Below are 72,089 nucleotides of genomic sequence, written 5' to 3'. Positions count from 1 at the left end.
GGAGCTGACGGCTTGTTTAGCTTTGCCTCGACTCCCCTCCATCTGTTCTTCCTCTCCCGTCTCAACATGGATGATGAGCTCCTCAGAGGAGGAACCTCTCTCTCGCTTTCCTTATGTTCCCGCGGCACGAGGCGCCGCGGACACGGAGAGCGCGGTGTAAATAAAGAGCCGCCGAAACTCTTAATCAATTAGCCGGATGAAAGCTGAAAGACCCCTTCAGCTCTTTCAATATGTCGAAAAATAAAGAGAGAGGGAAGGAACAGACTCGATTATTGTGTAACGCTCCAGTGTTGTGATGTCGCTTGCACAGGGGTCCCCAACCTTTTTGAGCCTGTGGGCGCCGTTGGGATTCTGGCATAGCGTGGCGGGGGCAGCCGCAAAATGGCTGTCGCAAAATGGCTGTCACAGCGTACCTTCAGTCACTCAGCGAAGATCCTGGTGCTGTGCTGGCTGCTGCCGCCAAAGGAAAGTTTTTGAAAATCTGCACAGGCAATATAATCACCAGAGGCCAGTCAGAAGCCTTGTTGGGCAAGAAGAAGAAGACTTGGTTTTTATATGCCAACTTTCTCTACCTCTTAAGGGAGAATCAAACCGGCTTACAATCACCTTCCCTTCCCCTCCCCACAACAGATGCCCTGTGAGATAGGTGGGGCTGAGAGTGTGTGACAAGCCCAAGGTCACCTAACTGGCTTCATGTGTAGGAGTGGGGAAACCCACCCGGTCCATCAGATTAGCATTTGCCACTCATGTGGAAGAGTGGGGAATCAAACCCAGTTCTCCAGATCAGAGTCCGCCTCTCCAAACCACTGTTCTTCACCACTACACCACGCTGGCTTTAGCGGCTTGAAGTCCACTTCGTCAGAAGCAGAGAGTGAGGTCAGACCCATAGGACTTTTGTCAATTTTGCTACAACAGACTAACATTGCTACCCCACTTAAGGGAAAAGATCCAGCCAGTTTATTCACTCCATATTGCCCCACTCCCCTCCTATTATAGTTCCACATAGCTTTTGAACATGTGGGTCCCATGATTCTCAGCACAACATTTCTTGGTGTCCAAAGAGGAACCCTTCCTCCTTTTTATCAGCAGAAAAGCTGGTGAGTTCCAACCCACTGGCCCTCCCTTTGCCCATTTCCAGGATATATTTAATCTGACAACTATATTTCCAGGTCCAACAGCAATATCAGGGGAAGAGCCATGCAAGAGATGCCTTCTAGTGCTCTTAATTCTTTATCCAGCGAGGGATATGTTCATTGAACACATGAAGCTGCCTTATACTGAATCAGACCCTTGGTCCATCAAAGTGAGTATTGGTTTACTCAGACCGGCAGCCGCTCTCCAGACTCTCAGGCAGGGGTCTTTCACATCACCTACTGTACCTGCCTAGTCCCTTTAACTGGAGATGCTGGGGATTGAACTTGGGACCTTCTGCATGCCAAGCAGATGCTCTACCACAGCCCCTCATTGAAGCCTACTCTCACACACGCATGCAATAGCTGGATCACAGCAGCTGCTGTTCCAGCGCTGCAAAGATCTTCTTGCAACCGCAGTGCATGCAGAAATGTCAGAGCAAATGTTCTCAATGAGGATGCTGGTCATTCATATTTTCAGACATCAGGATTACTTCCGCAAACCATCCTTTTGCTTTTCCAATGCTGCTTGAGGCATCTGAATATGGCCAAGCAATAACAGATTTGCCTTTTGGGCAGTGGAAGCTCTTGCATTATTGATATGGCATATTAGAAGCCCACAGGCTGTAACGATGCACCATACACCTTCCACTTCTCCCTCTTTGGCTGAGACACCACAGAGGGGACTATTTTGTCTTGTAAGTCTTCTCATGTCACCAGGCAGAACTGAACTACACTGTGCCAGAGTTCTCCAGATCAGAGTTCACTGCTCCAAACCATCGCTCTTAACCATTACACCACGCTGGCTCTCCCATCGGGCTCTACCCACTTTCTAAAAGCACCTGGTGAGGGCCAGGGAAGGTGTCGGGGGATGCCACAGTGCCCACCATCTTGGGAACCCCTGCACTAGAATCTGGGAGACCTGGTTTCAAATTCTCATGAAACATGGTTTCCCCACTCCTACACATGAAGCCTGCTGGGTGACCTTGGGCCAGTCACAGTTCTCTCCGAATTCTCTCGGCCCCACCTACTTCACAAGTTGTCTGTTGTGGGGAGATGAAGGAAAGGAGATTGTAAGTCAGTTGGAGTCTCCTTAAAAAGGTAGAGAAAATCGGGGTATAAAAACCAACTCTTCTTCTTCTTCGTGTGAAGAAACTTATGTGTGAAGGAGAAGGGGAGGGGTAAAGCTTGACTTTATATAGTAACATCTGTTGCTTCGATGTCCCTACATACACCGTCACATCATTTAAATTAATAAGTTAATAAAACCATAGTATAGACACTTCTAACTTGCTAGGTATATTTTGTGTGTAGGTGTCAGAATTAGTGAACTGACATATCTTCTGGAAGGTAAAAAAGCAATCTGGCTAAGATCCATTCCTATTGAGTGAGAAATATTTCCTGTACTGAAATGCCCAGCTATGAGACTGAACCAAGTTTGATCTAGTGAAATGCAGAGAAGTTGTATGACATCGATGTAAAATTTCCACTCCTTTAAGCATTTTCTAAGCTTGAAGTCTGAAAGAAGGACAGAGAGGCTGAGTGGAGGGAAATACGGGGTACGTAAGAGAAGGAGAGAAGATTCATTTCCCCATCTGGAATTGCAAACCTTGGACAGGAGTAGAGCTGAAATTGGCACCTATGAAGGTGTAGTTGATGCTTTGTTGCTCTTAATCAACCAATAAGAAGAGGAATTCTATATAGGGACAGAATATTGGCCAGTCACAACGGTTAGGCATTCAGGAAGGCCCATTGTTAGGGTTGGCAGGTCCCCCTTCGCCACCAGCGGGAGGTTTTGGTGGTGGAGCCTGAGAAAGGCTGGGTTTGGGGAGGGACTTCAATGCCATAGAGTCCAATTGCCAAAGCGGCCATTTTCTCCAGGGGAACTGATCTCTATCGGCAGGAGATCAGTTGTAATAGCGGGAGATCTCCAGCTAGTATCTGGAGGTTATCCAAAGCTAGTATCTGGAGGTTGGCAACCCTACCCATTGTTGCTAAAAGCTTTTTTGGTCTCTGAAGACCTGTGGTTTTCAGTAAAGATTCAATGGCTGGAAGAGCCAATCCTGCCCTGACAACCTGAGAGTCAGACAAGAATGTACGAAAAAGAAAAGAAACTAGTTGGGACCTGGTTGTGCCAGGGTACCTCACTGAACCCAAGGAATCCTGTCTTGGTTTTACATGCAGCTGGTCTAACCCTGATCCTGCCAATATTCTTGAAGGCAAAAGTCTTCTGTTTGGCCCCAGTAATCATGCTTTGATAAATGTTGGAGTCCATCTCCATCACAGCTTTGAAGATATTTTGTTCACTAGCTAGCATTGCCAGGCAAGGCAGTGGCTGGCAACCGGCGGGAGAGGCAGGGGGCAGGGACATGGGGGTGCTGTTGGACAATATCTCTATGTCAGTTCCGGGAAAAACCCAGAAGTGACATCATGCCACTCTAGGAATTACCGGAAACCTCTATGGTAACCACAGAGTTTCCTGTGGTTCCTAGAGTGGCCTGATGTCACTCCTGGGTTCCCCCCAGAGGTGATGTAATGCCCTTGTGCTCATGTTTTTTTTTTATTTCTCTCCCCTCTGCTGGCCACTGGAACACCAGCAGATAATGGGAGCTGGGTGGTAAGGGGCAAGCCTATCAGTATCCCATAATTAATCAGTCCCACTGATTTCAACAGCACTTCCTGCCACCAGGATCATCTAGTCCAACCCCTGCTCAATGCAGGAAATTCCAAACTACCTCCCCACCCCCACCCCCAGTGACCCATACTCCATGCCCTCCCTCTCATGATCAGCCTAAGGTCACAGAATAAGCATTGCTGACAGATGGCCATCTAGCCTCTGCTTAAAAACCTCCAGGGAAGGAGAGCTCACCACCTCTCGAGGAAGCCTGTTCCACTGAGGAACCACTCTAACTGTTAGAAGGTTCTTCCTAATGTCTAGACGGAAACTCTTTTGATTTAATTTCAACCCGTTATTTAATTTCAACCCATTTATCAGCGTACTATTGATTGTATTCACCAGAATTAAAAGGCCCATAGCAACACTTGGTGTCATTTCTCGATTTGATGCTTTTGCCCAAAAACGTAAGAAGGTGCTTTACCCCTCAGTTTTTGCAAAACAATAATATAAGTACCACTTGACATTGTGAATTGTTGCCATATCTGAGAGACAAGCATTAGCGTTTGAAGAGTTACACCGGGCCGCAGTCACCTGTGGAAAGCAAATTGTTATGGGGACTATTAAATTAGCTGAAACCCAAAGTGCCGCAGAAGTTGGCATAATTCTTCTTGAATATCCATTAGTTTCTTATAATCAGGAATCCTCGGATGCGTGAGCATTCCATTATGTACATGCAGTGAGTTAATTGCAATAATTATTAAAAGTTTTAATTTTGCACATATAATGTGTTCTGTGACTTTGCCTAGGATACCTTTGTTGCATCTCCAAGGGAAAAAAAACCCTCACCCAGCATTAATGAAATTGGGCTTTGCTCAAAAGAGAACATTACCAACACCTGTTTTTTTAAAGCCCCTTCTTTCAAGATCTGCGTCTTGTGATGGTACTTCTCATCCTGTTATAGTATAATATATGTGTGAGTGGATTTAAAATACAACATCACTGCCTAACTGAGAACCAGTATGGTGTAGTGGTTAGAGTCTTGGACTAGGATCTGGGACACCGAGGTTCGAATCCCAGGTAGCTTGCTTGGGCCAGTCAGACACTCTCAGCTTAACCTTAGAATCATATAATCATAGAGCTGGAAGGGACCACTAGGGTCATCTAGTCCAACCTCCTGCACAATGCAGGAAATTCACAACTACCTCTCCCCCACACCCCTAGTGACCCCTACTCCATGCCCAGAAGATGGCCAAGATGCCTTCCCTCTCATGATCTGCCCAAGGTCATAGAATCAGCATTGCTGACAGATGGCCATCTAGCCTCCGCTTAAAAACCTCTAGGGAAGGAGAGCTTACCACCTCCCAAGGAAGCCTGTTCCACTGAGGAACCGCTCTGTTAGAAAATTCTTCCTAATGTGTAGATGGAAACTCTTTTGATTTAATTTCAACCTGTTGGTTTTGGTCCAACCTTCTGGGGCAACAGAAAACAACTCAGCACCATCCTCTATATGACAGTCCTTCAAATACTTGCAGATGGTTATCATATCCCCTCTCAGTCTTTTCCTCTACAGGGTAAACACACCCAGCTCCTTCAACCTTTCCTCATAGGACTTGGTCTCCAGACCCCTCACCATCTTTGTTGCCCTCCTCTGGACATGTTCCAACTTGTCTACATCTTTCTTAAATTGCGGTGCCCAAAACTGAACACAATATTCTAGGAAAGGTGTAACCAGAGTAGAGTTGTTGTGAAAACAAAACAGGGGAGAGGAGAATGATATAAGCTACCTTGGGTACCCATTGGAGAGAAAACAGGGTATAAATGAAGCAAATCAATAATCAATAACAAATAACTTCGGTAGGGCTCCTCTAGGTAGGATAAAGGTAGTCCCCTGTGCAAGCACTGTGTTATTACTGACCCCTGAGATGATGTCACATCACGATGTTCACTAGGCAGACTATGGCCTTTTATGCATGGCTGTTTCATTCTCAGTCACCTGACTACTTCAGGGCTTTGTTTTGATTATGCATGCATTTCCCTGACCTTCAGAGGTCACCTCACTCTCCCCATGCATTTCCCCTGTGTTGTCCAGATGCTGTTTTACGGAAAATGCGTGGGGAGAGCGAAGAGCAAAGTGACCTCTGATTGTCAGAAAATGCATGCATAATCGACACAAAGCCTCAAAGTAGTCAGGGGGTGACCGCTAAGGAAACAGCCATGCATAAAAGGCCTATGTTTACAAGGTGGTTTGCCATTGCCATCCCTGGCCATCTACACTTTACCCCCAGCAAGTTGGGCACTCATTTTACCAACCTCAGAAGGATGGAAGGCTGAGTCATATGAACACATGAAGCTGCCTTATACTGAATCAGACCCTTGATCCATCAAAGTCAGTATTGTCTACTCAGACCGGCAGCGGCTCTCCAGATTCTTAGGCGGGATCTTTCATATCACCTACCTGCCTAGTCCCTTTAACTGGAGATGCCGGGGATTGAACCTGGGACCTTCTGCATGCCAAGCAGATGCTCCACCACTGAGCCACAGCCCCTCCACAGTCAACCTTGAGATGGCTACCTGACACCAACGTCCGCTGGGATCAAACTCAGATCTTGAGCAGAGCTTGGACTGCAGTACTGCAGCTTACCTCTCTGCTCCACAGGGCTCTGTGGGCGCCTGTACTTGTATAGAAATGGGGAAGTTGACAGGTAGCTCTTTCCTGACCTTTGGAGAAGTCCTTCCCTACTTTACGTTTCATCACCCTGCCAGTAATTTACTTCCCAGCAGGTGGCACAGATGTGAAGCTCGTAGAGGAAAGCGAGAACCGAATAAAAAAAAATTGCATTAAAAAAGCATGACTGGATCAGAAGGAGCATTTCTCTAGCCAGCATTTTATGTCCAGCAGTGTCCAATGAGCCCCCAGGGAATCATGCAAGTAGGACTGTATGGTAATAACCCTCTCCTGTTTTTAATATCCAGTCTCTTCTCCCTAGAGGTGTTCTCCCTTTTTTCCTTTCCTACTGGTCACAGGCATTTCAGGCATTTGATTTCGGTGCACCAGCTACATGTAAGAAAAGCATGCTCTACTTGTGAGCCCCCTGATTCGGACTGTTACCATTTTGTTTGAACAATGTACGTATTTACCAGGTACACACAAACAGAACACTAGATTTTGAGGGGTATGCGATCAGTCATACTGAAGCTGTTCATACATGGAAAAATATGTGCATTGCCCTTATCATACAAAATGGTGAACTCACATATTGGGAGGATGATGGGTAGGATGTGCGCCTACTTGGTATCCCAAAATCGAATCTCTGAAAAGGGCTATATAGTATCATAAGAACATAAGAAAGGGCCTGCTGGATCAGACCGAGGCCCATCAAGTCCAGCAGTCTGTTCACACAGTGGCCAACCAGGTGCCTCTAGGAAGCCCACAAACAAGACGACTGCAGCAGCACCGTCCTGCCTGTGTTTCACAGCACCTAATATAATAGGTGTGCTCCTCTGATCCTGGAGAGAATAGGTATGCATCATGACTAGTATCCATTTTGACTAGTAGCCATGAATACCCATCCAGTATGGAGAGCCAGAATGGTGTAGTGGTTAAGAGCAGTGGACTCTAATCTGTAGTGGTTAAGAGTGGTGGACTCTAATCTGGAGAACTGAGTTTGTTTCCTCACTTCTCCGCTTGAAGCCTGCTGGGTGACCTTGGGCTAATCACAGTTCTCCCCGACCTCTCTCCGCTTCACCTACCTCACAAGGTGTCTGTTGTGGGGAGGGGAAGGGAAGGTGATTGTAAGCCAGTTTGATTCTCCTTAAAAGGTAGAGAAAATTGGGTTATAGAAATCAACTGTTCTTCTTCTACGTCATCTTTGAATTTGCTGAATTATTTTAAAAAGCCATCCAAGGCTATGGAGCATTTCCATGACATTTTAATAAATGTTGCACGTTAATGATGCAATGCAAGGAGAGGCATTTCTTTTTGTTTATCATGACACTATGGCTGATCAGTTTAATTGGACAACCCAAGTGCTTGTTGTCCAGAGTCCACCTTTTTGGCCTCCCTGGACCTTCCAGGAACCTCCCTGATGTTACTAGATAGACTATGTTTATGGGGGGGGGGGTTGCCTTTGCCTTCCCCTGTAATCTACACTTTACCCCCAGCAAGTTGGGTACTCATTTTACCTACCTCGGAAGGATGAAAGGCTGAGTCGACCTCGAGCCGGCTGCCTGAAACTGACTTCTGTCATGATTGAACTCAGGTTGTGAGCAGAGCTTTGACTACAGTACTGCAGCCACGGGACTTGCTCCACTGATATATAATGTCAGTATAATGTTTTTAGTTTAGTGCTTTCCCTAACCTGCTCTGAAACTGAGTTTGTCTCATTGCTGATGGTGGAAAGTGCCATCAAGTCGCAGCTGAGCTAAGGTGACCCTATAGGGTTTTCATGGCAAGAGGTGAACAGAGGTCGTTTGCCATTGCCTGCCTCTGTGTAGTAACCCTGGACTTCCTTGGTGGTCTCCCATTCAAGTCCTAACCAGGGCCTGCATAGCTTCCGAGTTCTGATGAGATTGAGCTAGCCGGGGCCATCCAGGTAAGCCCCTATCTAATGGTTACAGCTCACTAAACTTTTGTTTTCAATGAGCTAGCTAGCTAGATGAGCTAGAGAGATAGATAGCTATGTATAAGCAATGCTGGTTCTATGGCCTTAGGCAGATCATGAGAGGGAGGGCATATTGGCCATCTTCTGGGCATGGAGTAAAGGTCACTAGGGGTGTGAGAGGGGAGACAGTTGTGAACTTCCTGCATTGTGCAGGGGGTTAGATTAGATGACCCTGGTGGTCCCTCCAACTCAATGAGTCTATTAATCTATAATTCTAGCTTTATATGGCAACCCTAAGATCAGCTTCCTTGGTGTTAAAGACAATTTTAACCTCATTGGTTTATACTCAAACTATGGAAGGATTTGTATGTGTGTGTGTGTGTGTGTGTGTGATTGTGCATGACTGATTTTCATTATGTTGACCCTTTTCTGCCATTATGTTGTTGAGTCTCCCAGTCTGGAGAGATCCAATTTGAGTTCTTCACAGTCTAGAGTGGTGAGACCCAATGCAAATAAGTGTATTGCCAACTGGGTTCCTCCTTGCTCTAATTTTAAGTGCTAATTAATGCTAATAAATAGCTCTGTTTCCATTTCTTAGGCACCGCCAGATGTCACTTTTTCAAAATGTCAGAGCCCTAACATGAGGAGATCAGTCAAGGTTCAGTTTATTGAATATGGCCAAAAGCTGTTACAAGAGTTAAACATTAAAACAATTATAAATAATTGATAAACGTTACATTTTAGTAACACATTAAAACTCGAGGAACTTACCAGAACCAGAACTTATCAGAAAACTGAACAAACAACATTGTTAAAAGCTTGACATTCAAGGTAATCTGGAATTTAAATAACATAAAATAAACATCGAAATCACTCAGAACGTGTAGTCAAAGCTGTGAAATAAAAGAAACCCTAGTACTGAAATCTCAAGCCCGTTACAATTTGGGTCCCAATCTTTAAGTGACTTCCTAGATAAGGTTCACATTTGTGGATAGGCGATCCCACTTCATGTCAACCTCTTGTGAATAGAATTTACACTTCAGTGCTGTTATGTTTAGTACTTTGGTCTGAGCCTCTGAGTACATCAGCCTTTGTGTATTCTGGATTTGCTGGGACAGGTAAGAAATGTGGTTGGATTGGGTTTGGGATCAGATTAGTCTCCAAGACCAACCAGACTGGCCCGTCGACAGGTCTTATTGTGGTTTTGCATTGTCAAAATGGAAGCAAAGCAATCTGGGGTGAGAAAGGACCAGGCTAAGGCCCAGAACAAAACCAGTGGATCAGCATCCTGCTGGCAGGCTCTTCCTAGTTAGGGATGGGTGCTTAGAAATTGCAACCAAGCCAGGCATGATGCAGGTAGGCTAGGGTTGCCAGCTCTGCGTTGGGAAATACCTGGAGATTTTGGGGATGGAGCTTGAGGAGGTATTTACCAACGCAGAGCTGGCAACCCTAGCCCACCTGCATCATGCCTGGCTTGGTTGCGATTTCTAAGCATCCGTCCCTAACTAGGAAGAGCTTGAACTTACCAAAATACTGGAAAATGACTTATAACGTTCTTTAAAAAATGTAACATTCGAAATTATCAGGGAATTTAGGGCTTTGCAAAAAAAAAAAATCAGTAAATTTCAGGTTTGTGTTTATTGGGCCTGATTTTTTTTTTTTGTGGGGGGGGGGACCTGAAATAAGCCGAATACCCATACTGGTATATTCAACATTCGGCTTATTTTTGGGTTTCCTGAAAAAATTCGGCCTTTGGGGGGGGGGTCATTTTTTGAGGAGAAAAGAAATATATTTATTGAGTTTTAATCTGTTACCAAAATGTAACTTTTATCAATGATTGTTATATGGATTTTTATCCGTTCTAGTAACGGCCTTTGGCCAAATTCAATAAACTTTAACCTGAACCTGAACAAGGCAGCCATTAATATCACCAACTTTATCCCCAACAAAAAAGTCAACACTTACAGGGTTAAGAGAACAGTTTAGGAACTGCTTAAAAACATAACACAGAGGTAGGAATAAATAGGAAGCAAGTGGGAGAGCCCACAAATGATCCACTGTGGTGTCCGGACAGATATCTACTCCTGCTCTGTTAGGGTAGATGGGCCCACCTTAGAGTTGCCAACCTCCAAGTGGCGGCTGGAGATCTCCCGCTATTACAACTGATCTCCAGGCGACAGAGATCCGTCCACCTGGAGAAAATGGCCACTTTGGCAATCGGTCTCTATGGCATTATACTTTATTGAAGTCCCTCCCCGTTACCAAACCTCTGCAGAGTTTGCCTTGGTGGTCTCCCTTCCAAGTACTGATCCTGTTTAGCTTCCGAGATCTGATGAGATGGGGCTATACCATGCCACCATCCTTCCTGAGACAACATGTATAAAGTGCTGTCAAGTCTCAGCCGACTTATGGAGACCCCATAGGGTTTTCAAGGCAAGTGAGAAGCAGACGTGGTTTGCCATTGCCTTCCTGTGCAGTCGTTCTTGGTGGTCTCACTTCCAAGTACCAACCCTGCTTAGATTCCGAGATCTGATGAGATCAGGCTATACCACGCTGCCTTCCTTCCCACATGGCGGCATTAACCATTTCTAATAGAAATAAAGTGCATAGTGGGAAATATATATTTTAAAAACAGCATATCCTAGAAAATATGAATTGCAATTTGATCTTCACACCTGTGGAAAAATGACATTCGCTAACTGCTTTATTTCAAGATCTAGAGATAAACAGAAGAGTAAGTCATTCTATAAAATTCAGCACTAAGTGATTTGTTGAAACACTCTGCTGCCGAACCCAGCATTCTTAAATGATATCTTGAAGAGGAGGCAGAATATTCTTCTTGTAAAATCCGGGAGCAGCGCCATCGTCATAAAAGAAGGCCGTGAAAGCGCTATTGTCTTCTCAATAGCTGTCATTTCCCCTGTCAAGAGCTTCAGTGAACTGGGAGTACATTCCTTTCTTCTGTTCTGACAAACTTGACTCATCATCTCCCTTATTTCTTAGTTTTAGTGACAAGCTTTTTCTTTTTAAAGGGATATTATCAAAAGAGTCACTGTGGGTGAATAGGTTGTGTCCAAAGTTGGGGTAGAAGCACAGCTACGATTTAGGGATGACCTGGGGGCAGTGGTCTCACCCCCTATTCCAGATTGTGGGTGATTTTTCCCCCCTTAGGGAGTGCCAGTATCTCAAACTAACTCACTAGTCTTAGGGACCATTAAATCCATCAAATGGAGCTCCCTTCAGGGGAGGGGAAGGGAAGGTGATTGTAAGCTGGTTTGATTCTTCCTTAAGTGGTAGAGAAAGTCAGCATATAAAAACCAACTCTTCTTCTTCCTCCTCCTCCTCTTCCTCCTCCTCCTCCTCCTCCTCTTCTTCTTCTTCTTCTTCTTCTTCTTCTTCTTCTTCTTCTTCTTCTTCTTCTTCTTCTTCTTCTCATGTGAAATACATAAAACCCTATTGCTTTATCTGTGGCTCCCCTGCTCCTGGTCATTTGCTGAGCTACAATAATGGTACAGGACTAACCTTGTGTGGAGAACATCTGACAGCTATAGGATGTTGATAAACTGTGCAACATCTGTAGTGGGAATGAAAGGTTGATTTGGTTGTGGGGGGGATCTCAGGTCAGGCGGCAGAAGGAAGGTCTGAGAGTGACTGATAACCATGGCATGTAGACAGAAAAAGATGGGGGGACAGGAAGATGAATAAAAACAGGGACGACCGGGACGGAGGGAGCAGCTATGAAAAGATCCTTAGGGAGGAATGGGTGAAAATTAGCTCATAGAGGAGAAAGCGTCGACAGGGCAAAGAGCAGAAGAAATGGAAGGCTAGAGGGCTGGGGATAAGAGGCAGAAGGAATTATTTGCTGCCTCTGAAAGTGAACCTCGGAGGTTTAGAGAAGTGCAGGTCATGAGGTCAGAAAAGCCAGGGGCTGTTCATGCAGAAGGTGGAGCTGAACATCATGAAATGGCCTCAATTCACCATACCAGTTATTAGCTCCAGACCTCAAGAGCTTCTGAACGACTCCAGTTCCTTCCTCCTGGCTTCCCTCCATTTCCCCAGGACTTTTCTGGCGGCCGTTACTTCTCTTTGCCTCTTCAGCTCTGTATGGTTTCCAGGACAGTAATTAGTGTTGTCGTAATTCTGGCTCGGTAGGCACTCGGAGGCGATCGGGGTGGGTTCTGCTGAAGCATTTGCCGCTCGCCCCTCTTCCCAGGCCCCAAAAGGCCACTGACCCTCCCGCACCCCGGAGCAGTTCCTAGCGCAAAGGATCCGGTGGTGATTCGTTAACCCTGACCTTTTTTGCCGCAGCAGGTAAAACTGACATCAGGTCTCCGAGCTGACCTAGCAGAGAGCAAATCTAGCATTCGACTGCGTTGAAATGTCCCAGGCCCCACAGGCAGGAAGTTTACTTTCAGCAAGTATTTTTTTATGCTTGGTTATTCCTTTGTTTTGGTTCTGCAGATAATTGATGTTTATTACAAGTGACTTAACATTTATTTGTACAGAGGCAAAAAGCCGCCGTCGTCTTCCTCCAAGTCTCTCTGAAGCTTAGTTTGTTCTCCACATAGGCAGGCGGGGTTGGCTGCGTTCTGGTGTCCGAAACCCCAATTTCACTTCCAGAAAGACTTAATTCTTTGACCTTTGAGATAATACAAATGCAAGGACTATCACATGATTTCTCTTATTGTGCACAATAGTATTAAGAACATAAGAACATAAAAAGGCCATGCTGGATCAGAATAAGGTCCATCAAGTCCAGCAGTCTGTTCACACAGTGGCCAACCAGGTGCCTCTAGGAAGCCCACAAACAAGACAACAGCAGCAGCATTTTCCCGCCTGTGTTCCAAAGCACCTAATATGATCCTGGAGAGTACAGGTATGTATCATGAATAGTATCCATTCTGAGTAGTGGCCATGGATAGCCCTTGCCTCCATGAACATGTCCACTCCCCTCTTAAAGCCGTCCAAGTTGGCAGCCATCACCACATCCTGGGGCAGGGAGTTCCACAATTTAATTATGTGTTGTGTGAAGAAATACTTCTTTTTATCTGTTTTGAATCTCTCACCCTCCAGCTTCAGCAGATGACCCCATGTTCCAGTATTATGAAAGAGGGAGAAAAGCTTCTCCCTGTCCACTCTCTCCATACCATGCATAATTTTATAGACCTCTATCATGTCTTCCCTTAATCGCCTTCTTTCCAAGCCCTAAGTGTTTTAAGCACTCCTCATAGGGCAGTTGCTCTAGTTCCCTGATCATTTTGGTTGCTCTTTTCTGCACCTTCTCAAGCTCTGCAAAATCCTTTTTAAGGTGTGATTACCAGAACTGCACACGGTATTCCAAGTATGGTCTCACCATAGATTTGTACAAGGGCAGTATGATAGCAGCAGTTTTATTATCTATTCCTCGTCTAATTATGACCAGCATGGAATTTGCCCTTTTCCCAGCAGCCATACACTGGGCTGACAACTTCGTCGAATGATCCACTACCACCCCAAGATCCTTTTCTTGGTCTGGCGCTGCCAGCACAGATCCCATCAGTGTATATGTGACAATGGGATTTTTTTGCCCCAATGTGCATCACATTACACTTGTATTCTGCTCTCGATGAGGAACAAAGAGTTTTGCATTGAAATTCTGAGTCTTGGAATTCTGATTCCCCTGACACCAGAGGTGGCCATCAGGAGCTGCTGACATACTTGAGCAGATGTTTGCAGCTATAAGGGCTAGACCCTTGACCTTTATTAAAATGGGAGTTGAAATGTCTAGGGAAATTCTGTGCTGCGTCCAACATTCTTGTTCTCCCTCTTCACAAATGGGAGTGCTTTTTGTCACCATTTAGGTGGTGGTTTGCCATTGCCTTCCCCAGTCACCTACACTTTATCCCCAGCAAGCTGGATACTCATTTTACCGACCTCGGAAGGAGGGAAGGCTGAGTCAACCTTGAGCCGGTTACCTGAAACCAACTTCCGTCGGGATCAAACTCAGGTCGTGAGCAGAGCTTTTGACTGCAGCTTATCCCTCTGCCCCACGGGGCTCCTGCTACCGGCACTTCGTACCAGACATTTAATCTAACCTGTGACCTCTCGCCCAATGAAACTTAATGCACAAACTGTTACTTATGGCCGAAGGATGTAATTGGAGCAACATTGACTTCTTCCCACTATGGTGGAGGGAAAGTTAATTTAGTGTATTAACTCCTCTAAAATTATCTAAATTACAGTAGACTGGTGCAAGGTTTAGAAGAAAAATGCATACAAAATAAAATGGATATTTTCTCTTGTCCCCCTTGGAGGAACAGGAGGAAGTCTTAGAGGATTTTTTTTTAAAGAGAAAATTAATTTTTAGGCCGCCTCTATTATTGTATGCCTTTACCACAGCAATTTGGGAGGAATAATATAATATAGGTTCCTTAACACACACAAAAAAACACCCTGATATTTTAATCTAGCTACAGCTAATGAATAGGATTGCCAATACCTGCTATAAAGGGAACCAGAGAATTAATGCAAATACAAGAAAAGGTACATTTGGAATTAAGTAACTGCGTAACTCTCAGCATATCCATAAGGTAAAACATTTTGAAATGTTCGTAACATAATGAACGTCTTGGGAAGCAGTAGAGAGGGCCACGGCTGCTCCGGATTGGTGGTGGCCTTCAGAACCCGCCCCTCCCAGGGCCTGATTGGAGAGCAGGCTCTATGACAGCTCAAAGATGGCCCCACCCAAGGCATAGGTAGGGGTGAGTGGACCAGGGGCTAATCACCACTGGCCAGGCGATTGGCCACGGCTGAAACGTGACTCGAGGCTGCAACCATGCTCATGAATCATAGAATCATAGAGTTGGAAGGGACCACCAGGGTCATCTAGTACAACCCCTGCACAATGCAGGAAATTCACAACTACCTCCCCCCACACCCTCAGTGACCCCCTACTCCATGCCCAGAAGATGGCCAAGATGCCCTCCCTCTCATCATCTGCTTAAGGCCATAGAATCAGCATTGCTGACAGATGACCATCTAGCCTCTGCTTAAAAACCTACAGGGAAGGAGAACTCACCACCTCTCAAGGAAGCCTGTTCCACTGAGGAACCGCTCTGTTAGAAAGTTCTTCCTGATGTTTAGACAGAAACTTGTGCTCTTTCATGTCCAACCTGTCATACAGCTGACCAGTAGTCTGAAAATGCATGCAGCACCTGTTGACTCTCAGGAGGCGGATCCCTACAGGCAAACAGGGATAAGCCTCTGGGGGCTGGACCACTCCCCTGGGAAGGAGACCCGCCTCCCAGGAGGAGCCAAGGCAGCTTGTCAAGCCTGTGCAGACTGGTGTGTTTGATTTTGCCATCAAGTCACAGCTGACCCCACAGGATTTGCAAGCCAAAAGACGTTTGGAGGTGGCTTGCCATTGCCTGCCTCCACATGGGCTGAAAGAGTTCGGAGAGAACCGTGACTGGCCCAAGGTCACCCATCAGGCTTCAGGTGGAGGATCAGGGAATGGAACTTAGTTCTCCAGATTAGAGTCCACCATTCTTAACCACTTAGGGCTGCCAACCTCCAGGTACTAGCTGGAGATCTCCTGCTATTACAACTGATCTCCAGCCAATAGAGATCAGTTCACGGGGAGAAAATGGCCACTTTGGCAATTGTACTCTATGGCATTGAAGTCCCTCTCCTCCCCAAACCCTGCCCTCAGGCTCCGCCCCCCAAAACCTCCCGCCAGTTGTGAAGAGGGACCTGGGAACTCTATCTCCAGGCATCAGAGTTCAGTTCACCTGGAGAAAATGGCTGCTTTGGCAACTGGACTCTATGACATTGAAGTCCCTCCCTTCCCCAAACCCCACCCTCCTCGGGCTCTTCCCCCAAAATTTCCCGCCAGTAGTGAAGAGGGACCTGGCAACCCTATAACCACTACACCACACTGGGTATCATCCAAAGCAAAGCTACACAATAAAATGTACAGTGGTCCATGAAAAGCTTCATACACAACACGCTGGAAAACAAGCGGTTTTGTAGAATATAGTCCTTCAAACCAAAAATACTGATTCATCTATACAGGACTGAACTTCTATAAGGACTCAACTATTAAGAAATGGCTTTTTAATTTTTATTTTTACCCCAAACGAAGCAACCTTTATTCAGTGTCTTATTTACACTGTGCACAGTCTACATCATTAGGGGAGCTTCTTCCCCCTCATTTTTTAAAAGCGCTGCAGATCCTTGACTTGATCAAACAATTTTTCCATTCTTTTATTTCATATTTCATAACATGCTCCTCACTCTGGCATCTGAGCACCTTTTCAAATTAAATTGGAAGAAGGTGACTTTCCGTCTGCAAAGTTTCTCGTTCATATGATCTCCCCTGGAGTGATTTGGGGGAAAAAAGAACACCTACTCTTGTGTCCTAGAAGCATTAATCGAGTTGGAGTTCATGAGCGGAAAACCCTGTTTACTACTCACACTTCAGATCCAGAGGCAAAAGTCTTGGCCTTTCTTCTGAGGAAGCCTTGCTCTGACCAAAGAAGGTTCTTCCATCTCAGCAGCAGCTACGTTTGAGTCCAGGAGCACCTTAGACACCCACAAGATTTTCAGGATGTAAGCTTTCAAGAGTTAGAGTACCCTCCATTAGATACGTCTCAGGTATCTAACAAAGGGACCTTTGAGTCTCAAAAACATATACCCCCAAATTTCTAAGGTGCTACTGGACTTGAATCTAGCTGTTCTACCACAGACCAACATGGCTAAACTTAGAAGCCATTACAGCAAGATTCCTTCCACCAGAGCGCTTAGCAGAAGGCTATGATTCAGTCCATCTCAATATCTTACATTGGGATTGGAAAAAAGAAGAGTTGGTTTTTATACGCAAACTTTCTCTACCACTAAAGGACTCTCAAACCAGCTTACAATCATCTTCCCTTCCTCTAAGAACATAAGAAAAGCCCTGCTGGATCAGACCAAGGCCCATCAAGTCCAGCAGTCTGTTCACACAGCGGCCAACCAGGTGTGTGAACAACTCTCCCCACAACAGACACCTTGTATGGTAGGTGGGGCTGAGAGAGTTCAGAGAGAACTGTGACTAGCCCACGGTCACCCAGCAGGCTTCATGTGGAGGAGTGGGGAAACCAACCTGGTTTACCAGATTAGAATCTGCTACTCATGTGGAGAAGTGGGGAATCAAACCCGGTACTCTAGATTGGAGTCCACAGCTCTTAAGCACTATACCACACCGGCTCAGTCGGCAGTATCTGTAAAACTTTCCCCCAACACCACATTTCAAATGAATCAACTTTCTTCCTGTCATAGTGGATATTGGCACCCAAAGCACTCCCAACTTGGGTTGTGTAAAAAAATCCATTTCCAGTAAATTTCGGGTTTGGGTTTTTTTGACCCGATTTTTTTTTGGTAAACCTGAAATAAGCCAAATACCCATACCAGTAAATATCGGTATTCAGTTTATTTTTGGGTTTCCTGAAAAATTCAGGCCCATTATAGTCACTGGGGATTTCCCCCAAGCTCCTGGGGGGGGGGGAGACATTTTTGAAGGTAGAGTCCCCAAATTTGCAGCATGGCAGCAAGGGATCTCCAGCCACCAGTTGGAGGTTGGCAACCCTCTCTCTAAATAATGTTTTTTTTTTCCTGGTAGCGTAAGTGCCAAAAACATTGCCCTTCAACCTGGAACACTAAAAGCTACAGCTTCCCAAACCTTTATATCTTTGATATATGTTGCTGTCTGTCTTGTAGGTGCTCCTGACGATATTTTTAAGGCTAACACCTACATTTCTTTCAGCTCTTTACAGTGTGCACAGCCGGGCTATTCACCCAGTATTGTATAGCTGTCAGACAATGGGTGGCGGGTGGAACGCAGAATGTGGGCAGCATGTTAGGAGCATAACATTTCAGCACAAGAGGCACAGAGTTTCAATAAAACATATAATTTTCTCCCCCATTGTAACCATGCTATTTTGCAGGGGAGAGGGGTCCTGTGTTAGTAATAAAGTCTTTTTATGGACTCCGGTATGTGCAGTCATAGTTACCTCTTTCTTCGTGATAAATTATGTGGAATATCATTGATAAGAGTTTTCCCCCTCAAAGAAACGAGCTTTGCTAGTTTTCTAATATCTATTATGCTGTACCTCTTCCTCCTCTTCTAGCCAGTGTGGTATAGTGCTTAAGAGCGGTGGACTCTAATCTGGAGAACCGAGTTTGATCCCCCACTCGTCCACATGAGTGGCAGACTCTAATCTGGTACATCTGGTGAGCAGGGTTGGTTTCCCCACTCCTCTGCATGAAGCCAGCTGGGTGACCTTGGGCTAGTCACACCCTCTCAGCGCCACCCAGGGTGTCTGTTGTGGGGAGGGGAAGGGAAAATGACTGTAAGCCAGTTTGATTCTTCCTTAAGTGGTAGAGAAAGTTGGCATATAAAAAACAACTCTTCTTCTTCTTATTATTATTATTAGTATTAGTATTAGTATTTAGTATTTAACATTTTAACAGCCATTTTGCGAGAAATGTTGCGAGAGCCAACATGGTGTAGTGGTTAAGAGTGCTGGACTCTAATCTGGAGAACCGGGTTTGATTCCCCACTCCTCCACATGAGCGGCGGACGCTAATCTGGTGAACCAGGTTGGTATCCCAACTCCTACACATGCAGCCTGCTTGGTGACCTTGGGATAGTCACAGCTCTCTTAGAGCTCTCTCAGCCTCACTTACCTCACAAGGTGTCTGTTGTGGGGAGAGGAAGGGAAGGCGACCGTAAGCCAGTTTGATTCTCCTTAAAAGGTAGAGAAAACCGGCATCTAAAAACCAACTCTTCTCCTTCTCCTTCTTCTAACCCTCCAGAGGTTTACTAATATGGATTACTCAGAATTCTCTAATACGGAAGTTTTCAACCTACAATGTGAGCATTATGAACGGGTGACTCATGCTAAAAGGGATCTCACTGCGCAGCAGAGACAAACGTGCAGGTGGCATTGAATGACTTTTAAACATTGAGTCATGTACAACGTGTTATTTAGAGATCACATCAGCATCATGTATCTTGAAATAATCTCTTTGTTCATTTGTTTGTTTGCTAGAAGCCCACAGGTTTTACTGCGGTGGTCTTCCACCCCATATTATACTTTGTAGGGTATCAGAAGATGAAGCCCCTCAAGACCTAATTAGAAACAGCACAACTCTTTTTAAACTGAGTGACGATTGCACAATTAGTTCTCTGCATATTTATTGCTCTTTTCCGCCTCGTTTAAACTATTTAAATGTAAATGTTGTTTCCCAGTTCTGAGTTGTGGCAGTTATTCTAAGAACTACTCAGAATCATCACAGGTAGCTAGCTACCTTTTAAGGTCAAAAGTGTTGGGCAATTCTGAGGGGAGAGGAGCCCCGTGACGCAGAGTGGTAAGCTGCAGTATTGCAGTCCAAGCTCTGCTCACGACCTGAGTTCAACGGAAGTTGATTTCAGGTAGCCGGCTCAAGGTTGACTCAGCCTTCCATCCTTCCGAGATAGGTAAAATGAGTACCCAGCTTGCTGGGGGTAAAGGGAAGATGACTGGGGAAGGCACTGGCAAACCACCCAGTGAACACAGTCTGCCTAGGAAATGTTGGGATGTGATGTCACCCCAGGGGTCAGGAATGACCCGGTGCTTGCACAGGGGACCTTTACCATTTTAAGTCTGAGGGAGTTTACCTGGGAGGAGCCCAGCAGCAGTGCTGAAGAGTTCCGTTTCTGTTGGATGGAAGTGGGATGAAGTCTTTTGCAATGTTTGTTTTGTATACCAAGCTACAAGCAGAACATAGAGGAGGCAAATGCACACCCCTTCAGCAGGAAGCAGCTTCTCCTCATACTCCAACCTGCACTTCTCATTCCAGCTGGCTCCTGCCAAAAACTCTAATCTCTCTCTGTTTAAGTTGGAAAGTTTTTGCACTCACATACACACTCTAGCTTTTCCCGGTTGTCAGCAGCTCTGATGGGTATTGCTTTCCAAGAATGGGAGAGAGAATTCCAGTTATCAGGAGACCATCTCTGGTCAGTTGCTCCAGTGATGAAATATCAACCATTTATCCTGATCTATTAGCCCTGATTTGGACGGCCCAGGCTAGCTCAATCTTGTCAGAAGCTAAGCAGGGTCAGCATTTGGATGGGAGACCACCAAGGAATATGAGGAGAAGCTATGAAGGAATGAACAGCCGCAGAGGCACTCTAAGATCCTCATGCATTTATCTTTGACAAACCAAATTTCTAATAATTAAGCTTGAAGTTTTGAAAAACCAAGCTTGAACTATTGGCTGAAGAAGCCACTCTGTAGTGGTGAAAGTGTGTTTGTTAAGCCAGACAACGTTTCCATGTCGTAGAGTCCTTCTGGACTGATATTGGTGTTTCCACATGATATTGTTGCATACATTAAGATACCTGCTTAAAGAAGAAACAAGAAAGAATTGCAGTAAATACTTGCAAAGACTTTGTATTCCAATTAGGACCTTGCATTTAGTCTTACCTGTTTCGCTGTATGTAAATATCATGTTTGTGTTCTGCACTACTCACCTTTTGTGTTGGTTGTTGTTATGCTAAGTAAATTTTTGTGTCAAACACTTGCACTTATATAAGTTTGATTCGTATTTCATACCATTTTAGAGCCTAGTACTGTTACTTTGCTTAACTTACCTTATGGTATTGGTGATACCTTGACTGAGTACCTGGAGGGTGGCAACCCTACCGCCTCAGAAGGATTTTTTGCGTGCACACAATTTGTTTCTAGACGCATGATTCCTAGTACGACGGTCCTACCGGCATCCAAGTCAACAATTCATTCTCATTCGTTGCTGATTGTTTTAAAATTCATCATTGAGCTGAAGAAGCCCATCGAAACGTGGACGCAAGACTAGCCACACGTTCTCATATTATTTGGACCTGTTTTCGGATTGGTTCTAGACCTTTGATTTTTGGACCTATATCCCCCGGTACTCCTGGAATTCCTCCTGGACTTCCCAGGTGTGACATCATTGGTTTCTTTCAGGTTTTGTGTCACAACGTTATCGTGTTTTGGAGGCTTGTTGCCCTACTATGAATGTACTCTTGATTACTGCTTTGCATCTATGAATGTTTAATTGTGTTATTTGCGTTATTTTGCATAATTACTTTAAATTTATTGTGTGTGTGGCATGGAGTTAATGCCTTAATAAAGCACATTCTTTCATTTGTATGCAAATTCTGACTTATAATTGAGCCCTCGTGCTGCCAATTTTCTCAATCCTCCTTGATTCTGGCACAGGTGTTTCCACTTATTGTTCTAGTACCTGGAGGTTGGCAACCGTACTCCTGCCACGTCTTCTAGACCGGGAGCCTTAAAGGTTGAGGTGGAAATGATAAAATCTTATGAAACAATTATATTAATTTAGTGTACACAATAGCTAGGGTTGCCAGGTCCCTCTTCGCCACGGGCGGGAGGTTTTTGGGGTGGAGCCTGAGAAGGGTGGGGTTTGGGGAGGGACTTCAATGCCATAGAGTCCAATTGCCAAAGTGGCCATTTTCCCCAGGTGAACTGATCTGTATCGGCTGAAGATCAGTTGTAATAGCAGATTTCTTGGTAGTACCTGGAGGGGGGCAACCCTAAGGCGACAGTAGCCTCAAGGTTAAACTGCTGAGATGCGTTTTCTGCTGGCTGGCCCTTGAAGACATCTTGGAAACTTCAATGCATGCAAAAGGAGACGGCCTGCTCGTCAACTGGTGTAAGTTGATAGGAGCCGGTTAGAGCATGCGGGGTTCGACCTGCTTATTGTAAAATTTTAACTTCTCAAATACAGAGCACTTTTCTCCAAGGCTAGATTAAATGCACTGCCATTGGGGGAGTTAGCAGGCAGGTTTTCAGGGGTCTCCTTTTCTGAGTGATTTTGTGATTGTGGATCAGGGAGTTTGGACACTGCTTGGCATTTTTTTGTTGATTGTAAAAAGCATGATCTCGCCAGAGATAAATGGATCACAGTATACGTTCAGAGGCGGGGACCTGCCCTAAAGCAAGAGATAGTTGCAAAGCTATTGGCTGCTACTGATACAAATGTAACCCTTACCGTGGCAAATTTTTTATTTATGTCTTTTAATGATGCTTCCTTTTAACTGTACTGCTCAGATATTGCATTTCTGTACATTTGGTTGTTTCTGTATTATTGAATTTTTTGAATTTGTTTTGCTCATGACCTGTTGGTCAGCGAGCATAAAGAACAGAATAAAGGAAAGGAACAAGCTGGTTAGACCTGTACTACAATAACTTCTTTGGCTTCCTGTGGGTTTTTTTCCTGGGTTTAATTGAAGGTGCCGATACGTTTAAAGCCCTTCACAAGCACGTATCTGAAGCATTCCTCTCCAGCGATGGATCTCTGCACCCTCTTGGATGCATTCAGTGATTGCTCTTTACTTTTCCTTCCATCCAGCTGGTACTTGGATCCTCTGCCAAAACCCGGGCTTTTTGTAGTATTTCTCCATTGTCGTGGAATGGTTTACCAGAGGATGAGTGATAAGCCCCGTCCTCAATAGCTTGTAGAAAATCCTGCAGAACTATTTTGTTTCAAAGGGCATTCGACTGATCCTTGCCATTTACTGTTTGGCAGAGGCTTACTTGTAGCTGGGCCGTTTTGGAGCATTCCCTTCCCTTCTTGTTTATATTCTCTTGGTAACTATGTGTTATCTTTCTAATGTTGTTAAGCTGCCTTAAGCTTTTGGAAAGGCAGTTCATGCACTGTAAAAATGAAACAAAGAAACAAACAAAGGAAGTGGAAAGGCCTTGAATTTGCTTCATCACAGGGCTGTCAAACAGAAGGCCTGCGGGCTGGATCAAGCCCCTTGAGAGCTCTTATCAGCCCGCGAGCCATAGGGTTGCCGGGTCCCTCTTTGCCACCAGTGGGAGGGTTTTGGGGCAGAGCCTGAGGAGGGCAGGGTTTAGGGAGGGGAGGGACTTCAATACCATAGAGTCCAATTGCCAAAGCGGTCATTTTCTCCAGGGGAACTGATCTCTATTGTAATAGCAGAAGATCTCCATCTAGTACCTGGAGGTTGGTAACCCTAGCGAGCCAGCCGAGGCAGCCACCCCCCCCCCAACTCTCGATGTGGGCTGGTGAGGCATGGCCCGGCCCGACCAAGTAACATTTATGTCTTATCCGGTCCTTGTAACAATTGAATTTGACACTCCTGCTCTATCAGGTGCTTTTGTGTCTATGTATATGTGTGTCAGGGGAGGGGTGATTTACAATTTTCATTTCCCTCATGTTCTGTAATTTATTAAAAAAATAATTCTGGCATGTTAGTTTGGAGTGAGGTAGTGCCTGCTGAACTTCGTTAACAGAGGCTAGGGTTGCCAGGTCCCTCTTTGCCACCGGTGGGAGGTTTTTGGGGTGGAGCCTGAGGAGGGCGGGGTTTGGGTAAGGGAGGGACTTCAATGCCATAGAGTCCAATTGCCAAAGCAGCCATTTTCTCCAGGTGAACTCATCTCCATTGGCTGGAGATCAGTTGTAATAGCAGGAGATCTCCAACTAATAGCAACCCTGGGCTGGGTGCCGAGATTGGGTGTACAGTAGTGTTTTGCCCTGCTACTAAGGAGCATTATTCCTTTACTGCTTCTTGTAGTCTGACCAGAGGGTAAATTAGGGTGAATGGGAATCCCCTCTAGCCACACAAAGGGGATTCCTTTGTGGTAGTATTTAGATGGGAAGCAGCACTTCAAGAATGACCATTGTATGAAAGCCGGCAATCACCGTCTCTTTGTAATCACTTAGCACAGCTGGAAAAATTACTTAATCGTTGGCCTAATAATAATTTTGGAAGACAAGGCGAAGAAAAATTGGGGGCAGAAAGTGAGAAGGGTCAGCAATTAATCCTACTAAAAGCTTTTATTGTGGAAAACGTAGTAACTCTTTACAACTTTCAAAAGCACAGTAATGGTTTGATTCTTTTTCACTTTTCAGTCCGAACCTGTCCCTCACATAATGATGAGCAATTTGAGCCATTGAAGTTTGTGCGGCTCTTAATTTATTGAAGGCGGATCATCAAGCTCTCGTAGGAACTATAAAGTCCAATTTGGTCCTTCACGATGGTGGAGGCAAAACGACCGCTGTGGCTGGAGAAATGGACGTTTAAAAAATTATTTGAAACTTTTCCAACTATTTGGTGTTAAATGTGATAACAGAACTTTTACTGATGAGCACTAGAAATGGAGACCCTTTTAGTCCTGCGATTTCTTGCTGATGTTTTCTATAAAGTGTACAGAAGAAGAAGAGTTGGTTTTTATACCCTGCTTTTTCTCTACCTCTAAGGAGTCTCAAAGTGGCTTACAACCACCTTCCCTGGGCAGGCAGCACGGAGCACTTTAAACTGCTCCGCCAGCTGGGTCCCAAAGCTCAGCTGTTGGGTGGGGCCCCGCCCAACAGCTGAGCATCGGGACCAGGCAGCAGAGCACTTTAACCCCCCCAACAGCTGAGCTTCGGGACCCAGCTGGCGGAGCACTTTAAAGACCCACCACCCACTTTCCCGGGACTCCCGGGAAGGGGGGCAGTGGGTCTTTAAACTGCTCCGCGCTGCCTGGGCAGGCAGCGTGGAGCAGTTTAATGACCCCCCCCGCCGGGTTTCAAGGGACTCCCAGGAAACCGGGCGGGGGGTCTTTGCACCAAATTTGTTCGGGAATGCTGAATTTCCCACCGAATTTGGCATTCCCTAATGGGGGGGGGGTTCGGAATTCGGCCAAACCGGACCCAAGTCGGGCCAGGTTCGGCCGAATCTGAACCGGCCCGAATTTTTTTTTCCAACAGCCCTAGTCAGCATAAGTCAACTGTGACTTGATGGGGGGAAAATAGCAACTTACATGTATTGTATGGGAAGTTGAAAGAACTCTACACAATGAGTTTATAATAGCACTTTGTGCATGCAGAGAAAGAGAGAGAGATCTCTCTCTCCAGGCATACGTTCTTGTTTCACACTTCCAGTGTATCAGACAACTTGTTTGTCAACTTTAGTAAGCATCAAGGTGATGGAAGGGTAATGAGGCAATGTGCCAAAGCCTATGAAAATCAAGTTGCTGTTCTCTAAATGGGGGGTGGGGAGCCGTCACCAGAGCTGATTGGCTTCTCACAAACGCAATCCAGTGGCGCCCTTAAACTGGAGAGTGGGAGTGCCAGAGGCTTTGTGCAGTGATTGAAATGTCAGCGCTTCCTGTCTGTCAGCACATGAAACTCCTTTGAAGCAATACCGAGGTTGTGGCAAATCCTGTCACAGACCTTTCTCTGGGGAAAAAACAATCATGAGAAAATACTCTGGCAATTAAAAAAAACAGTACCCCTCCCCCAAATTCTTTACAGCCAGTGTGGTATAGTGGTTAAGAGCAGTGGACTCTAATCTGGACAACCGGGTTGGTTTCCCCACTCCTCCACATGAAGCCTGCTGGGTAACCTTGGGATAGTCCCAGCTCTCTTTGAGCTCTCTCAGCCCCACCTACCTCACAAGATGTCTGTTGTGGGGAGAGGAAGGGAAGTAGATTGCAAGCTGCTTTGAGACTCCTTAAAAGGTAGAGAAAACTGGCATATAAAAACTAACTCTTCTTCTTCTTCTTCTTCTTCTTCTTCTTCTTCTTCTTCTTCTTCTTCTTCTTCTTCTTCTTCTTCTGCAAGGGGGTTTCTTGGACCGCCAGAGGGACTGGCTGGCTACTGTGTGAGACAGGATGCTGGACTAGATGGACCACTGTCCTGATCTAGCAGGGCTCTTATGTTCTTAAGGTCAATGCTGGAATAAATTTTGTTAGCCATGAAGGTGTTACCTGTCTCCTACAACTGTTCTGCAACAGACGACCATGGCTGCTCCTCTGAAACTGTATAGCAGAATGAAGCATATAGTTGAAAGAAAAGATCTCTACCAGTCTTTGGCTCAGTGGGCAGGCTGACCCCATACAGAGGACATTGGGTGCTTTCCGAGAAACAATCCCCACCTGCTATCTGGACTGGCATCCTCTCAGAAGGTCGTTACCATGTGATTTCCTGAATGTCTGACACACTTCTCACTTTGAGCCAGCAATAGACTACTGCAAGAGCTTTCACAGTCTGAAATGGCGGCTCAGCGGCTAGGGACACAAGCCTCTACTTGCATCGCAGCAGGGAATGTTAGATTTAATTCCTGCTCTGGAAATTACTGTTTGTGACAACTATTGTGCCGTCAATGCGTATTTGTGAGGGAAATGGGGGGTAGTGGCATTAAGCGTTCGAGTCTTTCTTCCAGTCATCAGGGATAGAAATTTTGGGGCTTTTGTGCACCTACAAAACCAGGACTGTATGGAGTAGGAAATACTAGGGAGAGCATAAAAGAGTCTACAAAGTAGCTCATTAGAGGGTGCCCTGAATATTAATGAATTGCCACTCACAAAGCACAAATCACATACTCGCTTTGTGGATAAATGCCACGAACAAGCAGCAAAGTTGGCCCAAAAAACTCTTGTTGGAGCCATCCGAAAGCGCGAGAAAAAATAGGCCGACTTGTTGCGTAATAGGTAACTGCACTTGTCCTATGAATGGGGTGCCAGTGAGTCATAGCCCGGCGTGACCTAAAACAGCTTGTCGGGGCTTTGAATAGAAACAATGAGAAGGAGCGAAAACGGATTCCTTTTTCATAGACAATCAAAAAATTCAGCGTTTGGGAAGGTCGAAAAAAAATCAACGGGGGGAGGCAGGGCTGAACGTGCTGAAAAGCTGAATGAACTGAGCTTGGTGAAAGGGAAACAACAGACATTTTAACCTTCAAAAGAAATCCAGAAAGACCCAAGAGAAAATTGTATTCCACATCTAGGGTTGCCAGGTCCCTCTTCGCCATCGGCGGGAGGTTTTGGGGGGCTGAGACTGAGGAGGGCGGGCATGAGCGCACACACTTAAACGCGAAAGCCTCCCGCCGGAGGAAAAGAGGTACCTGGCAACCCTATCAAAAGGCCAGGAGGCAGGAGGAGAAAGCAGACAGAGGAGATTTGGTGTCGCCTCCTTCTACCCTTTCCTTATCAAATGCCTGTTCTCCTGCATCAGCCATCCCTGGAAACTTCCGCTGCAGCCCCTGTTGGGTTTCTGCAACCTAAGTTAGCCGGAGAAGGAAGTCGGCATTTGTAAATGCGACTAATTTGCATGAAAACATTCAGGAAGACAATTCAGTCAGGGGAAAAAATCAGCACATTCATTTCTTTGCTTGCTTCAGTAGCTTATATTGTTCTATGATCAACAGTTGCAAGAGGTTTGGAGAGGGCGTCACTATAACATTTTGGCATCATATTACAGGGGCATATAGATAAAACAGGGGGGGATAAGTATAGAGCTGCCAACTCATGCTTGGGAAATACCTGGAGATTTTGGGGGTGGAGCCTGAGGAGGGCGGAGTTTGGAGGGACTTCAATGCCATAGAGTCCAATTGCCGAAGCAGTTTTCTCCAGGTGAACTTATCTCTGTCATCTGGAGATCAATTGTAATAACAGGAGATTTCCAGCCACCACCTGGAGATTACACTAGATATGTATGTGATGCTTCTAGTGTTGCCAACTCTGAGATTTTGTGGGTGGAGCCTGGGGAAGACACTCAGCAGGGTATAATACCATAGCGTCCACTTTCCAAAGCAGCCATTTTCTCCAGTGGAAATGATCTTTGTAGTGTGGAGATCAGTTGTAATTCCAGGAGATCTCCAGGCCACACCAAGAGGTTGTCAACCCTAGATGCTTTCAGAATTGTAGTTCTGAAATTCAGGCAGTTGCAGATTTCAGAAAAAGAGGGCTGTCTGAGTTGCACTGGGAAAGTTTGAGCATAACATTTATTGCTTTGGTTGCTGATATTTTTGTCACTTCACTTCCTCTCAATAAATAGTTTACACAGAACTTCATCTGGAAACAGCAATGGCACCTTCAGCCCCTTGCTTTAGCTAGGAAAATAACAAATTGCGAACACAGCAAAATAGGAATAAAACACTCCCTACCGCCCACCTTCATTTGGCAGTTTTAATCCCAGGAATCCACTTTTCAATATCCTATTTTTATAACCTTTTCACAGTAAACTGTGCTCAATACTTGAGTGTGTGTGATTGTGTGTGTGTGTGTGTTGGAAAAGAACAGGAAGCATGAAAGAGGGCTGAATTTTAAACTAAACCCCACTGGAATAAATGTTTCTGTGAACTGTTTTATGCTTCGATATGTCGATCTGTGTTTATTTTTAATGTAAGCATGTGGAAACTAAAGCTCCCCTTCCTTCCAAGCAAATGAAGGAGGCAGTTTTCAGACTTGTTCTAAAAAGAAAACAACCCCAAAGGACTTTCTCTGAGCTGAGTGCTCCAGTTTGTAGAGATGCTAAGAGACTTCTACACATAAGTAATGGTGTAGTGGTTAAGAGTGGTGGTTTGGAGTGGGGGGACTCTAATCTGGAGAACCAGGTTTGATTTCCCCACTCCTTCACGTGAGCGGAGGAGGCTAATTTGGTGAACTGGGTTGGTTTCCCCGCTCCTACACATGAAGCCAGCTGGGTGACCTTGGGCTAGCCACTGTTCTCTTCAAGCTCTCTCAGCCCCACCTACCTCACAGGGTGTCTATTGCGGGGAGGGGAAGGGAAGGTGATTGTAAGCCTCTTCCTTAAGTGGTAGAGAAAGTCGGCATATAAAAACCAGCTCTTATTCTTCTACTACTAAAAGAAGATAGATACAAATGGAGGCCAGGTTCTATCTAGCCTTTCACAGAAGATTTCTTCTTCTTCTTCTTCTTCTTCTTCTTCTTCTTCTTCTTCTTCTTCTTCTTCTTCTTCTTCTTCTTCTTCTTCTTCTTCTTCTTCTTCTTCTTCTTCTTCTTCTTCTTCTTCTTCTGTCTGAAAATTCATTTTACTAATCCAAAAGTGTTAACCAGATTAAACGTTTCACTACAGCTCATGAATAGCTGGAAGAGTCTGGTGTCCACAATAAACCATGTTCTAACAAGAGCGTAGTTCAACGATAATGTCATCTGTCGTGTATGTGTATGTGAAAATCTTGCTGGAGTCCCGGTGACTGACAGCTGTTATCCTTAGCCTATTTCTTTCACTTGCCCACATGACATTTCACTCCAGTGGGACTTTCCCAGAACACTAATAAACAGCCTTTCTGTTTCTCCACACCTGCTTCAGAAAACGATAAGACGGGGGAAAGAGTGTGACGCTTCAGACCAGCTCCTTCAGTAGATGATGGCAACACAACTCCATCCATTTCTGGGTGATACTGATTATCTGGATCTGTTGCCAACCTCCAGATGGTGGCTGGAGATCTCCCGCTATTACAACTTATCTCCAGACAACAGAGATTAGCACCCCAGGAGAAAATGGCTGCTTTGGCAATTGGACTCTATGGCATAGAAGTCCCTCCCCTCTCCAAACCCCACCCTTCTCAGACTCCACCCCCAAAATCTCCAGGTAGTTCCCAACCCAGAGCTGGCAACTCTCGTTTCACTCTGGGTCCTAGCCAGCTTTCAGAGTTGAATCCGGTTTGGGTCCTCCTAGTGGACAGCCCACCTTTCCATGTCTGACTGTGAGAAGGAAGGAGAGGGGTGTCCTTTTAACATCCACCCTTGTGTACCCCTGAGTTGTTTATCTAGTTCAGGGGACCCCAACGGGGGCCTCGTGAGCACCATGGCTCCCACCGACATATTTTCTGTTGTCTACGAAGTATTTTTTAGGAAGTGAGCAAGGTAGGATTGCCAACCTCCAGGTACTAGCTGGAGACTCCCGCTATTGCAACTGATCTCCAGCGGATAGAGATCAGTTCCCCTGGAGAAAATGGCTGCTTTGGCAATTGGACTCTGTGGCATTGAAGTTCCTCCCCTTCCCTCCCCTCTCTTGTCGGGCTCTGCCCCTAAAACCTTCCACCAGTTGCCAAGAGGGACCTGTCAACCCTAGGGCAGGGCCAGGTAGGGCTTTTGCCCAGCAAGGCTTCTAATTCACAAAATCACAAAATCACACAAGGTTGGAAGAGACCACAAGGGCCATCCAGTCCAACCCCCTGCCATGCAGGATCCCACAATCAGAGCGCTCCCGACAGATGGCCATCCAACCTCTGCTTAAAGACCTCCAAAGACGGGGACTCCCCCCACCCCTGAAGCAGGGCATTCCACCGTCGGACTGCCCTCACCGTCAGAAAGTTCTTCCTAATGTTTAGGTAGATTCATTTTTCTCTTAGTTTAAATCCATTACTCCGTGGAAATTTGATTGGCTGTGCAGGTTTTTCAAAATGTTGTTTTGGCAGCAGCTGCCACCACATCACAAAGATCTGCACTGTGTGATGGAAGCGGCCATTTTGTGGTGTAGAGAACTAGCATGGTGTAGCGGTTAAGAGCGGTGGTTTGGAGCGACGGACCCTAATCTGGGGAGCTGGGTTTGATTCCCCACTCCTCCACATAAGCGGCAGAGAATTCGGTATCTGCACATGCCTCAGGGGATCTCAGTTCTTTTTTGACCACCATTTTGTAGGGATTGCTTCGTCCTCAGTTACTGGATCATTATCTGCGTTTTTCTTTTTCTCCTCATTTCTTTCCTTTCTCTCATCCTGCGTACGGCACAGAAAATCTCAGCTGGGCTTCTTGGCGCAAACGGTTATGCTCCCACTGATTCTTCTTCAACAATGTGGTGTAGTGGTTAAGAGCGGTGGTTTGGAGCAGTGGACTCTGATCTGGAGAACCGGGTTTGATTCCCCGCTCCTCCACATGAGTGGCGGAGGCTAATCTGGTGAACTGGATTGGTTTCCCCACTCCTACACATGAAGCCAGCTGAGTGACCTTGGGCTAGTCACAGCTCTCTCAGCCTCACCTACCTCACAGGGTGTCTGTTGTTGGGAGGGGAAGGGAAGGTGATTGTAAGCTGGTTTGAGTCTCCCCTAAGTGGTAGAGAACATTGCTGTATAAAAACCAACACTACTACTACTTCTTCTTCTTCTTCTTCTTCTTCTTCTTCTTCTTCTTCTTCTTCTTCTTCTTCTTCTTCTTCTTCTTCTTCTTCTTCTTCTTCTTCTTCTTCTTCTTCTTCTTCGTTGTTGATACCTTCCACAACAGAGAGGACAGCCTTTGCCCTTTTCTTCTACACTTCTGAGCATCATCAGCTTTTCCCCTTGACTTTGGCTGGTCTTTGTGTGGAATTAATTTACTTAGTTTCAATTTCCTTTCTGAAGAGGGGGGAAAATCACACCCAAGTCTGACTCCTGTTTGTTATTTGGCCCCGAATACATGAAAACAGATGCGCTTTCTTGGAAATTGGAACATTGATTTTTAGTCTGTTAAAACGTCAGCTTTTGAACAATTTGATCCTATTGGCTTTAACTAAATATGCTTTTTGAAGTGGGGAGAAAAAAAAAACACCCTCCTCAATCAATCCTAAATTAGAGAGGAAAGAGCTTTCAAGGTTAATAGATTGGCTCATCTTGAAACTAGAGAAGAGGTACAGCTGGGGTTGTGATGAAAATGGGTGTGAAAGGAGTTGGGAAGAAAGGGAACAGTAGGAGTAGATTTAGGGTTGCCAGCTCTGGGTTGGGAAAGGCCTGGAGATTTTGGGGGTGGAGCCTGATGAGGGCAGGGTATGGGGAGGGGAGGGACTTCAATGCCATAGAGTCCAAAGTGGCCATTTTCTCCAGGTGAACTGATGTCTATCGCCTGGAGATCAGTTGTAATAATGGGAGATCTCCAGCTAGTACCTGGAGGTTGGCAACCCTACAGAAAAGCAGATTGTACTAAGCGAAGCAAAAAAAAATCTCCACAAGTTTTGATAAAAAGGCTTATTGAAAAAGGGAGAAGATGAAAAAGGGGAAAGGGTGGTTGGATTCAAAAAGGGATGGAAAAGGGAAAAACGAAACACAGGGGAAAGCACATAGCAACAACACCGCAGAGATATTAAAATGAAAAGTAATGCAGTTGAACTAACAAAAGCTAAACACATAATGCTCGCTCTGTAGCTGAGTTCCTTGCAACAGCCTACTCATTTAACACGATAAGACATAAAATCACACCATTAGGCTCTGACCATACGTGTTTCGGTACTATGTGGGCATTGTTTTCTGAAAAAAATATAAAGATATAGAAATATACATATAAGAAGAAGAAGAAGAGTTGGTTTTTCTATGCCGACTTTCTCCACCCCTTAAGGAAGACTCAAACTGGCTTACAATCACTTTCTCTTCACCTCCACACAACAGACATCCTGTGAGGTGGGTGAGGCTGAGAGAGCTCTAAGAGAGCTGTGACTAGCCCAAGGTCACCCAGCTAGCCTTATGTGTAGGAATGGGGAAACCAACCTGGTTCACCAGATTAGCCTCTGCCGCTTATGTGGAGGAGTGGGGAATCAAACTTGGCTCTCCAGATCAGACTCCACCGCTCCAAGCCACCATTCTTAACCACTACACCACACTGGCTCTCAACGACGCACACATAGTCATAAAAGTTTTTTATATATGAATATCTTTGAGTCTGGAACGTTGATCGCTTAGACCACTGAAAAAGGCTGTATGGCCGAAACACGTATGGTCAGAATCGAATGGTGTGATTTTATGTCTTATTGTGTTAAATGAGTATGTCAATTTGGTAGGCTGTTGCAGGGCCCCATATGTGTTATATGTGGTAGGACTCTAATCTGGAGAAGTGGGTTCAATTCCCCACTCCTCCACATGCAGCCCTCAGGGTGACCTTGGGATAGTCACAGTTCTCTCCAAACTCTACCTCACAAGGTATCTGTTGTGGGGAGAGGAAGGGGAGGAGATTGTAAACTGGTTTGATTCTCCTTGAAAAGGTAGAGAAGATCGACATATAAAAACCAACTCTTCTTCTTCCTCTGCATTTTCTGGGCCATTTTTGGGCTCCTTGATTAGTTGTTTTTCCCCCCTGGACTAACTATGTGGGAGGAACATATTGTTCTTAGGGTTAAAATCACCACAAATGGACACGAGGGTTTACAACCTGAATTGTTTATTGGCTTACCATCAGCAAATTGCTACTACATCCTTTATCGGAACAGTTCCATTTCCCTGTCTCATATTGCTTCACTTTTTTTCCTTTGCTGTTCTGTGCAATAAAGTTATTTTCTGGTGAAGCATCTGCCTCCTCCTCTCATTTTCCCTGGGAGATTTATTTAAGCCAGACACTGGAGCTGTGTAAACAATAGCCTTAAGTGAGTTAGCCACATCTGAGCCAGCGTGGTGTAGTGGTTAAGAGCGGTGGTTTGGAGCGGTGGTCTCTGATCTGGAGAACCGGGTTTGATTCCCCATGTCTCCACATGAGCAGTGGAGGCTAATCTGGTGAACTGGATTTGTTTCACCACTCCTACACACAAAGCCAGCTGGGTGACCTTGGGCAATTTACAGCTCTGTTAGAGCTCTCTCAGCCCCACCTACCTCACAAGGTGTCGGTGGTGGGGAGGGGAAGGGAAGGTAATTGTAAGCCGGTTTGAGTTTCCCTTAAGTGGTAGAGAAAGCTGGCATATAAAAACCAACTCTTCTTCTTCTTCATGTGGACCAAACCTGTGCATGGAAAAGACGTGCATTGTGCAATTGTATATATTGGGAAGATGGCATAGCTTGTGCTACCGTTATGTGCAGTTAGAATGACAACATGAATCGTCTGTAAAGGTCTAAAGTGGTTTGAGAAGAAAAGGAAATGTTCTTGGGTGGTGGCATTAATCTCTTGTCACTGTTTCCCAAATAAAATCTTTAGACAAATTTTGGGCATTCTTGCTTGGGCAAAATATCAGAGAATTTTGAAAGGAATCGGAACAGAGTTTTGTGGGGGGGTTTTTTTGTGTGTGTGTGTGGCAAAGTAGCAAGACTGTTAAAGAGCGAGGGTTTTTCACGCTGATACTCCATGGGGCATTGGATGGTGTTTGGGCAGGAAACTGATGGTTTTTGCTCCTGTGTTCTTGTTCTGTAATTGTAATGCCCCTCGTTCTTGGCACAATTGAAAAGGGATCTGCTGCATAGTGGGAAAGAAACTCACATTTTTCTTCTGCTCATCTTTTGATCTCTTCTTCAAGCCCCCCTAAGACGCACATCAATATCTTCTCTGCACAACAGGCTTGATGCAGATTGACCTCCATAAATAGCTCATCCTCGATAACAAGATCTATTTTTTTTCCTATCCTCCCCTGCATTGAAAAGATGATTCCCCTCTCTGTACTGTTCTTCTCGGTTCTGGTGGTTTCTGCAAAGGGCCTCATCTTTGCAGAGCAGTTTTCCCTTTGCAGGCGCTCTGACTCTTATGGCCGATAGCTACTTTTAAAGATTATTTATTGCATAGCACAAATATAGAGTAGTGTAGTCTTTTTTGAGAAAGAAGGCTCTAGATGTTGGTTTGTGAACTATTGCCTTTTGCTTTACAATGGGAACATTTTATTCCTTGCAAAGGAAATTCCATAGTTCACAGATGGATGCAGAAAAACCCTGGTTCACACACCGCTGTTTAAGGCTTGATCTAAACACGACAAGGCTTAATCTAAAAAATTCCTGCCCGGGAATTAAGATCGCAGGGAGGGCCCCTGACTGTTCCATCAATCAAGGAAGCTCCTTTGGTGAGTACACAAAAGAGGGCCTTTTCAGTGTGTGTGTTAAGTGCCGCCAAGTCGCTTCTGACTCATGGCGACCCTATGAATCAATGTCCTCCAAAATGTCCTATACTTAACTGCTTTGCACAGATCTTGCAAGTTGAGGGCCATGGCTTCCTTTATAGAGTCAATCTATCTCTTGTTGAGTCATCCTGTTTTCCTTCTGCCTTCCACTTTTCCTAGCATGATTGTCTTTTCCAGTGACTCTGGTGTTCTCATAATGCCTCAGTTTAGTCATTTTAGCTTCTAGGGTCAGTTCAGGCTTGATTTGATCTAGAACCCACTGATTTGTCTTTTTGGCAGTCCACGGTATCAGTACCACTCTCCTCCAACACCACATTTCAAAGGAATCTACTTTCTTCCTATCAGTTTTCTTCACTGTCCAGCTTTCACACCCATACATAGTAATAGAAAATACGTTTAGATTATGGATTAGATGTGATATGCAGGGGGGTAGTAGATGTGGAGAAATCAGCATTGGTAATGAGACACGAATTCCCGGTCTCTATTCAATCTTAGTGTATAACATTTTTCGGGGAGATTATCTTACATTCAGGGTCATGTTCCTTTCCAGTAAATATGAGTGTGGCTCTTCCTCCAGTGAAGAAGCCACTTAATTTGGACCAACGACTCCTGAAACTGGAGGAAGGCTTCCAACTGGGGATGGGGTGAGATGTTACTTTAGATAATATGGGCCAGAATGTTCCAGATTTTCCCTTCATAGCATTGTGACTGTCACGCTCATCCTCTGCTACTGGTGGTAGAGGAAACCAAGTAAATAGAACCAAGCAAGAGTATTGAGGTCATTTATGCATGGGTACTTTCACTCACCCCCCCCCCCCCAATCTGTCTTGGTTATTCCCTGGAGTGATGCATGAGTTTTCTCTCCATTAGAGATGACCTCACTGCCAGCCCTCACAAATCCTGGGACTTCCCATCCCTCTGTTAACTCAATTCTTCCCTCTCCCCTGAGGGAAGCTCAGCCCACTTGAAATCCTCATGCATAAGGCAAAGCATGGGACATGTGGTTTCTCTCACAGCAAGCAAACAGCCAATTGCAAAGCAGCATGTCAAGCGGTGGGGATTCAAATGCTTCCTGCTTCCTTGGAGCTCTCTCTGAGCAGAAGGCTTTTAAAAACAAGCCTCCCCCCCGTTCATTTCAAATAACTCTGTGTTTTGTTTTTGATCTTAAAAGGCTCTTAACATGCTTTTTTATGCAACAATTGGGTTTCGGGTGGGGAGCAACTTTTCTCTCACTACAGCCAATTATAAAACAGCATTTCAAGGGGTGGCGATTCAAATATTTCCTGATTTGAGCTTGGAGACTGCTGGTGCATAGACTCCCATCAGGAAAGTGTGGGTCCAGCGAGCAACGAACCTCAGCTAAAACTCCCATGCATAAGTGACCTAAAAATGGTCCAAATGTACCTGCTTAAACTAAACATGTGGTATAATACTATAGGGAAGCATTCCATGCCCAATGGCACGGTAGTATGGTGTGACAGAAAATCAGGGGGAAAAAATAAGTCTGGTTCTGTTGCCTCTTTCCCAGGTTAGTCACGGTGCCCAGTAGCCGGCCTGTTAACGTTTCTATTGCAGCTCCCTATTTTTAGAAGTTAATAGCTCTGCTATAACAATTTGCTTCAGGGTAAAGCTTGGCACACAGAGCCTCCGTCTGTGTGCACATTTAGAAAAAACAGGAGATTACCTGTTTCAGATCCCTACCCTCTCTCTACCCCCCCTCCCGGTTTCCTTTCAGGTAAGCAAAGAAAAATGTCCTCTGTTTCAAAATTGCATTTAGTTCTCGACTGATCGGTAATGTGCTGTAATCCCAGCGGTGACTACAATTATCAAGTCTTGAAAGGAGTCCAGCAGCCTTCACCGTATCGTGTCAGGTTGTTTTTATATATGTATCAGCTGGTTTACACCTGAGCACCGCAATACGGCCTAAATCCCTTAAGATGCACAGCCAAAGGCCGCTGACAAGATTGGGGGGGCTAGTAAATGGTTTGAATCCTTGCTGCGGTGTATAAAAAGGAGCCTATATAATTCATTGAGTTTACAGAAGGGGGAACTGAAGTGGAAAGATTAGGGACTTGACCGTACATCAATTTTTTTTTTTTAAAAACCTTTTATCAGTTAGAGCTGCTACAATTAATTAGAAGAAACATTTTCTCGTTTCTGGGATGACATGGCTTAGCGATTGACGGAGGCCTTTGTTTGGCTCATTCATTTGTCAGTTTGTAAATGAGGACTTTGAATGCTGAGAGAGAGGACTGAAATTTGATGCACGCACATACAGGACGGGATTCTACGTTACAGGTTTGAATATTCGCTTGACCAACACCTTGTTTTCACAGAGTTGAAATGTAGGGTTTCCAAGTCCCTCTTCGCCACGAGCGGGAGGTTTTTGGGGTGGAGTCTGAGGAGAGCGGGGTTTGGGGGACTTCAATGCCATAGAGTCCAATTGCCAAAGCGGCCATTTTCTCCAGGTGAACTGATCTCTATCAGCTGGAGATCAGTTGCAATAGCAGGAGATTGCCAGCTAGTACTTGGAAGAGTGCGCCACTCTTAACCACTATACCACGCTGACTCTCATTAACACATTGTTTGAAATCTCATGTGATGCTCTCTTGAGAAGGATTTTTACACTCACGTAAGTGTGCGTTGTAAGCAGGACTTTCCAAAGCATGCCGCGTTGCAAAATGGTCACTAGAACTTTCCAAACAGTCTGAATTTCGTTACGTCCAATGTGGCTGGCAAGCCCACTTAAAAAAAAAAAAAAAAACCTTTTCTCTCATTGCAGAGCTTTTTCAACTCAATCTAGAGTTGCTCCAAAATTTTTCCCCAGTTCCTATTTTTGAGCAGAAGCTAGCAATACAAATTCCGTTTGCTGTTATGTTTTCCCTCAGCTGCTTTTTCTTCTTCCCAGTATTCTTGATTGGTCATATAAACAATGCTAGCCAGTCAGAACCACAGAGTGGATATTACTATACTGTATTAGCTATTCAGTCTCAGGTATGTGGAATAAATGAGGACGAGTAAATCTATTGTCTAAGGGAGTGCCAAGAAACATCATAATGCCTAACATGTTCGCTCGAACAAACTCAAAACCAACCTGGGAGTTTTGGCTCAACTTTTTTCTTGGCAATCTCTGCCAAAGGCTGTATGCATAATGGGTCTAAGGGGTATTCTGCGAGATGATTTTATAGCACTTCTGGCATTCCTTATTCTTTGGTAATTACCTCCCAAAATGTGTCATTAGAGATATTAAGAATGAAAATGCAAAAAAGAAAAAAAAAAGAGAGAGAGAGAAAAAAGTCATACCTTTTCATTTCTACCATGGATACAATCTCATGAGAAACAAGTCAAGCAAAAAATACAAAGATGTTAAAAATGTTTATTCGGGTGGAAAGGAAGTTTTGATGCCCAGGGCTTTTTTTTAAAGTACTTTTTTAAATAGTTTGTAGTTTGATCAAATGAGCACCATCAGCATAAAAATTCTGGTGATTGAAGCAGAAACAGTAGAACTGACTTTGTCCACCACCACTCTTCCTAGTCGTGTAGAAGCCATGGGTGAGAGTAATTTTCCCCCTAGAAGGAAGAGGAGCAAGCTATCCATCTTGGAACATTCTCTGGCTTCTCTGGAATATAGAGACTCAGATCGCCATTCCAACTTGCATCTGATGAAGGGAGCTTTGACTCTTGAAAGCTTATACCTTGAAAATCTTGTTGGTTCCTAAGGTACTACAGCACTTGAATCTACTTGCTCTACCACAGATCAACACAGCTACCCTCTGAAAATATCTTGAAATGGACTGTTCTCCGGGTAGTATGTTGCTCCCTTTCTAGTGCCACACAGGAGATGTGATGTTCCTCCACAATCCGAGCATCTTAGGTAGCTCTTTAAAGAGATACATGAAGGTATCTGAAGAAGTGAGCTGTGACTCACAAAAGCTCATACCTTGCCAGAAAGGTTGTTAGTCTTTGAAGTTCTACTGGACACTTGCTCTTTTCTACTACATTCCCTGTAACGAAGAAGAAGAAGAAGAAGAAGAAGAAGAAGAGTTGGTTATTATATGCCGACTTTCTCTACCACTTAAGGAAGAATCAAACCGGCTTACAATCACCTTCCCTTCCCCTCCCCACAACAGACACCCTGTGAGGTAGGTGGGGCTGAGAGAGCTCTAAGAGAGCTGTGACTAGCCCAAGGTCACCCAGTTGGCTTCATGTGTAGAGGTGGGGAAACAAATCCAGTTCACAAGATTAGCCTCCACAGCTCATGTGGAGACATGGGGAATCAAACGTGGTTCTCCAGATCAGAGTCCACTGCTCCAAACTACCGCTCTTAACCACTACACCACGCTGGCTCAGATGTGGCTAACTCAGATGTGGAGTTGTTTTAATCAGTAACTTTCACAGCACCTGATTCAGACAGCTCTAGTTATTTCCATTAGTTAGCAGAAAACCAGCTGAATCTGGAAGTTTTCGTTTCTTTTCTCTAATCCATTGGTGAGCATATAAACTTTGGCACATAATGTAGGATGTCTGTGTGCTGCTATGATTATCACATTTTTGTCAGGGTGCCCTAGTGTGCCAGCAAAGAACCGTCAGTGTCCCCCAAAGAAATTAATTAATTTGAGTCTTGTAAAAGTATATGTGTGAGGGGAGGCAGCATGGTCTAGCCTGATCTCCTCAGATCTTGGAAGCTAAGCAGGGTCAATACTTGGATGGGAGACCAACAAGGAAGGCTCTGCAGAGGAAGGCAATGAATGGCAAATCACGTTTGCTTATCACTTGCCTTGAAAGCCCCTTGCTGGGGTCGCTATAAGTTAGTTGTGACTTGACAGTACATATGTACGACCGTCAAAAAATCTGTCCGTAGAGGAGGTTGCTTGTTGTATCTCTCCCTGATTTCCCACCCTTGCCTCTACCAACTCAACTTCTGCTAAGGGTGGTTAACTCTGCCATATTTCAGCTTTGGTTGTGATTAGTCTGGATGGCCCAGGCTAGCCTGATCTCATCAGATCTTGGCTGCTAAGCAGGGTTGGCCCTGGTTAGTACTTGGATGGGAGACCATCAAGGAAGTCCAGGGTCACGACACAGAGGCAGGCAATGGCAAACCACCTCTGAATGTCTCTTGTCTTGAAGAGCCTATGGGATTGCCACAAGTCAGCTGCAACTTGACAGAGTTAAAGCAATTAACTTTATTGATTAATGCTCTGTGCATCCTGGGCTTTAGAATTGTGAATACTTAAAAAAACGTTTGTTATTGTTTTGTTTTGTTTTCCCAGTTAGTTTAAAAGTTGAGTTTGACTATAGTTGATGAGAATAAATTATGGTTTTTACAATCATGAATATCAATCTGTTTACATTTATCAATGGCTTCTCTGCCGATTCCAAGTCTGGTCCTTTCTGGTCAGCTGTTCAGCCTCCTTTACATGTATCATAGGGTGCTCTAATTCCTGTGCATATATGGGTTTACAGAGAGTATTAGCCGCTCTAAATGAATCCTGTGAAGCATTCCCCATTACGTTAACTGTGATAAAATGAAAATAGTTGCTTTGAGACACAAGCCTACGATTAATACCTGATATATCAGTTCTGGAGCAGGGACAGGTCAAGTCGTTTGGGTATTCTCCTTTCCATTATCCTTTTCTTGGAAAAGTCATCTTGAAGCTGCCAACCTGAAGATGAATTGTTCAACTTCTAGCATCTGAAGGTCATACAGGGAAGAACAAGTTGCAATAAAAAAAAAATAACAACCCCACATACTGAAAACAACGTAGGGGTTATTTCCACATGGGCCATTTGCCTTGGGTTTGATGATCCTGGGAAGGCCCACCCTCCCCTGCTTCCCCGCAACATTGTGGATCATTCATGTACCTCAGGGGTTTTTCCCAGCTTCTCTCTGATCTTTCTCAAACCTGCTTTACTGCGAGGTTTTGGGAAAGATGGCAGCAAACCCTGGAGAGCTGCCATGTGCGTGAGAAAGTTTGGGTTTTCCCACTCACATGGCACCCATTTTCCCACTCTGTCGCCATGGCAACCATTTCCTCCCCTTGAAACCAGGTGGCGTTTAAAAATAAACAATTGCATTTATACAATGTTATAGCAATCTGTGTACCAGGTTCTCCTAATTCCCAACTTTTAAAAGGTCTTTAGCCCCTATCGTTGCAGAGATATAAAGAGAAAGGCAGAGATTTAAATTTTTTTTAATGAACCTGGTGTATTTGGAGAATTTGACATTTATTTATTTATTTATTTAAAACACTTTTGTTCTGTCTTTCCACCCAATCAGGGTTTTCAAGGCGGTGCATATAAAAAACAGATCAAAGCAGATAGTATTCCACCAATGGAAGAATGGATCATGAAATGTAAAGAAACCGTTTTGGTAATCAAATTGATGTTATTAAAAAGAGGGATATATCCAGGTAGTAGCAGGAGATCTTTAGCTAGTACCTGGAGATTGGCAACCATAATTACAACTGATCTCCAGCCGATAGAGATGAGTTCACCTGGAGAAAATGGCTGCTTTGGCAATTGGACTCTATGGCATTGAAGTCCCTCCCCAAACCCCACCCTCTTCAGACTCCACCCCAAAAGCCTCCCGCTTGTGGCGAAGAGGGACCTGGCAACCCTAGACAGTATTGTCCGCTCAGACTGGCAGCAGCTTTCCTGGGTTTCAGATAGATCTCTTTCACATTCTTTAACTGAATTCAGAGGGTAGTCGGGTTAGCCTGCAATAGAAGAGCGAGATTTGTGTCCAGTAGGACCTTAGAGACCAAGAAGATTTGGGGGGTATAAAATTTTGAGGGTCAAAGCTCCCTTTGCCAGGTCCTTTAACTGGAGATTCTGGGGAATGAACCTGCATGTCCAGAAGATCTGCCATGAAGCCAAGCCCCTCTCCCTGTATTGTTGAAGCATGCCAACGGCTTTGCTAACTGGATGTTACTCCCAAACACCGTGGGCTTCTTGTCTGCATTTGTGGAGCCTCAGTTCCAGAGGACCTAATGCATTATATCCTCTCCTGCCCTCTTTATAAGGAGCCCAGAACTAAATTTCTTACAACGCTTCTAAATTACCTAAATCTCTTTTCTGATTCTGAGAAGCTGCTCTTTCTCCTCTTAGACGCCGACCCTGTTGTCTCCTATAGAGTGTCACTGTTTGCCTTAGCGGCCAAGAAAATTCAGGCTAAAGCTGTGTTCAGTTAGGGCATTGAATGCATTTAATGACTACCATTTTTTGGTCAGGCTGTATTAATATTATTTATGACTAGGTTTTATATGACAGATTGTATTGGCCTTCGGCCCCAAACAATAAGCGTTATCATATCGTCTCGTAGATGAGACATGAAGGAAGCTGTGGGTGAGGAATATGTGAGAGAGCCAGCGTGGTGGAGTGGTTAAGAGTGGCTTCTAGTTGATTCCCATTTCCCTAAATCTGTGTTGTTGCTAGAACCCCAAACAGGATCTGTATGCTACAGGAAGAAATGATGGTTTCATCTTCGCTCTGATGCTCCTCCGTGTTGAGCCTGCCTGTGGCCATCCTCAACTGAAATGGCATCTGATGCTGACATGCTTACAGAGCCAGCGTCGTGTAGTGGTTAAGAGTTGCGGACTCTAATCTGGAGAACTGGGTTTGATTCCCCTCTCCTCCACATGGGCGGCGGACGCTAATCTGGTGAACTGGGTTGGTTTCTCCACTCCTACACATGAAGCCTGCTGGGTGACCTTGGGCCAGTCACAGTTCTCTCCTAACTCTCTCAGCCCCACCTACCTCACAAGGTGTCTGTTGTGGGGAGAAGGGAAGGAGATTGTAAACGGGTTTGATTCTTTTTAAAGATAGAGGAAATTGGCATATAAAGGCCAACTCTCTTCTTCCTTGTCTTCTTCGTCTTCGTATATCTTAATAATTCCTTATATATGTATATACGAGTATCTGTATCTTTGTTAAACACAACAGAGCAAGCCCTTGTTCTAACAATCGCCAAACTAACCAATCAAACATTGTAAGGAGATCACATGAAATGTGTAGTTGGCACTTGGGAGTATATTGGGAGATACCATTTGATGGGCATGAGAGACCCAATCTTAAAGCAGTTAGTGACTGATGCATAAATAGAAGGGATGGGATCCTCTGAAGGAAGATGAGTAGTGAAGACAAGTCCTTGGCAAAATCCTCACAAGTTATGAGCATTTCTCAGCTCATGAAAAGGAGGGTGGCAGGGAAGGAATATGTATTGCAATATGTGTGTCTAAGGTGCCGTCAAGTTACAGCTGATTTCTGGTGACCCCATAGAGTTTTCAAAGCTAGAGTTGTTCAGAGGTGGTTTGCCATTGCCTTCCTCTGCAGAGTCTTCCTTGGAGGTCTCCCTTCCAAGTGCCGACCCTGCTTAGTTTCCAAGATCTGACGAGATCAGGCTATTTACCATGCTGCCTCCCCTCCCATCTATTGTAATACCGAGCTTTAATTAAAAACTATACTTTGTTTTCAATCCAATTTGGGAAGGAAGACCAGCCTTCCCCTCCTCCCAAACTACAAGATGTAATTTTTTACAATTCTTGGCGTTGTAGCCAAATCTGAGCCGAACAAAGAAGCTTATAAGCTGAAAAATCTAGGAAGAATAAAACGGAGAAGATAAATAATAAAAAGGGCTTTCTGTGCTTATTTCCAATAGTCTTCCAACAACTGGAGTCTGCAGATAAGGCACCTACTCAGCGTAATGATGCATAATGTGATCAAGCAATAAGCCAGGCTGCATAAGTAGGGAAAGATGCCATTCTTGAACAGAGAAATGTGGTGAATGTCAAGCTCGGTTACTGGGCTGAGCCGTTCTCTCTCCAGGTATTTTTTCAAGAACTACAGTGACATGCCCAAACTTGACTCCTTGCCAGCTCTGGGTTGGAGATTTTGGGAATCTCTAATACCTGGAAATTTTGAGTATATGAGCCAGGGGAGGGTGGGGTTTGGGGACGGGAGGGGAGAGACCAGGGTATAAAGCCATAGATTCTAACCTCCAAAGCAGCCATTTTCTCCAGGGGAACTGATCTTGATCATCAGGAGATCAATTGTAGTGGTGGGAGACCCCCAGGTGCCACCTGGAGGTTGGTAACCTTGCAGGGATGGCAAGTGATGGATCTCCTGATACAATAGTTACACAGTGTATGTACAGTGTCACATAAACAGTTCCTTTTTCTCGGCCTCCCGTGTTTCGATGAAACTGGAATATCCATGAACACATGGAGCTGCCTTCTACTGAATCAGACCCTGGGTCCATCAAAGTCAGTATTGTCTACTCAGACCAGCCGCAGCTCTCCAGGGTCTCAGGCAGAGGTCTTTCACATCACCTGCTTGCCTAGTCCCTTTAACTGGAGATGCCGGGGATTGAACCTGGGACTTTCTGCATGCCAAGCAGATGCTCTACCACTGAGCCACAGCCCCTCCCCTAAATCCTGTCCTCCCCTCAAGGTTCAGCACACATCTGACTGCTAGAACAAGACCCAGGGAAACTCCACTTGGCATGATCTTCTGATACTGGGGAGAACAGGTATGCATCCTGACTAGTATTCATTTTGACTAGTAGCCATGAATACCCCACTCCTCCATGAACATGTCCACTCCCCTCTTAAACCCTTCCAAGTTGGCAGCCATCACCCCATCCTGGGGCAGGGAGTTCTACAATTTAACTATGCCTTGTGTGAAGAAAGACTTTTATCTGTTTGGAATCTCTTGCCCTCCAGCTTCAGCAGATGACCGACCCCGCGTTCTGGTATTACAATCCTTTTAACCAGAGATGCCGGGAATTGAACCTGGGACCTTCGGCATGCCAAGCATATGCTCTGCCTTTGAGCCACAGCTCATCCCGAATTTCTTCTACAGAGCTTTCCCAAGCTCAATAGACAGGGCATTTCAGTAATATTCTCTCTGATCTTATGCGTATTTACTTAGTGGCAAGTCCCGCTGGGTTTAATGGTTCTAATTCTCTTGCAACTGTGCACTGGATTGCTGCCCATGAATATATGAAGCTGCCTTCTACTGGGTCAGACCACTATCCCATAATTTGCCCGGCACCGTCTACTTAGACAGTCAATGTGCAGAATGTTTCTAATCTTGCTTCCAGGAGTTATGTGGGGCTGCCAGCATCTACATTTGGCGGAACTCGTCCACTAAACAACCCCCATTTTAACTGGGGGGAAATTGTCTGAAAAAACAAAGCCTCCTCTATGAACTCTTCTCGGCAGAAATATGAATTTAATTGGCCCTTTAAAGTGCCACGTAACTCTACTCCCCGTTCTCGGGAAAAGTTGTCAGTCCTCTCGAATGAATGAGTTCAATAAGTATTACGCCGGCCCTCACCACCGGAATCACACAGCATAAAGAGAGCAACTGTAATAAATTCTACCACATTTGTACCGTTTTGCCGTAGAAGCAAAATCCTAAAAGAAAAAAGAAGAAGTTATGGATTGGCCCAAATTGGTTCACATTTTGGGAACAATTTTCTTCAACAGAAAATGTATGCATTGTACCAGGGGAGGCTGGGCCATCAGTAAGGTTGCCAACCTCCAGGTATCACGAAGGCTCATAAATCAACAGTCCATAATAGGAAATTAAACACGTTGAGTCTTTTATTACTAGGCAATTCCAGCATTACTTCATGATGTTGCCTGAACACAATTAAACACAATAACAAAATTCCCAAACTACCTAAGACAACCTAACAACACAAAACGTTGCAATTCAGCAACGACGCGAGAAGGTCCAAGTTATAGACAAGCAACCGCATCTGCACTCGTTCTTGACCACGAAGGTTCCTAATGGTGCCCGAGGGTCCAATTCCTCCTAGGGTGCAGAAAGGTCCAGGGGAGAGCCCCAAGGCAAAACAATACTACTCGAAGAGGAGAACGTGTAGCCAGCTGTAGAACGTTTCGCTACGCCTCGTCAGCTCATTCAAAGTTTATCGGCTCCTAATGCATGTCAATTTCACATTTACTGCATGCTGTAGGATGCCTCCTGAAGCCCAACATGTGCGTCTGTTAGTCCTAGACTATGAAGTGCACACCCAGTTTCTCCCGTGGACTGTTGATTTATGAGCCTTCATGCTCCTTCTTCTATAAAGTATTCTTAATACTGGCACAGGTTAATTTTTAAGATTGCTTAACCTCCAGGTATTAGCTGGAGATCTCCTGCTATTACGACTGCTCTCCAGCCAATAGAGATCAGTTCCCCTGGAGAAAATGGGCACCTTGGCCATTGGACTCTGTGGCATTGAAGTACCTCCCCTTCCCAAACCCCACCCTCCTCAGGCTCCACCCCAAAAACCTCCCACCAGTGGTGAAGAGGGACCTGGCAACCCTGGCCATCAGGACAAACATGGCAGTGCCCCCCCCCCAATTCCGGCTGCCCCTGGACTAGGGTTGCCAGGTCCTTCTTCATCACCGGCGGGAGATTTTTGGGGTGGAGCCTGAGGAGGGAGGGGTTTGGGGAGGGGAGGGCCTTCAATGCCATAGAGTCCAATTGTCAAAGCGGTCATTTTCTCCAGGGGAACTGATCTCTGTTGCCTGGAGGTTGGCAACCCTACCCTGGGACCTTCCTGCTTACCCCTTCACTGTCTTTAGCAGACAGTCTAGAATGTGGAAAGCTAGTGAAGGGGTAAGCAGGAAGGTAGGGTTCCCAGTCTCCAGGTGGAGCCTGGAGTTCCCCTGGAATTACAACTGATCTCCAGAGGTCAGTTCCCCTGGAGAAAATGGCTGCTTTGGAAGGTGGACTCTATGGCATTGTACCCCACTGAGGTCCCTGTCCTCCCTAGGCTCCATCCCCAAATCTCCAGTAGTTCCCAACCTGCATCTGGTAACCTTCCCCCCATCCCCCGTCAGTGGACAGGGAGGACCTGGCAACCCTACTTGGCCTTCCATTGAGCATCCTGCTCTCTGCCCCACCAGCTTGGGTTACCAACTTCCATGCAGACCTGGAGATTTCCCAGATTTACAATTTATCTCCAGATGGCAGAGATCAGTTCCCCTGGAGACAACGGCCACTTTGGAGGGTAAACTGTATGGTATTGTACCCCGCTGAATCCCCTCCCCTCCCAAACTCCACGCTCTCCAGGATCCACCCCCAAATCTCCAGGTATGTCTCCACCCAGAGTTAGCAACCCTACCACCAGCATCAGTGGGTAGTAGCTGCTACTGTGTTATGCAGTATTTGAACTTCTTGTAAAAATTATGCATTTGTTGATTTAAAAAAAAATGAAAAGGCTAATTGCCCAGTTACTTTTAAGCTCCTATTGATTCTGTGAAAATAATTTCACGTGTTCGTTAGTTTTGATGAGATGGAAGATAATGAGCTTAATTGTTTAAACAATTTGTTTTCTTTTTATTACTGCAGGTCCAAGTAATCTAGGCATAATATTTTTTTTCAGGAACTGTTGTGGTGAGACTATATTTTCTAGTGGGCTAAGAAGACCAGCTCCAATGCATGGGGTGTTGTCTGTTGGGCTGTCTAAAAGTAATTGTGTGTGAGATAGGGTTGCCAGTCTCCAGGTGGTGGCTGGAGATCTCCCAGAATTACAACTGGTCTCCTGGTGACAGAGATTATTTCCTCTGGATAAAATGGTTGCTTTGGAAGGTAGACTCTATGGCATTATAGCCCACTAAGGTCCTCCCCCCCAAACCCTGCCCTCCTCAGGCTCCACCCCAAAAATATCCAGATACTTCCTAACCCAGTGCTGGCAAACAAATATAGGAACATACACACATATATATTCCATAAAAACACATGTCTTGGCCCAAATAATAGCCTCACAAATGTACATAAATATAAAGGACCATTATTGACCTTTGACCAGACATGTCTCGGACCAATGGCCTTCTTCAGTGATCAAACAATATTAATCATTCAGAGGGCTCCCAGACATTACAATAATTCATTCATATAATCTCAAAACTAGACCCAAGATAAAATGTAATAATCATAACAATTCTCTGTGACCAAGGCAGAGATATCAATCCAAAACCACTTACTTTGTATCTTACTGCCATGGTAAGGTACACATATCTTTGATGGTAATTCAGTTGTGTACCTTTATCTCCTGATCGAAAGATGAGGTGATGTCTGGAGCCAATACTCATGTATAAGTGCATGGAATTAGACTTCCAAATGTGCCCACAGTCTCAAAAAGGTTGGGGACCCCTAATCTAAAATGGGGAGAGCTGGAAGCACATTTTTGTTGCATAACCTTCAGGTACTAGCAGGAGATCTCCTGCTATTACAACTGATCTCCAGCTGATAGAGATCAGTTCCCCTGGAGAAAATGGCTGCTTTGGCAATTGGACTCCATGGCTTTGGAGTCCCTCCCCAAACCCTGCCCTCCTCAGGCTACACCCCAAAATCCTCCTACCAGTGGCAAAGAGGGACCTGGCAACCCTAGTATAATGCCATGGAGTCCACCTTCCAAAGCAGCCATTTTCTCAGGGTGAACCGATCTCTGTCGCCTGGAGATCAGTTGTAATCCCAGGAGATCTCCAGCCACTGCCTGGAGGCTGGCAATCCTACTGATTGTGTTTCAGTCAGTAGGGTTGCCAGCTCTGGGTTGGGAAATACCTTGAGAGATATGGGAGGGGGGTGGAATCTGCAGAGGGTGAGGTTTAGGGAGGGGAAGGACCGCCGCAGGGTATAATGCCATAGAGTCCACCTTCTAAAGTGGCCACTTTCTCCAGGTGAACTGATCTCTGTCGCCTGGAGATCGGTTGTAATCCCAGGAGATCTCCAGCCACTGCCTAGAGGCTGTCAACCCTACTGATTGTGTTTCAATAGCTTGTCAATATTTGGCATTACCTTTGTGGATTGTGGCATTTACTGTTCAAGTGGTGAGCAGACTGTTGTCACACATAGCAAAGGTTCTCCGTTCGGTGGCTACGTATCATGCTTGGGATACTGAGCCGGCTTTTGAGCCTGTTTATGCGTAAGTCCCGGAATGTTTAATGGAAAGAGCGAGGCGAGAAAGCCAGACCGGCCTTAGTGATAACTTTAGGCAGTTTTGTGCCAATGAATTACTGTGGCTGTAGAAATAATATAAGAAATGATTAGTTAAGATTATGCTGGCAGTAAAGATACTCATGTTTTATTGCTTGCTGAGTCTCACTTTGCATTTTATGTGGGGGTAAATTAGACTGCAGGGTTGTTTATCCTTGTTTTATGACGACCGCTTTCCTCTGTGCAAAAGCATCTTATTCCTCTAACCCTTGACGGTTCCCTTCCCCTTCACACAATATGTGTGATCAAAGTGGATATTCCATAGATGTTAAGGACGTAGTACGCTGGCAAACATTTCCTCCTACATCAGGAGAAAACCCACCACACAATATTCTTAAAACATAAGGTTGCCAACCTCCAGGTACTAGCTGGAGATCTCCTGCTGTTACAACTGATCTCCAGCCAATAGAGATCAGTTCACCTGGAGAAAATGGCCGCTTTGGCAATTGAACTCTATAGCATTGAAGTCCCTCCCCAAACCCTGTCCTCCTCAGGCTCCGCCCCCAAAACCTCCTGCCAGTGGCGAAGAGGGACCTGGCAACCCTATTAAAACAATAGGAAGGCGGACTTCGAGATTTCTGATACTCGCAGCTGTCTCTGGTAGAGATGGTGGCAAACAGCCCTCGTTCACTTGTCGCAAGTGAAAAGTTTTACTGAACAGATTAATTTCTTTGCACCAAGTGAAACACCTATATTTCTCTTGACAAGATCATTGCGGTTGATCTGGTGGATGGTTATTCATATGAAAAGCTGGGAGAAGAAGCATATTATTTTCAGAAAAGCTGCAAAATAGTTTAGTCGGACTAAAATCGCACAAACACAGTTATAAAGAAGAAAATTAAAAGAGCTCTACCAAAAAAGAGCTCTGACCTGGATATAGGGTTGCCAACCTCCAGGTAGCAGCTGGAGCTCTCCTGCTATTACAACTGATCTTCAGCCAATAGACATCAGTTCACCTGGAGAAAATGGCTGCTTCGGCAATTGGACATTATGGCATTGAAGTCCCTCCCCTCCCCAAACCCTCCCCTCCCCAGGCTCCATCCCAAAAAATCTCCTGGTGGTGTTGAAAAGGGACCTGGCAATCCTAGAAGAAGAAGAGTTGTTTTTTATATGCGGACTTTCTCTACCATTAAAGGGAGACTCAAACCGGCTTACAATCACCTTCCCTTCCCCTCCCCACAACAGACACCCTGTGAGGTAGGTGAGGCTGAGAGAGCTGTGACTAGCCCAAGGTCACCCAGCTGGCTTCCTGTGTAGGAGTGGGGAAACAAATCCTGTTCACCAGATTAGCCTCTGCTGTTCATATGGAGGAGTGGGGAATCAAACCTGGTTCTCCAGATCAGAATCCAGCTCTCCAAACCACTTCTCTTAACCACTACACCACGCTGGCTTTGATCTTGTGAGATCTCAGAAGCTAAGCAGGGGTTGTCCCTGGTTAGTATTTGGAAGGGAGACCTCCAAGGAAGTCCAGGCTCATGATGATGATGCAGTCAATGGCAAACCACCTCCAAATGTCTCTTGCCTGTAAAAGCCTATAGGATCGCCATAAGTCAGCTGTATCTTTCTGGGCTGTTTGTAGGGCTGGAAACCTACGTTCTTTCTCTCTCCCTCTCTCCCCCCCCCCCAATCTCCCCATCAAATACAAAGATGGAGATTCCAAAGAATCAGTTAGATGGACCACATACCAGGCAGGAGTTATGACACTACCACTCACAGAATGATAAAGCTGCTGCCCAGAGTTTAGTGGTCCCCCTCACCCCAGAAACTATGATGAAAGCCTGAGAAGCTTTTTAAAAAGTAAAAATAGAGCCAGAAAATATTCTAAAACAGAAACTCAGGAAGAAGAGGTTGCCTTGATGCACTGAAGAATTTGGAACCATTTCATGTTCAGCTCCCAGAATATTTTTTTTAAGCAGCCAAGAGCATACCCTCCAGCTAGAGGAGGAGGAGGAGGAGGACAAGAAGAAGAGTTGGTTTTTATATGCCGACTTTCTCTACTCCTTAAGGAACAGTCAAAGCAGCTTACAAACTCCTTCCTCTCCTCTCCGCATAACAGACACCCTGTGAGGTAGGTGGGGCTGAGAGAGTTCGGAGAGAACTAGGACTAGCCCAAGGTCACCCAGATGGCTGCATGTGTAGGAGTGGGGAAACCAACCCGGTTCGCCAGATTAGCGTCCGCCACTCATGTGGAGGAGTGGGGAATCAAACTCGGTTCTCCAGATTAGAGTCTGCTGCCTCACACCACCACTATTAACCACTGCGCCACACCGGCTGGAGATAGGATGCATCATTTTATCCTGTTGCAATTTAATGGCATTATTTGCTGTGGACCTGGTGTTCCCAAATCCTAATATGTTTGTGTGTGTGTGTGTGTGTGTGTAAAGTGCCGTCAAGTCGCAGCCGACTTGTATGGAAAAATTCTAGCATAGAGCCAACAAATTACACTTACAGTGCCATCTGGAGAACCCTCTCCTGGGAGTGAGTCCTACACCTGTTTAGGATTGCTCTCTCATTTTGGTTTATTTCTGGAGCACATGGGGAGGACAAATTCAGCACCATCACTAGCAGATTCCACAGGATGACTTTTCCGTGCTCACACTTCTAACGTTGGGTTTGGATGACCCAGTTGCTAAAGAGGCTTACCATTTGTCCGCCACAGGTGGGCAACCCCCTGCCCTTGCCTTGAGAAATTGTGGAACAGGAGAACAAAATGGCCAGAAAATGGCCCCTATAGCTACACTCTAGGAATTTCCCCACGTCTCCATGGTCTTTACCATAGAGATTAGAGGAAATTCCTAGATTATTGTGTAGAAGTAACATTACATCCTCCCCAAGCCCCACCCTTCACAGGCCCCGCCTCAAAATCTCCAATCCTTTGCAATAGTGGTGCTAGCAGCCCTCTTGCATAACTATTTGCTCTCTTACTTTTCAAGACTGTACCGGCTACTTTGGACGTTACAATTTAGACCACCCTTCCCATGACATTGTTCTAGTTGATGTGACATTGTTGTACTGTGTACAATGTCATGTGCTTTGTTAGCAGCTGAAAAAAAAATCAATTACGTGCCCAAAGCTAGTTTTTTTTTAAGGAAAATTTGTACTTTGTCCTGGCACCATTTTCGTTACATTTTTTAAAAAAAGGAAAATGTGTACTTTGTCCTGGCACCATTTTCGTTACATTGGACAAGTGTTACGTTACAATTTAGACCACGCTGCCCATGACATTGTTCTAGTTGATGTGACATTGTTGTACTGTGCTTTGTTAGCAGCTGAAAAAAAATTCAATTAAGTGCCCATAGCTATTTTTTTTTTTTTTAAAGGGAAAATTTGTACTTGGTTCTAGCACCATTTTCGTTACATTGGACAAGTGTTACGTGCTTAATCCTTTTTTTTTTTTTTTTGCATAGTGTTTTTAAGAGGATTACGTTATTAAGGGTTTAATTATTCATTATTCTGCGTTTTGCCAATTGGTACAAAAAGCATTTAAAAAAAAGAAAAGAAAGAAAATAATAGTTTTATCCTGGCTTTACAGCCACGGTCGGTTGAGCCTTCCATGTACTTCTCTGAGGATGATGTTACGGGAAAGAAATGAGAAGCTGCCACCCTGAAATGGAAGCGGCTGATTGTTGTAGACGGAACCCTTTGCCGGTGCAGTGACAGGACCCGCGTGCGGTCACGCTGCCCTCCCAGAGATGCCAGCTTGGTTTCTGCCGCTTCTGTTGGATCATTAATCATTATCGACAGCCAGTTCCTTGACCTCATCTCAAAGGGGAAAGGGGTCGCCTTGCAGAACAATAGGCATTGTGCAGGGAAGGGAGGAAAAGATTGGAGTGGGTTTTGCTGTCTACGTTCTTCCTTTCCAAAATTCTGCCTGCTAAAAATGTGGGAATTCTAGTGCTGCAGCTGCTGGCTTACCCCCACTCCCCGTGGAGAAACCATTTGTCATGCCCGCCTCTGAAATAATATTCAGCTCCTTTTGTGTGGGAACTGCTCGAGATATTCCTGGAGATTTGGGGGCAATGGCCTGGGAGCCCAAAGTTTGGAGTGGGGAGGGAGCTCAGTAGTAGGGTCTCCAACCTCCAGGTACTAGCTGGAGATCTCCCACTATTACAACTGATCTCCAGCCGACAGATATCAGTTCACCTGGAGAAAATGGCCGCTTTGGCCATTGGATTCTATGGCATTGAAGTCCTTCCCCTCCCCAAACCCCACCCTCCTCAGGCTCCACCCCAAAAGCCTTCCACCAGTGGCAAAGAGGGACCTGGCAACCCTAGACAGTATTGTCCGCTCAGACTGGCAGCAGCTTTCCTGGGTTTCAGGTAGAGGTCTTTCACATCCTTTAACCAGATTCAGAGGGTAGCTAGGTTGGTCTGCAGTAGAAGAGCGAGATTTGAGTCCAATAGGAACCTGGCAGCCCTACTCAGTAGAGAAGTGATGTCATAGTCTACCCCCTGGAGTTCCCAAGAGGGACCTGGCAACCCTCGTCACCTCTAGGCACCGGGACTCAGAGGATGACTGCCTCTGACTGTGGAGGATTCCTTTAATCACCATGACTAATAGCCACTGATAAACCAATACTCCATTAATTTGTCTAATCCCCTTTTAAATCAAACTGAACCTGTGATCATCACTACATACTCTGGCAGCGAATTCCACATTTTAATCCCTCGCTGAATGAAGAGGTATTACCTTTTGTTTGTCCTCAATCTATTGCCCATCAGCAATTACAGGAGTCCAGTAAATGCTTTTTGCCCAAAAGTAAATAGAATCACGAGACAAGGAGCGGGAGTAGATAGTCAGTTTTTTGAACTTTCATATTTATAGGACTCATGTTTTTATAATTGTCTTATAGGACTCATGTTTTTATAATTGTCTTATAGGCTCAAACACCTTATACTGAATTATCTATACTAATATGTCCTCTACAATTTTCTATGACTGCCATGTTAGTATATTCCTACAATTTCTAATCACAACTATGAATATCAGACACAATGGTTTCAAGTTTCTCATCATATGAGTTATCTGTTGGCCCTTAATTGATATGCCACATATTTGAACCATATCTTTCCCTCTGCCCTTGTCTGGACATTCTTGGTCTTCTTTGGTTCTCCTATGTAGTGCTTGGAAAAACTTACAAACTTACAGGGGAACTGATCTCTATCGGCTGGAGATCAGTTGTAATAGCAGGAGATCTCCAGCTAGTACCTGGAGGTTAGTAACCTTACTTATCACATACTTTCCACGTACTAGTGTTCAGCTGGGCCAGGCGCTAGGACTGCCAAGCCTCCAGTGGGGGTGGGTAATTCCCCACCCCCAGCTCCTGGAAGTGTGGCATACAGTGCCACTTGAAGTAAAATAGGGAAGGTCTAGAAATCACATGAAACTCTATGGTAAAACCATAACATTTCTGGTGATTCCTAGAACTACCTTATGTCATTTCCAGGTTTTTGTCGGACGTGATGTAACGCTGAAGCCAATAACACAGTCCCTCTGTGTTCCCACCCACAACCCTCCTGCCAGTTGCCAGACAGTGCCTGACAACCATAACCCTGAGCCAACGTGTTGTAGTGGTTAAGAGCTGTGGTTTGGAGCAGTGGAGTCTGATCTGAAGAACCGGGTTTGATTCCCCACTCCTCCACATGAGTGGTGGATGCTAATCTGGTGAACTGGAATTGTTTCCCCACTCTTAAACATGAAGCCAGCTGGGTGACCTCACAGGTGAACCCCGACCTACCTCGCAGGGTGTCTGTTGTGAGGAGGGGAAGGGAAGGTGATTGTAGGCCGGTTTGATTCTTCCTTAAAGAAAGGAAGAGAAAGTTGGCATATAAAAACCAACCTCCTCCTTCTCCTTCTCCTTCTCCTTCTCCTCCTCCTTCTCCTCCTCCTTCTCTTCCTCTTCCTCCTCCTCCTCCTCCTCCTCCTCCTCCTCCTCCTCCTCCTCCTCCTCCTCCTCTTCTTCTTCTTCTTCTTCTTCTTCTTCTTCTTCTTCTTCTTCTTCTTCTTCTTCTTCTTCTTCTTCTTCTTCTTCTTCTTCTAGCTTTGGCTGCTACAGTTTCATGTGAATATTGGTAGACTTGCATTTGGCATTAAGAGTTTAGGTATTTCCAATTTTTGCCTCCCGTGAAGGTTTATGGATCGGAGCTATTGTCAAGGTAGCAGCACCGAAGACTTGGGAAGCCAGAAAAGCCTGTCAAAAGATGAACTAAAATTTGTGAATTTGTCAACTAGAGCAGGGCTATTTTGGAAGCAACACTGGCAGATTTATGATTTCAGGTGGAAACAATTTAAAGAAGGTCATTTTGACTGAGTTTTGCTTGGAGGTTTTTTGATTGATTTGGACCAGAAATTCAAAGTGAAGCTGGAACAAGGAAACACACATAGATCAGAATGATTGGGAGACTGAGATAAGCTCTTGTAAACCTAAATCACAATTGATTTATTCCTAATCTATGGTGGTGGCGGTGGTGGGAAGAGAAATGCAAGAGTGTTCCTCTGATTTATAACGGTTGCGTTCTGGAAACTCGCAGCTCAGAAATTTTTAATCTCTCCTTCCAATAAGGGACAGCCAAGGTTCTTTTGCATCCTGACAGTGTCCCAGATTAAAAGGGAGTTTGAGAGCAGTTAATAAGGCATTTTTCACTTGGCTGGAATGTTCCTTTAGCCAGTGGATGTTCTAGACCCGGAGACAGCTGGGACTCTTAGCTGATCGGAAGAAATGCTGATTGATGGAAATGAGTGGCCGACAAAAGAACATAAGAAAGGCCCTGCTGGATCAGATCCAGACCCATCAAGTCCAGCAGTCTGTTCACGCAATGGCCAACCAGGTGCCTCTGGAAAGCTCACAAGACAACTGCAGCAGCACCATCCTGCCTGTGTTTCATGGCATCTAATATAATAGGCATGCTCCTCTGATCCTGGAGAGAATAGGTATGCATCATGACTAGTATCCATTTGGACTAGTAGCCATGAATAGCCCTCTCCTCCATGAACATGTCCACTCCCCTCTTAAAGCCTTCCAAGTTGGCAGCCATCACCACATCATGGGGAAGGAAAAAGCGTTAAAATTAAAGTGATGGCATAATTTATACTAACTTATGTAGGCTGTTACATTTGCTGTTTCTTGATGCATCTTTGGAGTCCTGGTTTTCTTAGAGCTGCAGAATTCCAGGTGAAATAAACATTCAAGAAAGATCTGTGTGCTACTGTGTGCCACTGGGCATCCAGATATAAAGTCAGGTCTGTACGCACTCCCAAGCTGCAAAGCAAGCAGTACTTTCCACAAAAAAGATTTTAGTTGAGTGTATTGACTGACAGAACAATTCCAAGAAACAACCATCATGAGATCTTTATATGGGGATCAATCAAAATAGCCTCCAGAACACAGCTACTATCAAAACCTGTAATCCATCTATGGCTAAGTCCCACCATTAACATCTCCACCTGGAAAGCTGAAGCAGATGCCCCAATCCAGAGACACATGAGCACGAAATGAATACATTCACATGTATACAGTATATTTGTGACCCACCCTCAATTTCTTTGGTGGGCTAAAGAGATTCGCTGGATGTTGGTTACTAAACGTAAACATAGAGTACCTGCAACTAAAACTGTCGGCTCTCCGGGTAAGGTTGGCAACTCTGGGTTGGGAAATACGTGGAGATTTTGGGGGTGGAGCCTAGGGAGGGTGGGGTTTGGGGAGGGACCTCATTGGTATATAACACTATAGACGCCACCCTCCAAAGCAGCCATTTTCTCCAGGGGAACTGATCTCGGTCGTTTAGAGATCCATTGTAATACTGGAAGATCTCCAGGCCCCACTCGAAGGCTGGCAACCCTATCAAGATGGGGAAAACTATGGGTATGGCATGAGCAGAAGAATGTGAATTGGCTCTTAGAAGGAGTCTGCTGGTCTCAATGAATTTTTTGGCCAAATCTAGGTAAAGCTGTGCCCTGAGCTGGATGGACCAGGCTAGCCTGATCTCGTCAGATCTCAGAAGCTAAGCGGGGTCAGCCCTGGTTAGTATTTGGATGGGAGACCACCAAGGAATACCAGGGTTGCTGTGCAGAGGAAGGCACTGGCAAACCACCTCTGTTAATCTCTTGCCATGAAAACCCCCAAAGGGGTCACCATAGGTCAGCTGCAACTTGACGGCACTTTACACACACACACAGTTAAGGCTGTTATTAAGTTCTAATGAGATTTGTCCAGTCGAACGTTAGACCAACAATTGAGTGGCGCAAACCAAACAATTTCAATCGTGTTGTGTCCTGCTTTGTTTTATCTTGATATATCACAGCAGTATCCATCCTTGGAAATGGTCTTCATAAAACAGTTTTTTGGGGAAAATAACGACACTGACATTTTGTTTAATTACGGCCATAAAAAGAGCTTGTGATATGTTGTTGTAATTTTCACATAAATTTAAGTAATGCAATTGGCTTTCAGTCACAAGGGGGGGAAATAGGGTTTGAGGGGTATGAATAAACTATTAAAATGTAGTTTTCCTCTTGCTTGTATCTGCAGTCATAATAGCTATATAAATATGGTGTATGGCAATGACCATCGTTTTGGTAACTAGATAGGTCTATATGTACAAAAGGAACAATATAATAAATGTAATTTAAAAAATGCATTGTGTAGTCTGTGGCCAGATTCCTATGAGCTAGGAAATGCTATTTTTTTTGTTTGGGAGAGATGGCCATTCCATCTTTTTTAGCATTTTTTTGTAAGTTTGTAAATAGTGTTTAGGATTAGGTCCTGCTCAAAAGCGTTCTGCAAGCCCAAACACAATACTTGAGGAGATTCCAAAACTGTTGATCTCCTAGGATGTATCGCCTAGGACAGACAGAGACACGGGTTTAAGAGTAGCTCTCTCTTCCCAGGGAACATCCACGCTGGTGGTTTATAGCAATTTCTTGTTCTGATGGCATATTGTATTTTTATTGCTCGCAAACCACCCCAAGAAACATACTAGCTGAAAGCGTGGAATCTAAATGAGTATTAAAACAAATAAATACATCATCAGAATGGTCATTCTATGAAGAAGTCTAGATGTTTCTAGCAGAATTTTAGCACCCTCGCTATGCTACTGTTCCCAGAGTTCTTTGGGAAAAGCCCTGAAAGTTACTGTGGTATAAAAACTATATAAATTAGCAATGTGAACAGGGCTTTAGTCTGCTAAATCACATGCCTGTTTTGAAGCATTTGGGTGTTGGAGCTGCACAGGATGGATTCTTCTTGCAAGAAACAACCAATAACTCCTTATTAAGGAGTGCAAAGAAGGCCAAATGAAAGACTGAGGAAAGTGCGCGCAAAGCTTGGCTTCCTGTTAGGGAAGGGCTGTGACTCAGTGGTAGAACATCTGCTTGGCATGCAGAAGGTCACAGGTTCAATCCCCAGCATCTCCTGTTGAAAGGATCAGGAAGAAGGTGATGAGGAAAACCTCCACCATGAGGCCCCAGAGAGCCACTGCCAGTCTGAGTATACAATACTGGCCTTGATGGACCGAGGGTCTGATTCATTTGAAGGCAACCTCATGGGTGTGTTTTCCAAGAAAGAAAGGGGGTCAACAGTAGGTTGTGTCCTCATATTGTCTAGTGGTGAAGTTGAACTATACGCCAACCACAGCAATCACTGTATTAGAGTCAAGGCAAGTTAAAAATCACGTTTGTAGATGACCCAGCTACATGCAGGCACCTTGAAGCATTAATTCAGCAGATGGGCTTCAGTGTGAGCTGAAAACTTGGCAAGTGGTTGGACAGTGCAAACTAGAATGTAAATCTGCATCTCTTGGTTCAGATTCCACTCGCTAACCAGGAATTGATTTTTAAATATAAATTACGTAATGTGATTCTTTTTTTAAAAGTACATCCAGCAGAGATCTAATGACCAAGTTATAACAATACATGTCATGATGTAATCATTATAAATCTTTCAATTTTTTTTTTTTTTTTAAGATGCTACTTTTTGGTGGGCAATTTATTACGGTCATTTATCAGCAAACGTTTTTGGTGGGCTAGTTTTTTTTTTTTTTGAAAACTGAACCAAATGCAGTTGGGAGCAAAATCATGACACAATGGGTGCGACCCAGATGTCATTCTCCAGTGACTAAAGGCACCTCTGTCAGTGGGATGGCACTTTCCTGCCTCTTCCCTCCTATTGCAGCTGCTGAACGCCCCCATGCTTGGGGCGGTGCTGGTTCAATGTGTGGGAGGCCCTGGACAGACATGGCACGGGGGCCCTTTCTGCCCACCACCAGCCCCCCATGCTTCCCTTTCCACCCATCTCCCTGCCTGTTCCCCCTACTGTGTTGCTTCTGTGGGTTGCCTGGAGTGGTGCTGAGCACGGCACGCATGTACTTCCTCATGAAAGCATGGTTGGAGAGCCAGTGTGGTGTAGTGGTTAAGAGCGGTGGACTTTAATCTGGAGAACCGGGTTTGATTCCCCACTCCTCCACATGAGAGGCAGACTCTAATCTGGAGAACTGGGTTGGTTTCCCCACTCCTACACATGAGCAGCGGACTCTATTCTGGAGAACCGGGTTTGTTTACTTGCTCTTCAACATTAACAGTGATCTCTAATCTGGAGAACCGGGCTTGATTCCCTGCTCCTCCACATGAGCGGACACTATTCTGGTGAACCGGGTTGGTTTCCCCACTCATCCCCATGAAGCCTGCTGGGTGACCTTGGGCTAGTCATAGTTCTCTCCAAACTCTCTCAGCCCCACCTACCTCACACGATGTCTGCTGTGGGAAGAGGAAGGGAAGGAGATTGTAAGCCGCTTTGATTCTTCTTAAAAATGATAAAGTCAGCATATAAAAACCAACTCTTCTTCTTCTTCTGGTAGATCACTTGCAAGTGAACGGGCATGGAAGAGCTCACAGACAGGTGGTAGAGTGGGGCACAGGTGGGGAGGTCAGCAACTCTGGGCCCTACCAGAATCCCTGGGTCCTGACCGTTGCCCTACCTGAGGGAATGCTGAGGCCGACCCTGGCTGGGGACAAGGGGCACTCAGGAACAGCATGGGGTACAGGGGTGGTCTGCAGTGGTAATGGTATCTGCTCAAAGTGCCCCCATTCCACTGCCAGAAAACTGCTGTTGGATTCAGCCCGCTGGAACCAACTGACCTCCTTTCTCTTCAGTTCTGCCGCTCTGAGTTCTGACAGAGACTTCATGCAAAGCTGCTGTTGCTGCAGAGTCAATTTAGCAAACTGTGTGTTGTGATATATCACACTTGGGAAAAGTTGATAGAAGATGACACGAAAAGACTATGAATTACATTTTTTTTGTATCATCCGGTATCCTGAACACTGATTTTCTTTTATGTGCTGCAGCTAGCTTTTCATAACAGTACCTCTTTAATACTTCTCCTGTTCATGTTACCCAAATTTTCCAGCAAGAGACAGCGTGGCTTTAAGCTGAGGAAGAAAGCATGTTACATTTTAACATGCTTCGGGTACAGGAAAACTACCGATCAATTCTGTTGTGTTTTTCACGGTGCACCATTAAATATGTACAATGCTGTGTCTTTAGCACTGGTGGGGTGGGAAAATAGAACATGATTAATAGATAGGGAAAAAACCACACCCTCTTTTGAATAGTGTCTGAGTAAGGTCGGATGACGTGGGATTTCTAATTCCAGCCCTTCGAGCTGTCTTGGAGAACGGGTATCCCCTCGAGCCTGAGAAGTGAGCCTCCCCGGCTAAAAAAAGCGTGGAAGTCTTATTTAGTGTCGCAGCAGGTAGCTGTACGTTAAGCATAATGCTGAACGACAAGAGGAAACAAAGGCCAGGTTGTGTTATTAGAGGCATGCTGCCGCTTCTTGACAGATGCGCACAGCCGAATAAAAAAGCAAAGAGAGTCCATGCTTCAGATCCTATCAGGCTTTAAATATTTCTGCTTTAAACATGTCAACTCGCGTTCTCTCGCCTTTTTCAAATGCATGATAATGGTGTAAGCAATCTCCTCTGCAGAGGAGGAAATGCAACCAATCTCGGCACATAAGAGCCACTGTCGCTAATCTTTTGTGTCGGGGCGGTGAGTCGTTCAGCCTTATCCCCAGAACTTGTCAGGGGTGTTTTTTCCTTTTTCTTTAACACTCTGCATGAAAAGGTCTGTGAATTAATTTAAAAGCAACTGCAATAATGAAATATTTGTTTACTGGATTTTTCAGGAAGGATGCTTATCTTTCTATGAGCAGAAAAGCAGAGCCTTACGGGCAACCGTATTTCAATATTTCACACTCGCGGTCAGCAACGAGAGGCTGCTCGGCGATGGCTGGCGCAATCGCTTTATTACCCAGTTTTCTCAGCTCTTAATGCTTTCCTGATGAAGATCCAGTGCTATATCAATATCTGTGTTTATTGCCAGGAGGCTTGCAAATTGAATTATTTTGTATTGGATTACTTGGAATGGTCTGGGTATCTCTCGCTAATATAAGCATATTGTATGGATGTTATATCTTCTGAGGTGGAATCGTGCGGACGGATGTGGCATACCTCTGATAATCTGTTTCCCGCTTAGGATGTCACTCGCCGTTTTCAGCCATTTCACTGCTAGCTGCTGTTATTCCCTAAAGAAAAGTTTGCAGCATTTGTCTATTCACTTGGTTTGTAGTCCGCCTTTCTTGTTGAGGCCCAAGGCAGATTACAGAACGAGAAGACAATGTGGTAAAATCAGCATGCTACATACAACAAACAATGCAAACACACCAGAATACGGAATTACAAAGCAATGCAAGAGTTTATTAGTGATTTTGCACATCCCATCCTGTTGATTGTACTGACTCACTCTGTGTAATCCACCTTGAGTCCTAGTGGGGAATCAATCCCCGTTCTCCAGATCGAAGTCCACCACTCCATACCCCCTCTCTTAACCACTACACCACGCTGGCTGTGGGTCCTTCTGGAATTTTGTGAACAGGTAGTGAGCTTCCAACAGCATGGCAGCCATGGGGGCAGGGACCAAGGAGCTTCCAAGTCTAGCATCCAGGACTGGCTCTTTGCTTTGGGAAAAAGATGTTTTGGCCCAATGGTTATTTTTGAGGGGGTCATTTTTCTCTTGCTATCGCCCCAAGCAATGGTAAGGTTGCCAGTGGGTGCCAGGAAACTCACTGTCTGGTGCCATGGTACACACAAGCACCATGTTAGGTTTCACTGACTTAGATCGTAAGAGGGTTAGTTTGCTTTGAATGCAACAAATATCCCCACACAACCCATACCCGAAAGGCCATAATTCAATAAACTTTGCCCCATGTCACCATTCTCAACTCACCATTCTCTCTCATAATACCAGAACGCGGGGTCATCTGCTGAAGCTGGAGGGTGACAGATTCAAAACGGATAAAAGGAAGTATTTCTTCACACAACACATAGTTACATGGTGGAACTCCCTGTCCCAGGATGTGGTGATAGTTACCAACTTGGAAGGCTTTAAGAGGGGAGGGGACATGTTCATGGAGGAGAAGGCTATCCATGGCTACTAGCAAAAATGGATGCTAGTCATGATGCATACCTATTCTGTCTGGGATCAGGGGAGCATGCCTATTATATTGGGTGCTGTGGAACATAGGCAGGATAATGCTGCTGCAGCCGACTTACTTATGGGCTTCCTAGAAGCACCTGGTTGGCCACTGTGTGAACAGACTGCTGGACTTGATGGGCCTGGGTCTGCTCCAGCATGGCTTTTCTTATGTTCTAAGAAAACATGGGATCATTTCTAACAGCAGGTAGGTTTCAGAAGGCAGAGGGGGGGAAAAGGAAGGGGAAATTAATTCTTCCCAGTTGCAAGTGTGTATGAAGATTCTCTCTCTCTCTCTAAACGCACGGTCGCTTTATCCTCCTTTAATCCCTGTTTCAGCCAGGATTCAGCCTGGATCCAACGCATGCGTTTCGCTTAATGTGCGTTCGATCCTAGCTAAAACAGGGATTAAAGGAGGATAAAGTGACCATGCGTTTCTCTCTCTCTCTCTCTCTCTCTCTCTCTCTCTCTCTCTCTCTCTCTCTCTCTCTCTCTCTCTCTCTCTCTCTCTCTCTCTCTCTCTCTCTGCCCCTTTTGGCACCAATGTTCTTTTTTGGCCCATGTCTTCTCTTCCTGCCCACCTCTGACTTGACAATGTGGCCAAGTAAGGGAGGGGAATTAGCTGCTTTCGAGTCTGCCTTCTGTTAGGGACTCTGCCCTTTGCTATTACAGAAATTGCAGTATTCCATTACTGGAAAGCACGACTTGCCATTTCCCCCAGTAGTTTTTACACACTATTCATTAGGTAGCATTTCAGTGTTAACTAGATTACTTTTGATAAGTTTACTGGGAAAGTGGCACTTTTGCAGCTATTTTCTCAGGCTGCTTAATGTAAAGGGGTGGTATGGAAAGACCAGGGTACCATTTATGGAGAATGGGGAGAGGCGCACTGCCCTGTCTCTCTTTCAAGCCACATGGGGTTATTCATCAAGAACACCTGCAGATTTTGAACATATGAAGCTGCTGTAGACGAAGTCTCTCTCAAATAATATTCTCGCTTCAGCTGATCTTTAACATCTTAGGTCAGGGTCGTCAAACTTGATAGTTACGAGATCCTGATATGACATAAATGTCATTTGGTCAGGCTGGGCCATGCCTCGCCATCCCAGATCGAGAGTGAAGGGGCAAAATACAGAAAAAAATGAATTGATAATTTGTAGGTTTGAAGATTAGAAGAATAAGGATGTGGTAGGCATGATAGAGAACAGTTTGATTTTTAGTTGTAAGAATAATTTAAAAAATAATTTTGTATTTGTAGCTAGAGAAGAGGTAGTAATTTCTTAATGAGATTTATATTAGATACAAACAAAAGTGAGAGTATCTTTTTGTCTCTGTGTTTGTATTTTTATTTTTTTCCTTTTCTTTCCTTTTCCTTTTTATTCTGTTTATCGTCTTGATGTAATTTTGTTAGCAATACATTTAATAACCCCCCCAAAAAAAGAGAGTGAGGGGATGGCTGCCTCTGCTGGCTCGCGGGCCAGATAAGAGTTCTCAAGGGGCTGGATCCAGCCCGTGGGCCTTATGTTTGATACCCCTGTGTTAGGTGGAACTTCTCTATCCGGCTAGCCAAGATACATGTTAAAACTGGAGAAGGCAGAGACTTAGCATCTCCAGTTAAAGGGACGAAGGTAAGTAGGTGACGTGAAAGACCTCTGCCTGAGACCCTGGAGAGCTGCTGCCGGTCTGAGTAGACAATACTGACTTTGATGGACCAAGGGTCTGATTCAGTATAAGGTGGCTTCATGTGTTAACGTGTGAGGACTCCATAGGGTTTCCAAGGCAAGAGATGTTCAGAGGAACTTTGCTATAGCCTGCCTCCATGCCATGCCCTTGGTATTCCTTCAAGGTCTCCCATCCAAATACTTGCCAGGGCCGAGGCTGAGAGTGTGTGACTGGCCCAAGGTCACCCAGCAAGCTTCCATGGCAGAGTGGGGATTCGACACAAGAAAATGCAACACTGGCTATTTTAACAACCAAATTCTATTCACCAATATACATTTTCAAACAAAGCACCAACATTAACAAAACAACAGATGACGGTAAGGCACCATACAGTTCTTAAAGCTGAACACACCCCAACACAGTTTTACTGCCTTGTTTTGTAGAAGTTAGAAATTTTGGACACACGGTACATGCTTCATCAGGTCTCCATCAGCCACAATGAGTGTAACAGAATGTACAGGAGAGCATAATAGCATGCTCTCAAGATTACTGTGCACAGAGTGGGGATTCGAACCTGGGTTTCCCAGATCCTAGTTCGACACCTGGCTTAACCGCTACCCATGCTGGCTCTCTCTCTCTCTCTCTCTCTCTCTCTCTCTCTCTCTCTCTCTCTCTCTCTCTCTCTCTCTCAATATACAGACAATATTAATCACTGTAAGCTGTAATTGCTGTCATAATGTGATCTTAAAAATTGTACTTTTGAAGATCAGAATCACATGTATGGTGGACAAAAGGTATGGAAAACTGCAAAGGGCAAGTTCAGGGTGAAAATAAAACAAATAGTGGCTGAGGCAACACAAGTGTCTCTGTCAGACACTTACAGCCCATTCCTGAGAGGAAGGGCTGTGCCGGTGACTGGAGGTGTATCTTGGGAAAAGGGAAAGGGGGCATTCCTGGGCCGAAAGAGCTTTGGAGGCTGCCTGAAGGCAGCTCCTTCCCTGGCCCTGTGCTGGAACACCCCGGGAACGCCCCCAGGAGAGATGCCGGCACAAGGCTGTGCTGGCGTCCCTGAGCAGCGCTGCCATGGCAGCACTGGGAGGATGGTGTCTGGGGCCCCCTGCCGGCATTCGTGCGAGGATCATAGAGTTGGAAGGGACCACTAGAGTCATCAACCCCCTGCACAATGCAGGAAATACACAACTACCTCCTCCCCACACCCCAGTGACCCCTACTCCATGCCCACAAGATGGCCAAGATGCCCTCCCTCTCATGAACTGTTTAAGGTCATAGAATCAGCATTGCTGACAGGTGGCCATCTAGCCTCTTCTTAAAAACCTCCAGGGAAGGAGAGCTTACCACTTCCCAAGGAAGCCTGTTCCACTGAGGACCGCCCTAACTATTAGAAAGTTCTTCCTCATGTTTAACTGGAAACTCTTTTGATTTAATTTCAACCCGTCGCTTCTGGACCGACATTCTGGGGCAAAAGAAAACAATTCGGCACCCTCCTCTATATGACAGCCCTTCAAGTACTTGAAGGTGGTTATCCTATCACCTCTCAGTCTTCTCCTCTTCAGGCTAAACATACCCAGCTCCTTCAGCCTTTCTTCATGGGACTTGGTCTCCAGACCCCTCACCATCTTTGTTGCCCTCCTCTGGACACGTTCCAGTTTGTCTGAAACTTTCTTAAATTGCAGTGCCCAAAACTGAACTCAACACTTTAGGTGAGGTCTAACCAGAGCAGAGTAAAGTGATACCATCACTTTGCGTGATCTGGACACGGTACTTCTGTTATACCCTGAGTGGCATAAGTGGTACTGGTGCAGGAGGCTGAACGCCAGCACAGCCCGTTCCTATCCTACAAAGGACTTTCATCCTTTAGGCTCAGGAATGGGCTGTTAGACTTGGGTTTCTAGTGAGTGACCGGTAGATGCTCGCAATTGTGCTGAAAAGCTACAATCTCTCCCCCCGCCCCCGGCTGTTACTAAGCAGGTTTGAAATACCGGCAGAAAACTACTTGAAATAGCGAAAACATCACTTGATTGTCATTTGTTAGAAATATTATTTTCATCAAGGAAATTGAGGTTTCAAGAGCGCTCTCGCCTCAAGCACAGGAGAAAACTCGACGGAAGAGTCACCCTCACTCGAACCTCATCTAATAAAGAAGCTTTACAAATAAGGAAGAGGCATCCATGACCCCGCAGATTGTTTGGCCACTCTTAGAATTGACCCATACAAGAAACCTAAATGCCAATTCAGTTATGATGGCTAAAGCCAGCTGTTTTCTAATATTCTGTTTTATTGGAAGGAAAGGCACGGGGGGTGGGGTGACTCATTTTCATAATAATCCGTATGACAAAACGCGGAGAGCAATCTGTCATTCATATCTCCTCTTCTTTCTCTCAACCATTTATTGGCTTGGAAAGCATATTTGCCTGTATCCTACTGCTCTGATCTAAGCAAGTTTAGAATCCTCCTTTCAGCCTTAGACACCTTTCTCCAACTGAAGGGGTTCTTCCTCCAGCCTAGGGTTGCCAGGTCCCTCTTCACTACCGGTGGGAGGTTTTTGGGGCGGAACCTGAGGAGGACGGGGTTTGGGGAGGGGAGGGACTTCAATGCCATAGAGGCCATTTTCTCCTGATGAACTGATCTCTATTGGCTGGAGCAACACTTTTGGCTCCGAGGCAGTGGCATTACAAATTGAGTCATGCTAATGACTAATTTGCGTTTTTGGTATCTCTCCGCTACAGAAGACAAGCGACAGAGAATTTCCTGGCTTCCTTTTCCTTATCCTCTTCGCAAGCAGGAGAAGTTTATTCTTGCCTTGTGTTCCTTTTCTCCCCAGCAGGGTAAGGTACTGGCTGCCACAGGCAGGCTTGGATGACCCTTGCATCAGGCATGTTGTGTAACTATCAAAACAGAAGCACTTTCAGGAGAGTGATGGCAGAGTCTCTCTCAGCATTTTCGGGGGGCTTTCAGACCAATCATGTACTCCTAATGGGCAAGAGGCGAGCACAATCACAGATAGCCAATCACTCGATCCACAGGGGCCGCATTGGCAGCTGCGGCTATGATAATCGCTGTAATGTTGCATTTGATTGCTGGTGTCAGGAATGGGTTTTCTTGAGCCAGCCCCTCGAGTCGCTCCAGCAGCCGGTACCCTTATGGATACGTGCTCTGTATCTCTCAGCATCATGCTCAGAATCATGGGTGTGCATAATCCTCCTGAGAGATTTCACTAGTTTTATCCAAAACATTGTTTGGGGGCTTTCTTTAAAAACCGTTTGTTTCTTAAGGCCTGACCGTCACACATCTGCCACAAGAGCATACTTGGCCAGGACAGGTACAATGCTTTTAATCTCTGCATTGCAAGAGGGAGACATGGCAGGAAATTCTACAGCAACAGGGAAGGAATTCTACACTGGAGAGCCAGCATGGGGTAGTGGTTAAGAGCGGTGGTTTGGAGCAGTGGATTCTGATCTGGAGAACCGGGTTTGTTTCCCCACTCCTACACATGAAATCAGCTGGGTGACATTGGGTTAGTCACACTCTCTCAGCCCCACCTACCTCCAGGGTGTCTGTTGTGGGGAGGGGAGGGGAAGGTGACTGTAAGTTAGTTTGATTTTTCCTTAAGTGGTAGAGAAAGTTGGCATATAAAAACAGCTCTTCTTCTTTTTGTTCTCCTCCTTCTTCTCCTCCTTCTTCTTTTTCTGTTTCTTCTTCTTCTTCGATGTGTGCTCTGTATCTCTCAGCATCTTGCTCAGAATCACAGGTATGCATAATCCCCCTGAGAAATTTCACTAGTTTTATCTGAAACATTGTTTTTGGGGCTTTCCTTGAAATCCATTTGCTTCTTAAGGCCTGACCGTCACACATCTGCCACAAGAGCATACTTGGCCAGGACAGGTTCAATGCTTTTAATCTCTGCATTGCAAGAGGGAGACATGGGAGGAAATTTCACAGGAATGGGGAAGGAATTCTTAGGAATTAGGTTTCCTGGTAGACAGGGCAGAGAGTGGCACAGTGAGTATGCAGCTAGGGTTCAGGGTATTAGCTGCCTTTAGGGCAGGGGGCAAAATGTCCTGACCAGGCTGTGACAGTCTTGTGGCACAAAAAGGAACTCAGATTTTCTGAGAGTTAAGAAACTAAGCCTAGATAAAGTTTTGTCCAATGAAGTCTTAATTGGGGCAAGTGCATGTGTGCATGCACGCACAATCTTGCATCGTTTAAAAACTTGCGCTGGTCGTTTAAAATTAGAATGAAATCTAGTGGCACTAGATACTTATTGTATTCTCTCAGAGAAACTTTGCTGAGTGTAACTCTGTACCCCAATTGGGACATAATTCTTCAGGATGCATCCGTTCACCCAAAGGTTCCTCCTGACCAAATTTATGGCAGATCAGAGAAGGCATTCCATTCTATTAGCAAGTGGGGGAGGAGGGAGAGAAATGCACTCTCACTTTTGCAATGCAGGTATTAAAAGGATTATATCTGTTTCCACCTAGAGAAGGGGGAAGAGAAACAAACCCTCCCTCTTGCAATGCAGAGACTGAAAGCATTGCATATGTCCTGGCCTAACCATCTTCACTATGTAGTTATTTTGCTGAGGGGGCAGAGTGGATAACAAGTTGACTCACAGCTGATCCCCTGATCAGCTTTGAGTTGTAGGGAAGCGTATTCAGCTATATCTAGTATGAATATATATCCCAAAATACCTTAATGTTATTTTCCAGATATATTCCATTCTCTGGATGGTATCTGGGATTTTTCAGGACACTGGGAAATGGGTCCCAAAAAATCCCGGAAATATTTGGGAGTTACTGGGAATATTGGGAGCTAGCATTTTAGGACTCCCAGGACAGTTTTTCTCTTTAATTTTACTGTGTTTCTGTGTCTTCCCAGGGCTTGGTATCAGCTTGCCATGCTGTTTTGGCTATGACTGTGTTCTTTGAAATTGGTTTTGCTGGTCTTTAAAACACTGTGTTCTTTTCTTGAGTTGGTTTGTATGGGGTTTGTGGTGGATTCTTAAGTTTGACATTGCCTTAGATTCTCAGGTTATACATTTACTGGATTCTCTGATTTTACATTTGTTGGGCTTGCAATAGTGTTCCTATTTGATTTGGCTTGGAGAATTCTCTGGCTTGACTCTGGTTTGGATTCTCTGTTTTGACCTTTTTTTGTCACATTGACCTGTGATTCTCCTATTTGACAACGTTGCCGCATTGTTCTGTGCTTCTGCTGGGATTCCCTGGTTCTGCATTGCTTCTTTGGGCTTGATGGTTCTGTTTTAACCGGGAGGCTTTTGGCCAGTGGCCACTTTGCTTGCTCTTGAGTATTTGGTTGCTGTTTACCCTGGAGAAAGCTTGGAATTAGACTAGAATACTATATTGTGCTAGAATTATACTAGAATTCTAGAACGCAGGGTCATCTGCTGAAGCTGAAGGGTGACAGATTCAAAGCAGATTAAAGGAATATTTCTTCACACAACACATGGTTACATTGTGGAACTCCCTGCCCCAGGATGTGGTGATGGCTGCCAAATTGGAAGGCTTTAAGAGGGTAGTGGACATGTTCATGGAGGAAAGGGCTATTCATAACTACTAGTAAAAATGGATAATAGTCATGATGTAGGAGGCCTCTAACAGCACCTAAAAGGAATAAATAATTCAGTCTCAAATCAAAGCATTTACTATGTCTATGAAGAGCAATTTTCAAGTCAACTTGTGAGTAGTAAATGCCTAGTCTTAATATTGTTACTGTCTATTTCATTCAGACAAACCCACCCCCGCCTTTACCATTACTTCTTCCTCTGATTCATGATTACCATGGGAGTATGGGTATTCCAAGGGTATGATAGGTAAATATGCTGAGGGTGCTGAACAGCTCTGTGAGTCAAGGTGACTTTGACAGTTTCCTCTTGAGAGGGTCATGCTCAGAGCAGACAATACTTCTAATTAACTAATATCAATTGTGACAGATGAGTCAGTATTGCAGCTTTCAGGAGCAAGCTGCAGGTGCCCTCTGTGATGAAGACTGGCTTTCAGAACTGAATGTTAGAGTACAGGGCAAACACCACTTAGCCTTTGTGGGACCTCCAAATCTAGAAGAAGAGTTGGTTTTATACCCAGATTTTCTCTACCTTTAAGGAGTCTCAAACAGGCTTACAATCACCGTCCCTTCCTCTCCCCACAACAGACTCCTTGTGAGGTAGGTGGGGCTGAGAGAGTCCAGAGAGAACTGTGACTAGCCCAAGGTCACCCAGCAGGCTGGCTGCATGTGGGGAATCTAATCTGGTTCTCCACACTAGAGTCCACCGCTCATGCTGGCTCTACCTGTCCTCTTGCTTCTGGAAAACATCAAGTGTTATTGTAGGGACATGTTATGGTCTCCTATCTGCTCCATACCTTTAGTTTACTTTAGTTGAGACAGTGCTGGAAATTTATGGCAATATACAAGCACAGCATAGCCTCTAGGCCTGAATCTTGCATTTCCCAAAGCTGGAGAGAGATTCCCAGCGACTGGGAGAACATCTCCTGTCTTTAATTCCCATTGATAAAACATCAACCGTTCCTTTCTGACAATTAACAAGCAATCGGCTTAACAAAGGGATAGCCAGAAAGATACTTGTGGGTTTCCTTTCTACCTGAAATCACTGGAGGCAATGTACAACAATTCCATCCGTTAAATGCCAAATTGAAGATTAAACATTCAATAACTACCTGGGGATATCTGCTTGCGTTTTGAAAGGAATGGATTTAGGCAATTCATTTTGCTCTTGGATATGTGTGAGAGTCCACTGGTGGTAACACAGAATCATAGAATCATAGAGTTGGAAGGGACCACCAGGGTCATCTAGTCCAGCCCCCTGCACAATGCAGGAATTTCACAACTACCTCCCCCCCACACAAACCAGTGACCCCTACTCCATGCCCAGAAGATGGCCAAGATGCCCTCCCTCCCATGATCTGCTTAAGGTAATAGAATCAGTATTGCTGACAGATGGCCATCTAGCCTCTGCTTAAAAACCTCCAGGGAAGGAGAGCCCACCACCTCCTGGGGAAGCCAGTTCCACACGAGGAACCACTCTAACTGTTAGAAAATTCTTCCTAATGTCTACACGGAAACTCTTTTGATTTAATTTCAACCTGTTGGTTCTGGTCCAACCTTCTGGGGCAACAGAAAACAACTCGGCACCCTCTTCTATGTGACAGCCCTTCAAGTACTTGGAGATGGTTATCATGTCCCCTCTCAGTCTTCTCCTCTTCAGGCTAAACATACCCAGCTCCTTCAACCTTTCCTCATAGGACTTGGTCTCCAAGGTTTGGAAGTAAGTTTGCCCCTTCAGTGTTACACTTATGGCTCTTTTGCAAGACTGTGCTTTGGCATGAGTCCTTAGTGTTTAACAACACATTCCTGAGCTCTAAGGGTGGAAGCCAGGAAGGTGCTGAGCTGGTGTAAGGGCCCCCCGCGCCGGCACCTGTGCTTTTTATTGAGAAGATTCTAGCATCTTCCCTGTAGCATGAGTGGAAGGGCTGGAAATGTAGGTAGGGAATGGTGAGATTGAACTGAAAAAGAATTAGAGGGAAAAGGGATATGGACCCTTCAGCTGTACAATAATGCTGAAGGAGAATACACAGGCCTCATTAAAGTATAGTGTGAGCCTCGGCTGAAATGCAACATGTGTATGCACACACGCAGTGTAGACAAAATCCTGGAGAACATGGGACCTAAACCCTTCAGCATGTGAGCACCTTTCATATCCTGACACAACATGGTGGGCCCAGCCTCAAAATGGCTACTGTGGGAGGCAGAGCCAGCCACAAAATGGCTGCCAGTTTCCCGTCAGTGAAGATCCTTATGCCGTGGTGGCAGCTGCTGCCAAAGCAACATTTTTAAAAATCTGCAACTAAATCTCCAATGCTGAATCAGATGCCTTGCTAGGCAAAAGCCTGGACCTG

Source organism: Euleptes europaea, chromosome 16 (genome assembly GCF_029931775.1).
Source record: "Euleptes europaea isolate rEulEur1 chromosome 16, rEulEur1.hap1, whole genome shotgun sequence".
Lineage (NCBI taxonomy): Eukaryota > Metazoa > Chordata > Lepidosauria > Squamata > Sphaerodactylidae > Euleptes > Euleptes europaea.
The sequence above is the reverse complement of the archived record's forward strand: the minus strand, read 5'-3'. Positions refer to the sequence as shown.